The sequence below is a fragment of the Cajanus cajan genome, chromosome 9 (genome assembly GCF_000230855.2).
Source record: "Cajanus cajan strain Asha chromosome 9, NIPB_CcT2T_4, whole genome shotgun sequence".
In the NCBI taxonomy this organism is placed as follows: domain Eukaryota; kingdom Viridiplantae; phylum Streptophyta; class Magnoliopsida; order Fabales; family Fabaceae; genus Cajanus; species Cajanus cajan.
Window position 1 is genome coordinate 24,616,346 of NC_138525.1, and position 69,278 is coordinate 24,685,623.

At 32.0% G+C, this 69,278-nt stretch overlaps 3 protein-coding genes, 1 long non-coding RNA gene and 4 pseudogenes across 11 annotated transcripts; 4 read left to right on the forward strand and 4 right to left on the reverse strand.

Moving 5' to 3' along the window:
* Positions 1-4,624: 4,624 nt before the first annotated feature.
* On the forward strand, positions 4,625-5,294 carry LOC109811066 (uncharacterized; annotated as a pseudogene).
* Positions 5,295-6,452: 1,158 nt separating this feature from the next.
* Positions 6,453-8,023, reverse strand: LOC109811058 (uncharacterized; annotated as a pseudogene).
* Positions 8,024-12,156: 4,133 nt separating this feature from the next.
* Positions 12,157-13,915, reverse strand: LOC145951818 (uncharacterized). Its single transcript, XR_014429752.1, has 2 exons — positions 13,530-13,915; positions 12,157-12,380 (listed from the first exon to the last, which is right to left on the reverse strand). It is a non-coding gene; the product is annotated as an uncharacterized LOC145951818 (long non-coding RNA).
* Positions 13,916-17,340: 3,425 nt separating this feature from the next.
* LOC109811101 (putative polygalacturonase At3g15720) lies at positions 17,341-23,241 on the forward strand. The gene is made up of 10 exons (XM_020374742.3): positions 17,341-17,423; positions 17,502-17,627; positions 20,339-20,476; positions 21,147-21,287; positions 21,641-21,676; positions 21,786-21,996; positions 22,108-22,189; positions 22,481-22,589; positions 22,701-22,805; positions 22,888-23,241. Exons 1-10 carry the CDS (start codon positions 17,421-17,423, stop codon positions 23,113-23,115), a joined length of 1,179 nt encoding a protein of 392 aa, XP_020230331.1. The 5' UTR covers positions 17,341-17,420; the 3' UTR covers positions 23,116-23,241.
* Positions 23,242-23,422: 181 nt separating this feature from the next.
* LOC109811090 (pentatricopeptide repeat-containing protein At4g21065) lies at positions 23,423-26,732 on the reverse strand. Its single transcript, XM_020374723.3, has 2 exons — positions 25,953-26,732; positions 23,423-24,780 (listed from the first exon to the last, which is right to left on the reverse strand). The coding sequence occupies exons 1-2, from the start codon at positions 26,643-26,645 to the stop codon at positions 23,638-23,640; spliced, it is 1,836 nt and encodes a 611-aa protein (XP_020230312.1). The 5' UTR covers positions 26,646-26,732; the 3' UTR covers positions 23,423-23,637.
* Positions 26,733-36,220: 9,488 nt separating this feature from the next.
* Positions 36,221-43,869, forward strand: LOC109811080 (AFG1-like ATPase family protein). 8 transcript variants are annotated; one of them, XM_083063153.1, is made up of 17 exons: positions 36,221-36,514; positions 36,661-36,825; positions 37,031-37,167; positions 37,400-37,545; positions 38,377-38,456; positions 38,613-38,870; positions 39,400-39,510; positions 39,688-39,810; positions 40,432-40,513; positions 40,761-40,812; positions 40,887-40,956; positions 41,446-41,499; positions 42,004-42,096; positions 42,334-42,461; positions 43,151-43,292; positions 43,478-43,609; positions 43,686-43,869. In XM_083063153.1, exons 1-16 carry the CDS (start codon positions 36,473-36,475, stop codon positions 43,577-43,579), a joined length of 1,785 nt encoding a protein of 594 aa, XP_082919279.1. In that variant the 5' UTR covers positions 36,221-36,472; the 3' UTR covers positions 43,580-43,609; positions 43,686-43,869. The 8 variants fall into 8 exon arrangements, with proteins under 8 accessions (XP_082919279.1, XP_082919277.1, XP_082919278.1 ...); XM_083063151.1 differs by having other exon boundaries at positions 36,689-36,825; XM_083063152.1 differs by having other exon boundaries at positions 36,689-36,825; positions 40,438-40,513.
* A 2,421-nt stretch (positions 43,870-46,290) lies between these two features.
* LOC145952034 (protein FAR1-RELATED SEQUENCE 5 pseudogene) lies at positions 46,291-47,529 on the reverse strand (annotated as a pseudogene).
* Positions 47,530-48,966: 1,437 nt separating this feature from the next.
* LOC109811064 (ABC transporter B family member 11-like) lies at positions 48,967-60,054 on the forward strand (annotated as a pseudogene).
* Positions 60,055-69,278: the final 9,224 nt, after the last annotated feature.

Genomic DNA, 69,278 nt, shown 5'->3' on the forward strand with positions numbered 1-69,278 from the left:
TCCTCCTCTTGATTCCCTCTTTCCTTCCCTCTCTTTCTTTCTTTCTTTCTTTCTCTCTCTCTCTCTCTCTCTCCTCTTTCTCTCTCTAAGATTTCACCTTCTCACTCAGTATAAAATTTTTACCCCCCCTTGCCCCTATTTATAGGCAACCTGGTGTACCCGGAATGGCCCGTATTGATTTCAGAACGGCCCGTTCCGGATCCTTCGAATATATGCAAATTTTTCAACTAGAACGACCCGTTCCAAAATCGGAACGGCCCGTTTTCAAAAAGCAGAATGGCCCATTCTGAAATCAGAACGACCCGTTTTGGAGTTCATTTTTACACATATTGACCATAATGAGAACGGCCCGTTTCCAATCTTAAATTTTAGGCATTTTTATTACTCTGGAACGGCCCGTTTCACTTTGGGAACGTCCCGTTCCAGAAAAACCCAAATAGGCCATTTTGCACATTTGGAACGCCCCGTTCCACCATTTGAAACGGCCCATTCTGGTCCTTCAAAATAGTTCACTTTCATCCTTTGGAACGGCCCGTTCCACTTTTTGGAATAGCCCGTTCCGCTTTTTGGGAACAGCCCGTTCCGCTTTTCGGAACAGCCCGTTCTGGGCCTAGAAAAAATCAGAATTAACTTTATATAAAATTTTCATAAATAATTTTAAATTAATACAAACCTCTATAAAACCCCTTTAATTAACAAAAATAACTATATAAAAATAATAATATTCAACATTGTATTAGTAGAAAATTCGGGGTGTTACAACCAACACCGACCACCCTCCACGACCTGAATACGACACACCCACCACTGATAGTCACCCACACCAGCCACCACCCTCTACGGCCCGAATCCGACACACCCACACTAGCCACGACCAACACCCACCACCCACAGCTCGAGAATGAGAGAGAAAGAGAGACATTGAGAGAAAGATGAGAAAGAGAGAACGAGAAAGAATGAGAAAAAGAGAAAGAGATAAGGCTCGCATAAACGTTGGGAAAATAGACGTTGAGAGACGACATTGGAGAAAAAAAAAAGACATTGAGAGATGTTGGGAGAAAAAGAGAGAGACGTTGGAAGAAGAAAAAAATACGTTGAGATAAAATTGAACTTGAATAGCATTACCAGTGTCTATAAATTAACTTATTATTCAGATTTACTATTCATATTCACTATTCACGTTCAGTGTTCACTTCAAAAAAAAATTCTCCTCTTTTATTGTTATTCATCTGCAATTTTTTTTGTGTTCTAGCACAGATCCCAATCAATATAAATTTCAAAATTATTTTAATTATTTACAAAACCAACCACCACCTCCACCCCCTTCTGGTGAAAATTCTCAAAATCCTCATTTTTTTTATATACCCACCACCACCATACTCTACCAATGATAATTCTCCGAATCCCCATTTTTTTTATGTATCCACCACCACTACCAACCAATCCCACTATGTTTTATAGGCCTTCAATGTTTTCCAAAAAAGTTGTGGAGTCATTAGATCCGAAAACAGAATCACCAATTGGTTCAATATCTGAGTCTCAAGTTGGGCTAGAGAACATAACAATTGATGTAGGAGGACAACAAGCAGAAGAAATATCTTCTAAAAAAATCACTTGTTAGCTTTTCTGTCGAAGAGGATAATCTACTTATTCAATTATGGCTCAACATTTCGAAGGATCCAATTATGGGAGTTGATCAAACTGGAAATAGTTTCTGGATAAGAATCAAAGAGAAATACAACAACAATCGCAATCAATTTCGAGAAAGGAATCCAGGTCAGTCAAAAAGTCATTGGTTTTGAATCAATAAAGTAGTTCAATTATTTGTCGGATGTTATAAACAAGCTCGTGATAAAAAAAAAGTGGCAACTCATAAAAAGACATCATGGCAAATGCATATAAAATTTACTCACAAGATGTAGGTGATAAATTCAATTTTAAGCATGCATGGCTATTATTAAGAGATGAGCCAAAATGGAAATCTGAATCAATGGAGAGCTCTTCTAAAAGATCAAAGATCTCTAAATTTGGGTAATACTCAACGTATTCTAACACAAATGCAGCCAATGATTGTGAAGAATATGACCCAACAACACCAATGTCTTGACCAATAGGTCAAAAGGCAACGAAAAGAAAGAGTAAAGCAAAGGTTGACGAAACATCTTTCGACAAGAAGAAGTTGGATAATATGACAAAAGCAATGTTAGAAAGAAGTGTTGTAGTAAATAGATTGGCTAAAGCAAAGGAAGCGGCTAACTTTAGTGCAATGTATGACATTCTCATGAAGGACACATCTAGGATGACTCAGAAGCAACTCAAAGATTACAAATTGGCTTGTAATTTTATTACTCGCAAATTAGAAGAATAAATATTATTATAATTTTAATTATCACAAATTAGACTAGTTTTATTGTAATTGAATTTAATTTGTTGTAACTTTATTTCTCACTTATGCTTATGAAACTAACGGTTATAAACTAGTCGTTATAAAACTAGTCGTTGCAAACTAGCCATTGCAAACTAGTCGTTGCAAACTAGCCGTTATAACTAGCGGTTGTAACACCCCAGTTTTCAAAAAGGTTATTATTATTATTATTATTATGTGGTATTTGGTCATAATTATTTTAATAATTATAGAGGAATATTATTTTGTACGTTTTAAATAATTATTGTTTTGGACAATTATTTTGTACGTATTAAATAAGTATTTTTATTAGTATTTTTAAATAAATATTTATATGTTTTAAGAGAAGGTTGATTTTATATGATATTTTGTTATTGAAATTTATTATTATATTTTAGGTCAGAAATATATTATTATTATAGAGGAAATTTTTTTATAATATACATTTATTTTATTTAATTATTTTGAGGAAAAAGAGAAGTGGGTTAGAAGAGAAGGAAAATGGGTTGGGTTGACCCAGCCCAATAGATTAATTTTAAGAAAGGAATCAAGTAGTGTTAACCCTATCTGCCTCATTTGCATTTTGAAAGGTTAGGAAAAAAAAGAGAGGAGAAACAAAGAGCTCTAAGGAAGAGTACTCAGGAACGATCTTAAATCACACCAAGACCATTCGTCTTCTGCTCATTCAGGTAAGGGGGGAGTGAGAAACCTCGCTTTGGGTGTGGGAATATTTGTTGGGTAGTGGGATTAGCCCCCAATCTTGTGTTTGTTGTATTTTTTGTATGCATATGTATGAGGGGTTTTCCCCAATTGTATATGTTTTGCCTCATGTTTTCTTATATGTAATTAATTGTATGAATTAAGATCTCTATGGGTTCCTATGGGAAACCCCAAGGGAATGCATTGATAATTGTAAGAGGCAAATTTTAAATGTTTTCTGTTTTACCTTCTGAGTTTTCTGTTGTGTTTCTTGATATTTGCTGAGTGTAAATATGTGTCTAATTTTAAAAATAAACAAGTTTTGATATGAATTAGAGTGCTATGTGGGTTCCTGTGGGAATCCTATGAGAAACATGCATATATCTAATATTTTCTGTTTTACCTTCTGATTGTTCTGTTGTATTCCTTGTTGTATGAAATGTATGAATATATGTTTACTTTCGCAAATAGATGAGTTCTGATATGAATAAAAGTGCTCTGTGAAAATTGTGAATATGATGTGATAATGCGAATGTGATGATGAAATGTAATGAGGAGATGTGATGATGAGATATGTTGAGACATGATAATGTGATATGGGAATGAGACATGAAAATGTGATATGAGAAAAGCATGGAGTCTTGATTGACATGCATCATATGCATAAATGTTTTTAAGGGTACGATATGGAATACACCGCCAGAGAAGGCCCCCTAGTGTAAAAGCTTTGGGGGTTAGTCCTTGGGGATAGCTCAGTTTGGAAGTCCCAGTCTCGCCCATTGTGTGCATGGGATGTATCTTGCACGGCTTAGCTATCCCGACGAGACTCTAGTAGTATGTCCTTCTAGTGAGAGTGCGCAGAGGGTGTGTCCCGACATGTACTCCTAGACTACTCTTCGTGTATTGCTAGCAGCAATATGCCATGTGATGTTTTACTGGCGCCACATGCATGATAATATGTAGTCTGTGTCCATACTTATGCATTTTTAATGTTATATGATAAAGTGATGGTTTATGTCTTGGATGAGTGTGATGCTATTATTAATTTATCTATGTTATACCTGTTTTATTTGTGTTTGGCTATCTGGCGTATATTTCTACACTCTGAGCCAGAGTGAGATGTTTCTCACTCCCTTTTCTCGTGTTGTTTTGCTTTGACTATTATACAGGTGATCATCAGCGTGAGGCTGAGGATGTTGGTGATGAAGCTTAGGCTTCTATGTTGGGTTTTGCTCTGATAGGACATGTGACATCGGGACATAGATAGGATTAGTTTAAGATGTTCTTATTAAATTATTTTGGAAAATTCAGTTTTATTTCTTTGTAATTTTACCGGCATGTTATTTGGATTAAGTTTATGAATGTGAACTATTTACCCTTACGTGGTTGGAAATTTGGTTTTTTTAATGATGAAAATTTTATTTTTTTTTATAATTATTGTATATGTATGTTGGGGTAGAGGGTGTCACAGCGGTTGCAAACTAGTCGTTTTTTATGACACTATATAATTGATACACATTTTTTGAATCTCATTATCAAAACTTACTTGTCTTATTTTTCTCAAAATCTATTGGTTGCTTCCTATTCTATCCCAAAGTTGACACTTTAGTTTTCCACAAAAAGGATTCTGACAAAGACTTTGATGCTTTGTTTGAGCAAGTTATAGATGAGGAACTTGAAGACAACACCAACGAACAAATAATGAGAATAGCACTTGTGATGCAACAAAAATCTGACAACACTACTCGTCGAAGGAAAAAAATGATGATTGATCAATGTCGTGAAGAAGGGCACAATCGATTGTTCATTGATTACTTCTCTGAGAATTCAGTTTACAAATATGCTCAATTTTGACAGATTTTGAATGCAAAGGCACGTGTTCCTTTGAATTGTAGAAGCCCTTGGTCATTATGATGATTATTTCCAGATGAGGGTTGATGTAACTCGAAAGAAGGGTCTTTCACCATTACAAAAATGCATAACTGCAATTCGTATATTAGCATATGGATCAAGTGCTGATAGTACAGATAATTACGTTCGAATTGGTGAAAGCACTGTTGTGGAATGCTTAGAGATATTTGTATCTGGTGTGTGCAACATATTTGGAGCTAAATACCTTAGGAGGCCTAACAATGAAGATTTTGAATGACTACTTCAAATGGGAATGCACATGGCTTTCCAGGTATGTTAGGGTCTATTGATTATATGCATTGGGAATGGAAAAATTGTCCAATTGCTTGGAAAGGACAATTTTGTCGAGGTGATCACGGCAAACCCTCAATTATGCTTGAAGTTGTAACTTCATAAGACTTGTGGATTTGGCATGCTTTTTTTGGCACAATAGGTTCAAATAATGACATTAATGTGTTGAATACTTCGAATGTGTTTAATAACATTTTGTTAGGACAACTCCTGTTGTATAATACATAGTGAATAGAAACCAATATAATATGGGTTATTATCTTGCTGATGGTATTTATCCAAAGTGGGCTACATTTGTGAAGATCATCCCTATGCCACAAGGAGAAAAGAGGAAATTTATTTGCTAAACGACAAGAATCGGCAAGAAAAAATGTAGAACGAGAATTTGGAGTATTGCAATCTCAATTTGCACTTGTGCATAGACCAACACGTGCTTGGTGTGTCGATACATTAAAGAACATCATGCATGTATGCATGTATCATACTACATAACATGATAATTGAAGATGAGAGACATATATACAATATTAATTTTGATTATGATCATGGTTAACAAAGTCTTGACTACCGATGTATCTATTGGTCCTCATCCTATTTTTACTGCAACATACTTACAAAGGAGCGCACCTCTTCGTGATAGACAGCAACACCGACAACTACAACACGACTTGGTGGGACATATTTGGGAATTTCGGACAACACAATACTGAAAATTAATGCGTATTTATTGTTATAAATATTTTATCGTGCATTTATAGTATTATGCAATTTCTTAGCTTTCATATTTAATTTTTTTTTGTAATTTTTGGTAATTCTTTTTATTATGTAATTTCTTTTTATTATCGCATTTTTTTATTATGTAATTTTTTGTTTATTATTCATATTTATATATTATCCATAATAATTAATTTTTTAAAATTTATCAAAAAGTGTAATGTGAGTTGTCAAAAAGTAAAGTATGAGTTGTCAAAAAGTGGGGGTGCTTATAAGCAATTTTCATTGGAGCAAAAATTGTAAAAATATAGTATGAATTATTTATGAGTGATGTGGCATAGTGAAACCTATTTAAAGTGGATAGGAGTTGTTTATAAGCAACTCCCAACCACTTTAAATGGGTCTCACTGTGCCATGACACTCATAAGCAACTTATACTATATTTTTAAAATTTTTGCTCCAATGGAAATTGCTTATAAGCACCCCTACTTTTTGACAACTCATACTACACTTTATGATAAATTTTTATAAAATTAATTATTATGGATAATATATAAATATGAATAACAAACAAAAGAAATTACATAATAAAAAAATTACATAATAAAAAAATTACAATAATAAAAAGAAATTACATAATAAAAAGAAATACCAAGAATTACAACAAAATTAAATATAAAAATGAAATACGCACTAATTTTCGTTATTATGATGTCTAAAACGTTCCCAAATATATTCTAGCAAGTCGTGTTGTAGTTGTCGGTGTTGTTGTTGTTGTCTATCACGAAGATGTGCCCTCCTTTGTAAGAATGTTGCAGTAAAAATAGGATGAGGACCAATAGATATATCGGTAGTCGAGACTTTGTTACCACCATTATCATAATCAAAATTAATATTGTATGTGTGTCTTTCATCTTCAACTATCATGTTATGTAGTATGATGCATGCATACATGATATTCTTCAATGTATCAACATGTCAAGCACGTGTTGGTCCATGCACAATTGCAAATCAAGATTGCAATACTCCAAATGCTCGCTCTACATCTTTTCTTGCTGATTCTTATCGTTCGGCAAATAATTTCCTCTTTTCTCCTTGTGGCATAGGGATGGTCTTCACAAATGTAGCCTACTCCGGATAAATACCATCAGCAAGATAATAACCCATATTATATTGGGTTCTATTCACTATGTATTGTACAGTAGGAGCTTGTCTTGAGAAAACGTCATTAAAAACATTCGAAGCATTCAACACATTAATGTCAATATTTGAACCTGCGGTGCCAAAAAAAGCATGCCAAATCCACAAGTCTTGTGAAGCTACAACTTCAAGCATAATTATGGGTTTGCCGTGATCACCTCGACAAAATTGTCCTTTCCAAGCAACTGGACAATTTTTCTATTCCTAATGCATACAATAAATAGACCCTAACATACCTAGAAAGCCACGTGCATTCCCCATTTGAAGTAGTCGTTCAACATCTTCATTGTTAGGCCTCCTAAGGTATCCAGCTCTAAATATGTTGCACACACCGGATACAAATCTCTTTAAGCATTCCACAGCGATGCTTTCACCAAATCGAATGTAATCATCTGTACTATCAGCACTTGATCCATATGCTAATATATGAATTGCATCTGTCTATTTTTATAATGGTGAAAGACCCTTCGTTTGAGTTGCATCAATCCTCATCTTGAAATAATCATCATAATGACCAAGGGCTTCTACAATTCTAAGGAACACGTGCCTTTGCATTCGAAATCGTCGTCGAAAATGAGCATTTGTGTAAACTGAGTTCTCAGGGAAGTAATCATTGAACAATAGATTGTGCCCTTCTTCACGACATCGATCAATCATCAATGTTTTTTTTCCTTCGACGAGTAGTGTTGTCAGATTGTTGTTGTCTTTTAAGTACGAATCTTATAAATATTCGTTGGTGTTGTCTTCAAGTTCCTAATCTATAACTTGCTCAAACAAAGCATCAAAGTCTCTGTCAGAATCCATTTTGTTGAAAACTAAAGTGTCAACTTTAGAGAAAATAAGAAGCAACAAATAGACTTTGAGACAAATAATTGAAGTAGGTTTTGAGAATGAGATGTAAGAAATGTGTATCAATTATATAGTGTCTTAAAAACCGGCTAGTTTACAACGGCTAGTTTACAACGGCTAGTTTATAATGGCTAGTTTCATAACGGCTAGTTTACAATGACTAGTTTACAATGGCTAGTTTATAATGGCTAGTTTACAACGGCTAATTTATAACGGCTAGTTTCATAAGCATAAGTGAAAATAAAGATACAACAAATTAAATTCAATTACAATAAAACTAGTCTAATTTGTATAAATTAAAATTACAATAATATTTAATCTCCTAATTTGCACCTAATAAAATTACAAGCCAATTCATGATCTTTGAGTTGCTTCCCAGTCATTCTAGATATGTCCTTCATGAGAATTTCATACATTGCACTAAATTTAGTTGTTTCCTTCACTTCAGCCAATTTCTTTACTACAACACTTCTTTTTAACATTGTTTTTGTCATATTATCCAACTCCTTTTTGTCGGAAGATGTTTTGCCAACCTTTCCTTTACTCTTTCTCTTTGTTACTTTTGACCTATTGGACGAGACATTGGTGTTGTTGAGTCATATTCTTCACAATCACTGGCTGCATCTGTGTTAGAAGACGTTCAGTATTGCCCAGATAAATCTTTGATCTTTTAGAAGAGCTCTCCATTGATTCAGATTTCCATTTTGGCTCATCTCTTAATAATAGCCATGCATGCTCAAAATTGAATATATCACCTACATCTTGTGAGTAAATTTTATATGCATTTGCGATGATGTCTTTTTCTGAGTTGCCACTTTTTTATTATCATGAGCTTGTTTATAACATCCGACAAATAATTGAATTGCTTTATTGATTCGAAACCAACGACTTTTTAACTGACCTGAATTCCTTACTAGAAATTAATTGCGATTGTTGTTGTAATTCTCCTTGATTCTAATCCAGAAACTATTTCCAGTTTGATCAACTCCAACAATTGGATCCTTCGAAATGTTGAGCCATGATTGAATAAGTAGATTATCCTCTTCGACAGAAAAGCTTACACATGACTTTTTTTAGTACATATTTCTTCTCCTTATTGCCCTCCTACATCAAGTGTGATGTGTTAAGTCAGACGAAGAAACTCACAACAAGGTTTTGAGTGCGACAAATAAAATACATGTTATCTTTAACAAGTGTGTTATTGTTTCAGAAAAACATAAGAATAAGTAAGATGAAGAACAAGCATATGCATCAGACGATACAAGACGATAGACGAAAGGCTAACACAAGCATCCAACAAGCCAAATCAAGAACAAGACAAAAGCGCGTCAAGCACAACCTAAAGCAAAACATAAAGACTCGGACGAAGGTTGGTCAAAGATAATTTGAAAGTCTGACCATATACAAGTTGACCAGATGAAAGGAAAAGTCAATGCGCTAATAACAAATAATCAAATAAAGGTCAAGGCTTGAGCTACATATGAACTACTAGACGCAAACGAAAATTGTCACGCAATCACCTAAGAAATCAAGTTTCAAAGAACAATTTGAATATCGTCCACACTCACAGGAGAACACACGAAGTCATTGAAATTGTGAGAAGACAAGAAGAAAGAAAGAAAGTAAGCACAAAACGTCAAATCCCGAGTGTGTAAGAAAAAGGACACCTACTTTTCTGATAAAGATAACGTCTTTGCAGCTAATCTCTAGGATTTTGTGAAAGTTAGAATCTATAGATTCAGAACAGTATACACATTGTTCATAAACAGGAAGCAACATTTAATGCAAGATCTAGTGCATTAAATGAAAGGATCAAACTAGTCATGAACGACTATATCGGCTTCAACGGACATATGCATCGAGAAAATTCTACAGGCCTATAAGTATGCAATAACCTCAAACCGAAAGAGGTTGGCAAGAAGAAACAAAAGAATGACCATAGGCATTGCCTTAGGCTCTGAGCATTAAGCACCAAAAGTAATATCAAGCCCAAAAGAAAAACAGAGAAATCAGAGATCGATTCTTCATAGTCAAAACTACAATGTATCATTGTATTCATCTCTGTAGTCTAAGGTGTTCCAAGCGTATCTTAGGTAGGAAACCTTAGTGAGTGTTGTAACCTTAAGTATCCTCTTTGTAAAGAGTAACGCACACACAAAATCTTTGTAGGACTAAGGTAGTGAAACCTTAGAAAGTGTAGTAAACCTTTGTATCCTCTCTGTGAGAGTAACCCAAACACTCAAACTTGATTATAAGTCTATCATCTGTAAAGCCTGAAGAGGCTAGTCAAAGAATACTCACTACGAGCCTGAAGAGGTTGATTAAAGAATACTAGCGCTGGTGAGTGAAGCTGGCAAGCTAGGAGTGGTCGGGAATACTTGGACCAGGAGTGGTTCTGACCTAGGTGGTCCATAATACTCACTGCTAGCCAGAAGTGGCTGATAAGAATATACTAGCGCTGGTTAGTGAAGCTGGCAGGCCAGGAGTTGTCGAGAATACTTGGGAACCAGAAGTGGTTTAAGAATACTAGAGCTGGTGAGTGAAGCTAGCCAACCAGGAGTGGTTGAGAATACTCGTGACCAGGAGTGGCCGTGACCAGGATGGTCTAGAATACTCAGGGCCTGGAGAGGTCAAGAATACTTGGACCAGGAGTGATTCTAACCTGGGTGGTCCATAATACTCATTGCTAGCCTAAAGAGGCTGATAAGAATATACTAGCATTGATGAGTGAAGTCAACAGGCCAGAAGTGGTCGATAATACTTTTGTATTGAATTGTTTATCTAGTGGAACCCTTCAGTTGAAGGAGACTGGACGTAGCTCAGTTTGAGCGAACTAGTATAAAAAAACTTGCACTACTTATTTATATTTCAGACGAAAATTTTACTTGACTGTCAAATCATCTTATGAAATTTCGTCCAACGTTTATTCTTCATTGAAACCAATTTTCAGACGCAAACGCAAACCGTGTTTAGATTACTTATTAAACTGAAAGTTTCATCTATTGCTTGTTTCCAAAACGCAACTATCCTTAAACGAAAGATGCACACATTTAACTTATTACTTTAAGAAACATCTTCCTAAAGCATACAATAAAACTCTCAGACGCAAACACCCTTTGCTAAGCAATTTATGCAGAATCGTCAAACGCTTAAAAACATATTCTTATTGGACGAACAAAGGTCTTCTTGCAAAAACGAGTTCAAAATTCTCTTTGTTCACAACACACACACATATTCAACCCCTCTTCTATGTGTTTTCATCTAACTTCATGATGTTCTCTAGCCAAACTTGAGACTCAGATATTGAACCAATTGGTGAATCTGTTTCCCGAACTTGAGACTCCACAACTTTTTCAGAAAAATTTGAAGGCCTAAAAAATATATTGGGATTGGTTGGTATTGGTGGTGGATACATAAAAAAAGGGGGATTCAAAGAATTATCATTGGTTGAGTGTGGTGGTGGTGGTGGGTATATAAAAAATTGAGGATTTTGAGAATTTTCACCAGAAGAGGTTAGAGGTAGTGGTTAGTTTTGTAAATAATTAAAATAACTTTGAAAATTATATTGGTTGGGATCCATGTGCTAGAACATAAAAAAAAATTATAGATGAACAAAAATAAAATAAGAAATTTTTTTGGATGTGAATAGTAAAATTTTTGAAATGAATAGTAAACTTAGACAGTGAAGTGCAAATAAACTGAATAATGGAGTGCAAATGAATTGAATATTGAACATCAATTTATACACACAACACCAATGTCTCTCCCAACGTCTCTCAACGGTAACCTCAACGTCTCTTTTTTTCATTCAAGTCTCACTTTTCTCACATCTCTCACGTCTCTTTCTCTTTCTCTTGTCTCTCACATCTCTCACGTCTCTTTCTCTTTCTCTTCACTCTCTCTTTCTCTCAAAGTTTCACCATGTGTGACCCCAGAATTGGTTGAGGGGTCTCAGCGGAGGGGGTCTAGTCGAGGGAAACGCGCGCGTGCTAGGGGTCTGGTCAGAGGAGTTGTGACACCCTCTACCCCAACATACATATACAGTAATTATAAAAAAAAAATAGAATTTTTCATCAATAAAAATCAAATTTCCAACCACGTAAGGGTAAAGAGTTCACATTCATAAACTTAATCCAAATAACATGCCAGTAAAATTACAAAGAAATAAAACTGAATTTTCCAAAATAATTTAATAAGAACATTTTAAACTAATCCTATCTATGTCCCGATGTCACATGTCCTATCAGAGCAAAATCCAACATAGAAGCCTAAGCTTCATCACCAACATCCTCAGTCTCACGCTGATGATCACCTGTATATCAAACAAGAGAAACAACACAAAAGAAGGGAGTGAGAAACATCTCACTCTGGCTCACGGTGTAGGAACGCACACCGGATAGCCAAACACAAACAATACAGTTATCTCATAGATCAATCAACAACAATAGTTTATTCAATCATCCAAGTCATACAAATAGTAATTTATCATCATTTAATAATAAGGATGCACATGCATGGACACGAACTTCACATTATCATGCATGTGGCGCCAGTAAAACATCACATGGCATATTGTCGCTAGCAATACACGAAGAGTAGTCTAGGAGTACATGCCGGGTCACACCCTCTGCGCACTCTCACTAGAAGAATATACTACCAGAGTCTCGTCGGGATAGCTAAGTCGCGCAAGATACATCCCATGCACACAATGGGCGAGACTGAGACTTCCAAACCGAGCTATCCCCAAGGACTAATCCCCAAAGCTTTTACACTAGGGGGCCTTCTCTGGCGGTGTATTCCATATCATACCCTTAAAACACTTATGCAAATGATGCATGTCAATCACGACTCTATGCATTCTCATATCACATTATCATTTCCCATGGTCATTTCACATCATCACATTTCGTCATAACATTTCATTATCACATTTCATATTATCTCATCATATTCACAAAGCCTCCACAGAGCACTTTAATTTATATCAAAACTCGTTTATTTATAAAATTAAATACATATTTACATTATACATCACACAAGGAACGTAACAGAACATTCAAAAAGCAAAACAGAAAATATTTATATTTTGCCTATTTTCTCATAGGTTTCCCGTAGAAACCCACATAGCACTCTAAATCATATCAAAACATATTTATTCTCAAAATTAATCACATACTTACACATTACATTCAACGAGGAATACAATAGAGCAATCAGATAGCAAAACAGAAAATATTCATATTTTGCCTGTTTCTCATAGGGTTTCCCATAAGAACCCATAGAAATCTCAAATCATACAATTAATTGCATATAAGAAAAATAATAAGCAAAACAGATACAATTGGGAGAAATCCCTCATACATGAGCATACAAAAATACAACAAACACAGGATTGGGGGCCAATCCCACTACCCAGCATACAATCCCACACCCAGAGCGAGGTTTCTCACTCCCCCCTTACCTGGATGGGCAGAAGACAAAGGTGTGATCTAAGGTCGTTCCTGAGTACTCTTCCTTAGAGCTCTTTGTTTCTCCTTTTTTTTTCCTAACCCTTCAGAACACAAATGAGGTAGATAGGGTTAACGCTACCTGACTCCTTAAAATTAATACATTGGGCTGGGTCAACCCAACCCATTTTCCTTCTCTTCTAACTCACTTTTCTTTTTCCTCAAAATAATTAAATAAAATAAATACATGTATATTATAAAATATTTTTCCTCTATAATAATAATATATTTCTGACCCAAAATATAATAATATAATTTCAATAACAAAATATCATATAAAATCAATCTTCTCTTAAAACATATAAATATTTATTTAAATATGCTAATAAAAAATACTTATTTAATACGTACAAAATAATTGTCCAAAACAATAATTATTTAAAACGTACAAAATAATATTCTTCTATAATTATTAAAATAATTATGATCAAATACCATATAATAATAATTATTATTATTATAATAATAATAATAACTTTATTGAAAACTGGGATGTTATAGGAGTCACGCGCGCTAGGGGTGTCTGGTCGGGCGAAGTCACGTGCACCGGGGCGGTCTGGTTGGGCAAAGTCGCGCGCATTAGGGGGATCTGGTCGGGCAAAGCTTCGCACGCCAGAAGGGGTTTGGTTGGGCGAAGTGGGTCTGCTCGGAGATGCGCACGGTTGAGGAGATCTGCTCGGAGATGCGCGACGGATGACCACAGAGACACGTGGTAGAGGTTCCCGAACGCGGATGGTTTCTGCCACCACCATCGTGCGCCCAGCCAGCAACGTGCGGCCGGCGTCGAGAACCCTCCGCTCGGACGTCCGGTGGCAACTACAAACATGACCACCAGAGGGAGAACCAGGTGAAGGAAGTTTTATCTATTTTTTTAATTTCCAAAACCTCTGTCCATGTTCCACCATGGATCAACATCAACCAATCAAACCTCTTTATTTCAAATTTTTGAGTGCTAAGCATTGTTCCTTCTCCAAGTAACAGAGCAAAAAATTTAAAAAATTGTCTTGTCACTTAAGATCACTCCAATAGGAGTTTTTTGTAAGCATTGTTACTTATTCTTAAGATACATAATAAGCACCCCGTTAGAGGTGCTCTAAGGAACCCATGCATCCCAAGGTTGTCTCACTCATCTTTTCATGTTTTCTAATTTCAATGGTTGCTTGTCTTTTGACTAAGAAAAATTCTTCATCCTCTGACTGAATTGTCTAAAACATATACCGAATGTTTAAAAAATTAATTTAAATTATAAAATATTAAATTAAATAATTATTTAATAATAAATTTGTTATTAATATTTTAAAATTTTGAACTGTACTTCCGTTCCGAATTCGGAGGATGTAGCAATTCTGTTTGACTAATGATTCAGCCTTCCAACCGTTTTTTCAAAACTTCGTCCGAATAATTAAAATAATAATACTTTTTAATAAATTTATTAAAAATAATTATTTTATAATAAATTGATTAAAAAAAATATTATTATTTTAATTATGCATAAGATGATTCGGAAAAAAATTCAGAACCTGTATCGATACTCTTGCCTTTTACACACCCCCAACACCACCCAATTCCAATGAACACCACCATCGAATTAACTTGTATAATTCATATATTATTGATCTAAATTATTTTTATAATATATTTTTAATTTATTTATATTATATATAAAATATATTTGTAATTTTTTTTGGAGTTTTTTTAAATAAGACATGAATCTTATTAAAATTAATAGGTATGAGATATGTATGAATATTTTTTAAAAAAAGTTAATAGGAATTGGGTTATCCAATTCAATCTCTGGTCTATTAACTTAATTTTTTAATCGATTTGATGATTAGTTCGATTTTTAAAACATTAATAGTTACAGTGTTTAATATTCTTACTAATTAATTCAATTATAAGAAAATTTTATATAATTTAAAAATTATTTATTAATTTATCACATCACTTTATTTTAACATGTAATATAATATTTAAGATATACATAAATATTTATTATTAGATAACATATATAAAAAAAGTTCTAATTTATATAAAATTTAACATACATGATCATGAATATAGTATGACACAATTCAATGATGGTTTGATCGGTTAAAGTTATATGAAAGTTATAAAAAATATTAATAGGAGTATATATGTAATGATATTTATTTATTAATACATGCACAAATATAAGAGGATTCGGAGTGATAATCTTGTGAATTTTCTTCTTATTTAGTTATTTCTATTTGATTATTATAAAGATCATATCGAAATGCTAAATATTTTCAATTAATAATTTATAAATATGATTCTTAACAATAACCAATTAAATATTTTTTTTCTATTTGATTATCGTGAAAATCTTATCAAAATGTTAAATATTTTTTAATGATAATTTATAAATAATGTTTTCAACAAGGTTTACAATATTTTTTAATGTCTGTAAAAATGAGTGAGTTTGGATTTTAGTTTCTATAAAAAAAAATTATTTGTTTTTTATTCTTCTAAAATTTGTAAATTGTGTCTTTGATCTATATAAAATAAAAATTTAATTTTAGTCTTCGTAAATTATTTTTATATGATTTTTATCTCTCTAAAGTTTAATGTAATTATTTTTTAACCCTAAAAATTATTTTAAGATAAATAAATAACATTTAAAAAAATAGAAAAATATAGATATGTCACACAATAACATGGTATCATAGATAGTTGTAGGTGCTATTTAAGACGGTTATTTAACCTTCTAATAAAAATATAAGTAATTAAAAAGATCACTTAATAGTAGAGACTAAAAATAATAATTTTAAATTTTAAAAGATGAAAAACAAAGAAAAATATTTACTAAATTAAAATCAAAATATGTTCATTATTAGGTTAAAAACATATTTAAGCTTTTTGACAATAATTATTTGAATCTTCTTCTTATTTATACATTCTGAATATCTTATAAAATATTAAACATTCTCTAATAATAATTTATAAATAATATATTTAGCAATAACAACTTAGATCTTCTTTTAAATTGATTTAAGTGAAGATCTTATAAAATATTAAATATTTTCTAATAATAGTTTATAAATAAGATTTTTAGAAATAATCATTTAAATCTTCCTTCTATTTCATTATTGTGAATATCTTCTCAAAATATTAAATATTTATTTAATAATAATTTATAAATAAGATTTTCAATAATAGTCATTTAGATCTCTGACTATTGTCAAGATCTTATCAAAATATTAAATAATTTTTTAATAATGCTTTATAAATCACATTTTTTTAATAATTATTTAATTTTTCTTCCTAGCTCATTGTACTAAAAGATAGACACAGGAGTAAAAGTTTACTCTTTTCAATTTAAAAAGATAAAAAGTTATTATAATAATAATAATAATAATTCTCTTTTCTAAAAAAAAATATATTAAAATATCATTAATAATAACTTAGTGATTTAAATAAAGAAGTTGATAATCAATGTCATAGGTTCTAATAATACTTATGAAATTACTTTTTTTTTTAATTTTATATTTTCTTGTAATATCATAAATGTCAACACACATGAATATTGTCACATTTTTAATGAGTGACATTTCATGTTAATGTAAAATACAATAATATAAGGAAAAATATCAATAATATATAAGGAAAAATAATTAGTTCATTTTTATATAAGTAAAATTACTTTTAAGAATGATAAAAAATATATATAAAAAAGTAAGATTAATTGCATAATTAATAAATGACATTAAATATTAGGATATTGTTTGCGTACTTTATATACAGAGATAGAGAAATGCCTCTAGCTGCAGATAGCAAGTGAATAATATATTGTAGTTTTTTCATATCTTTCCGAATACATTTGCACTATGGTTAGTGAAAATAATAGTTATCTGCATATTCCATTGTTCTAGGTTTTATCTTCTAATTCGTGTATATCTATGTGACAGGGATTGTTTATAATTGGACTTTTGATCTTTTCTACTGTATCCTGCAATTCATGGGTTGGAAATGGCCAAATCTTTGACGTGCTTAAATATGGTGCCAAAGGAGATGGCCACTCTGATGATTCTAAAGTAATATTATCATAACGTTTCCTACAAATCTTTTGCCACTTTTTTTTTTAAAAAAAAAATGAATCTTGTAGTTCTCACGAATTTCACTAATGATATATATTTTTTTGGGTAATTACCAATGATTTATTATTCATGTCATGATAAAATAGATTTAAATTTTCGATTTTGAAAGTCATGATTTTTATTTCCTATCTTATTATCTTGTTTTCGTAAAGTTTATATATCTTTTTCAATTGTTAAAATGTTCATTTTTATCTCTTTAAAATGTATTCTTTTATGTTAAATTTTACTTTCTTACAATCTTTTTTTTTTTTTTTATAAAGATAGGATACTTTCTTACAATCTAAGAGACTTATATCTCGTATATTTTACAAATATTTATAATTTTAAATAAAAAAATATAAATTAAAATAAAGATTTAAGTTTTTAAGATGAATAATAAATTCGAAAAATAAGTATTAGAAAATTGGAAGAAAAAAAATCAATTTAATGGAGAGTGTAATAAGAGAATTTATCATATTCATGAATGAAAATTAAGATTTATAATATAAAAGTTAATTTAATTTATTTTAGTTTTTTTTATTTAGATTAAATGTGTTTCCCTCTTTTTTACTCCAAATTTTATATTATTAAGGTTAAATTGTATTTTTTTTCTCTATAATATCAAATTCACAATTTTAATCTTCTATTTTTAAATTCATAATCTTAGTTTCTTAATTTTGTAAAATCTACGATTTCAGTTTTCTCATTGAATATTTATGGGTTGATCTTTAAAATTGTAAGACACTATAAATCACAAAATAAATAATATTTAACGATATTTAAGTTAAATTATACTTTTAGTTCTCATTTTTATTTCATTTTATCACTTTTATGAGATAAAAATAAGGATTAAAAGTAAAATTTAACATAAATATTATTAAATATTAATTATTATATCATCTACTTAAAATAAAATTATAACAAATGTTATAATTTTAGTAATCAATGGATAAATATTTAATAAGAGAATCAAAATTATAAATTTTATAAAATTAAGAGACTAATATTACATATTTTTATATAAAAGAATCAAAATTATAAATTTTATGTTGTAGAAAAATGACTTAAAAATACAGTTTACTCAATCATTAAACTCATGATATTATTTTGTTGTAAATCATATATCTTAACAACAGATGGTTGGTCGGAGTAATATATACTCGATTTAAAATTACGTTTCTTACAACTTATTTGATTCACTTCTCACTTTATATATATATATATATATATATATATATATATATATATATATATATATATATATATATATATATATAAACTATTTTGTAAAATAATTTCATATTACTTAATACAAAGACAAAAATTAATATTTTTTAAAGACTTAATATATAGTAAATAGATAGATATTCTCTCTCAACTTAATTTTTTTTTTTTATGCAAGAATCAGGATATAAATCCTAACCGCTTTATTAAGCGATGAAAATCTATTCACTCACGTTAATTTAAGTTGATTTTAAAAAGTTTGTTTTGAAAACAAGAGTTCTAAAACCAAAATTGAAAATAGTTAATTGAAATGTTTTTTTATCCATGATTTAAATGAGGGGATTTTATGTTTAATTAAGAGGAGAGGAAGGGATGAGAGGTAATTCTTTTTCTTATTTGATTTTCAAGGTGAGAGAATGAATTTAAAAAATTAATTTACTTTTTTTTATTTATAATTTTAAATTAAAAAATATAAGTGAAAATACTTTGGACATTATATTAAAAATGTTTTAAAATTCTTTTGTCTCTCCTCAAAATCTTCTAATATTAGACGGGAACCAAAATTATAAGGAAGAGTTTTGCTCAACTCCCCTTCCATTTTAGAAATTGAACCAAACAATAATTTAAAATAAATAAAAAAATAAAAAAAAAAAAACACTTTCCCTCCTCATTCCTCCCCTCCCCTCCCTTCCAACTACGTAAACACTATGTAAGTGATTGATATTTCAGGCATTTAAAAAATAGAAATATACTCATGCAACAATACTTTCATATTTGTGGATTTTTTAAATTAGTAAATAAACAAGGCCTAGTTTTTCATCTATAATAATATTTTTATTATGTTTAACAAATTAATTTTTTAGCTTTCCTATTTCTTCTTTTTATTACTTACATTTAATATATTTTTTTATTTAATAAAAATATGATTTTTTTTTTCACCGGATTGATTCTTATAGAGATGAAGTAATACATTTAATTATAATTCTAGATTTTTTATTTAATAAAAAATACATTCAATTATTTACGTACAATAGAAGAATTTCACACATTAAATGAGAACTAGATTTTTTTTTACCCCATTTTTAACTTAGATTTAATATAAGGAATTAAGGATTGATTTATTATTCGTTAAAGACATGGCTTGCTTGTTCAATTTGTTCAAAATCACGTCTTAGTTTCTTTACTTTATTTATTTATTTATGTATTTATTTTACATTCAATGCTTTCAATATTTTTATTCAACCTAAATTTAATAATACCCATAATGCATAATACTAAAAAGACCGTCATGCATAATACCACAAGTCGAATTAGTCTTTGGCCAAGTTGTGTGAAGGAAAAAAATAATACAAAAAAAAAAAAAAGAATACTTGCTAATTCCATATATTAAAGAGAAATTGGAGGAAATTTCTAAATTTTAATATGCTATGCTATATCTTATGTAGGCTTTTGTGGAAGCATGGAATGCTTTATGTGGAACAAGTCATGGCAATGCAACGCTTATGGTGCCAGCTGGGCATTCGTTTTTTGTGCAACAAACAACATTCAAAGGTTCCTGCAAATCCCAGAATGTTGATATTGAGGTATAAACACTAGAAACCTTCAAATTCTATTCCTATCACTCTTATATGCTGAATATTTTTATGGCAAAAGAATAGAAACAGGATAATAATACTAAATCTACAATTTTTCCAGTGAATTTGATTAGAATGTACAATAGTTTAAATAGTTCTTATACAGTATTTTAATTATAAATTATCATGTATATTAACATTATTAATTTTTTTAATAGTTACTTTAAAAAAATATTGAGAGGGATTTCTAAATAATTAATAATATAAAAAAAGTTTACAATGACATGAAAATTAAACTATGGTTCACTGTAAACTTATCAATTGTTAGATTATTTTTCTGAAAATCAATACTAGCTACCTCCGTTTCATTTTGTTTAATGTTTTGTCATTTTTTTTTTAAATTTGATTGTCGTTTTAGTATATCAATTTATTATTAAATATTTTTTTCTTCTATTATACCTTAATAAATGTGTTGTCTTTTTTTCTTTTAATACTTATTTAATTGGTGAGAACTCAAAAGGTTTAAGGATATATTAGGAAGTTATATAATTTATTTTTTATGAAATCAGATGTATTATTAATTGTATTTATTAAGTTTTATATAATCTTAAACATTAAACAAGGAGGTTGTGTATGCTTAAGTGTGTAAGTTGATTAAATTTAATGCTTGAGGATGCAGATTCAGGGCACCCTACTTGCACCTAAGAGAGATGCATGGGGAACATGTTCAAGACGGTGGCTTCATTTCCTTAACGTTCGTGGTTTGACAGTTCATGGATCAGGAGTAATCAATGGTCAGGGTCAAGATTGGTGGGGCAATGTAATAGCAATGACTTTTTATTTTTTATTTTTTATTTACACCAAACATGAATACTTATTCACCTACTTTCTAAATTAAATTTAATAATCTACTTATTTAGCTATTATCATACATTAGTTTGAATAGGAAGAAGTGGTTTTTCCTTTATTTTAACTTTTTTATAGTTTTATTTTTTGTCATCACTTAAAAAGCATCTCAATCATTGAAATATATTTGTGCTATATAAATTATTATTTCTTATCTTATTTTATTAATAAAGGACTTGTTTGTATCCTAACAGCTCGGACATAACTATTTTAGCACTCATTATAAGTAAGATTAATCATCTAACAATGTTCCATTTGAACTTGCAGCTGACTGGAACTACAGGATGCAAGGGAATACCCACGGTTTGAAACTCTAGATTTCATACTCTTGTATTCAAGATTAAACATCCAATGTATGTCACTAGCATTTATAAATTCGATGATAATAAATTATTAATATTCATATTTGCAGGCTCTTCTTTTTGAAAACTGTGATGGTCTTCAAATAAGAGGACTCACTCACATCAACGGGCCAGCATCGCACGTCTATGTGGTCCATAGCAAAGACGTAACCATCTCAAATGTTAACATATACTCGCCAGTTGGAATAAGTCACAACACCGATGGAATTGATCTTACAAATACAGTTCATGTTAACATTCTTGACTCCATAATAAGAACAGGTAACATATGAAACATAAACCTTTTTTAATTAGTTATGGTTTTCCTTTCTCTTCTCTAAGTTGACTCTTCAACTTTGATTCATGGGTTGCACGTATAATTTTATGATTTAGGTGACGACTGCATTGCTATTAAAGGTGGCTCACAATTCATCAACGTTAACAATGTCACATGTGGACCGGGTCACGGCATTAGGTATTCTTCAAAATACTCATGAAATGTAAATTATCTAGTTATAGTGATTTACCTTGCTCAAAATTTAGCTTTGAATTTCATCAAGCTCGTTACAGATATGTGTATTCATTTGCTAGTCCTAAAACGTGCACAAATTGACATTCCTTATTATCATAAACCGAAAGAAAAGCTTAAGTTGGGAGAAATATAAATTGTTACATTACATGTACAAACATTTCATTTATATAGTTTGAGTTTTCACCTAAAACTAAAGTTTTATGAATGAACCATTCCTCTCAAATTTTTTTGCAGTGTGGGGAGTCTAGGGGAAGGTGGGGAAACAGAATTTGTAGAACATGTGAACGTCAGCAATTGCATATTCGATGGAGCTGATAGTGCAGCTAGAATCAAGACATGGCCAGTAAGTAATAATACTATATGCTTTAATTTGGGATATGAAAAACTATACAATAAGACCCTATATCTGTATCTTAATTTTAATTAACAAAAAAATTCATTCTATTTTTTAAAGGGTGGAAAAGGATACGCAAGGGATATCACCTTCCAGAATATCAGCGTCAATCGAACAAATTACCCAATATATATAACCCAACATTACATGCGCACTCCAGAAAAGGTTAATATTCTTTCTCATCAATTACTTCAGTTTATTTGTTTATGGACAATATGCATCATTTTTGTTTTTATTTTGGTTGCAGAAGGACGCATTAAAAGTGAGTGATGTCACATTTAGCAATATCTATGGAACATGTATCAGTGAGAATGCAGTTGTGCTGGATTGTGCCAAGATCGGGTGTGACAATATTACCCTGAAACAAATCAACATTACCTCAATCGATCCAAAGAAGCCAGCTGCTGCAACATGCAGCAATGTTCATGGGAAAACCACTGATATTGTTTCACCACGAGTCCCTTGTCTACATTAATAAAGAGACATGTCTACCTTGATTAGATAACAAGGATGTCAGTTCTTCCTTAATTTGTTAGTTTTGAACCGATGTAAGAAAGTTTATAAAACAAATGATTAATAGAAAATTGGCATTAGAGTATCATATATCAGTACAATAAGTGATGTCGACTTTATGTAAACATTCTCACAAAATTAGGCGCTTTTATTATGGTTATCTAATCAAAATTGAAGATTACTTCAATAATTTATGTTGACCTCATGTAATCCTTTATTAAGTAGATTTATTGATATGAAACTTCAATTTTGATTGAAGAACAACAGGAAAAAAAAAAAAAAACTTGAAGAAATGCATATAAGTTTTGTTTTATACAATTCACATATTTTTAAGAGTTTGAATTTTAACATATTGATGAGAACAAAATGCACTGTCCTTGTATTTGTTTCCATTAATTAGTTTTCAAGCACTTGATCAAAACTTCGAAGCACTTTCAGGCTTCAACAAATGAATAGAAAATTTTAGATACCTCTTACCAATTTGTCACCAGAAGTCTCCGCAGGAGCACAAACCATTCTTGAAATGGTGGAAACGATTGCGGTCCCTCACAACAATCTCCCGGTTATAAACCTTAGATATGAACTTAGTAGCAGAGTGACAATCTTCACAAACGCGCAGGTTCTTCACAATTCTAATAGGTGTTCCAGGGGGCGTACTCAGAAGAGCAAAAGCAATAGCAAGCTTTTCACTGTGTCTATACAAAGCATCTTCCTTATCTTCTTCATCAATGTCAAGCAACACCTGTGATGTTGTAGGCACATAACCTGCTCTCTTTATCTCCCTTCCCATCTCCTCCACCATTTCATATATCTCCTTGTACCGATCATGTGACTTATCCCCAGCAACAAACTCATATATTTCATTATTCATCTCAATCATGGTGCTACCTGGAATCTTCCTCATCCCCTTCACATCCATCATCTCCCTAACCTTTGTCTTCTTCTCCCAACGCAGCAATTTCGCGTAAATGTTTGACAGCAGCACGTAGTTAGACTCGTGCATCGGCTCGCGCCTGATGAGCTCTTCTGATATGCTTTCACCCAGCTTAAGTTCACCACGAGCATGGCATGCAGTGACTATGCTTCTCCATATGACCTGGTTAGGCTCAACCGGCATGGCTCGAACAAACTCCAAAGCCTCATTCACAAGCCCTGCTCTACTCAACATATCAACCATGCATCCATAATGTTCGATCTTTGGCACAATGCAGAACCTATTCTCCATTGTATTGAAATAGTAACGCCCCTTATCAACCAGCCCTGAGTGACTACAAGCAGAAAGCACCCCAATGAAAGCAACATCATCAGGCTCCACCCCTTGTTCCACCATCTCATCAAAAACCGAAACAGCCTCCAATCCACGACCGTGCGTTGCCAAGCCAACGATCACCGAAGTCCATGAAACTATGGTCCTCAATTCCATTTCCCTAAAAACTTTCACAGCCCTATCAACATCACCACACTTGGAAAACATGTCTATCAGCGCGTTACACAACTCCACTGACTTCGTTATGTTCTTCCTTTCAACATAAGACTCCAACCACTTCCCCAATTCAAGCGCACCCAAATCAGCACATGCAGACAAAACCGAAACCATGGTGACCTCATCGGGAGACACCCCCGTAACCTGCATCAAGGCTATCAAATCAAGATCAAAATTGTAAACTGCTAAACTAATTTTTGAATTCTAAAGCAAAATTTTTTCGAATCATAAGATTCAAATATAATGAAAAATAACTTCAAATATTCATATAAATATATAGTATGAGTAAACACCTATATTAGTTCTTAAACTAAAAATTGTAAAATAAGTCTAAGAGTACAAATTCACCATTACATTAGTACAAAACTAAGTTAATGTGTGATTAAAAATATAACATATCAATATATTCAAATATCAAAATCACAATAAATATTTGAATTAAAAGACTTATTTGATATTTTATTCAATAATTTCTCAATTTTAAGGATTAATACGACAATGTCTTTTAAAATCAGGAATCAAAATGGGAGTTTACTCTATAAAACATTCAATGTAATAATATTATACTATAAATAAATAAAAGCGACTTAACCATAGGTCCCATAAAACAAAATTATTAGTTATACACGAGTTTTTGAAACATCTTTTTTTAGAAGAATGGAAACTAAGTAATGAAATAGACAGAGTACATGCATCGGTATAAGTGACTGACAAAAGAAAAAGTAATGCAAAAACAAAAAATAATAAGTTTAGAAAATACACCTTCAATTTTTTTTCATTTAACAATCTAAACTTTTATGCATTTTCAATTTCTTTTGTAAATGGAAAACAATATGTATCGATGATAATTCATTTATGTATAGTTGGATTCACAAATGATTCTGATGAAAAAAAAGTTTAATTCCTCTTTTAATCCTTGCAACTTCATAAACTTTCCTTTATTCTTATAATTAAAAAGGTTTCATTTTAGTCTTCATATATATAATTTTTGTTCCTTTAAAATCTTTGTGGTTTATTTCTACATAGACTAAAAGTAAAATTTTATGTACCTATCAGGACTAAAAGGAACCAATTTTTTTTTTTAAGAATTATATATATTTTTAGTAATTATACTTTTGCTAATTTTTTTTTTAGTCTTTGAACAAAAATTTGTCAAAGTAAAACAAAAATTGACAAAAATTAAGGGAATAAAAATATATTTAATCTTATTTTTAATTAAAAAAATGATAAAATTTATTAATGGCCCATCTTATGACAGTCGAATCTTAGTAATAGTAGGATTTGAATCGTGAATGCAAGATTCAAACAACTATTACCTGCATTTCTCGAAACAACGCAACCGCACGTGCAGAATTCCCCGCACGTGCATACCCTCCGATCATGGCGCTCCACGTCACGGAATCCCGTTCAGGACTTCCATCAAACACCTTCTGAGCACTCTCAGTGGCTTCCCCGCAGCAACAGTACATATGAATCATGGTGTTCCGCACGTGCAAGTCGTCTTGGAATCCAAATTTCACAACCGAGGAGTGCAGCGTCTGGCCAAGGCGCAAGCCGGCGAGGCCGGCGCAGGCCTTGAGAACGAACGGAAACGTGAACTTGTTGGGCGGAACGGCGTGGCGGAGCATGGCGCTGTAGAGGCGCAGGGCGTGGGGCTTGGAGTGCGTGGTTTGCGCGAAGGCTCTGATGAGGGTGTTGAAGAGGAAGACGTCGTGGAAGGGGCGCGTGTGAGGGGTGGGTTCGTGGTCGGGGAAGATGACGGAGGAGGCGTAGTGGACGGCGTCGAAGAGGGAGGAGGTGGCGGCGAACTTGGTGAGGACGAGGGGGTTGCGGTGGAGGCCGAGTTTGAGGATGAGGGCGTGGATTTGGGTGAGGGTGGCGACACTTTCGCATGAGGTGAGGAGGGACAAGCAGCTTTGCTCTGCAACGCGGCGTTTTGTCGTGCCTGAAGGGACTTCAACTTGGAGTTGGAGTTGGAACCTTGCAGAGGATAGTTTCGTTAATTGCATTGCTTCATCCTCAAACAGTCAAACTAAGGTCATCGATATGTGTCTCTATCATATACTTCCCAACACTTTCTTCTTCACTATTCAGATTATGCTTGAAACTTTTCTAATATTTTATCTTTATATAACTATTAGAGTCACTCAACTCCTCTATTTTTAATACATCAATCTTATTTTGAATTTAATTAAAAAATTAAAATTCAAAATAATTTATAAGGATGTCAAATGTAATAACTCATCATATTCTCTATATTTAGTGGAATTACACTAATTACACTAGTAAATTAAAAAAAAGATATTAAACTACATAACTAAATACATACATATATATACAAGTAATAATAAACTACATTTCTATGCACAAAATACAATACTATATATATAGTCATCCAAAATAATAATACTTTCTTAATATCGATCAAGTACAAACAAACAGTTACCTAATATGGTAACTCTGATACTAGGACAAAACTCCACATCCCACAATAGTCATAGCAACCAGCTCCAACCTAATCCTGACTTACTCTCATACACAATATGATCATCGCAGTTCATCCACATGGAAACAAAAGGATAAGCTAGAGTTCAATAATCAATCATGTAAGCAAAAGAATAAACATATATGTTACACCATCATCAAATCACCAATCATTCTCACAGAGTCACACCATACACTTTATCATACACTACTCATGTAGTAAATGCAACTCATAACAGATATCAATGCATATTCATCATCTAATGCGTCGTCACGCATTCACCTAGGAGATCTCCCTAACAACAGAGCAGTATAAGTGATATCTCATCCTACCAAAACTACCCTAACCGTTTTCACACCCAATGTACCCGCTCGATCACAGCAAATCGGGATATTAATCCTCACTCGAGTTTACTCGGATGATGTCACTTACATACTTGGAAGTCCGATTTTACCGTCAAGTATAGCACAACTGAGTACAGGCTTACCATGACCTTGACATGCATTACCAAGTCACTTGTGGAGTTCGCCCACCGACTATCTGCAAGGAACCACGTACCTTCCCCAGTACTTGGTTAAAGGAATAACTCTCGACCTCATACCCCGCTCCAACACTAATTAAGGACTTAAAGAAGACTCACCCGAACCAGTGGCTATCCAAACACCACTCTCAAGAAACTCTATATGAGTTCTTCTAGTTCAAAAACATTTTCCCTCTCTTCAAGTCCTAGGCTAGACACATGCCATAAGGCATCTCATGCAACAATGCATCATACATCATACATGGTCAATCCACCACTATGATCAATATTATTCTCATATAAACATACATTCATATCATATCATGTTTAAACATTCATATATATCATTACTAAGCATACATATGAATCAAGCACCAATTTACATCATATATCATACATATATGAACCAACTATACAACATAGTATCATACAACTTTTTAATCCACATGATAACATCTTAACACCTCAAAACAACATGTGTCTCTCTTCGACAACTATCAAAGAAGACAACACATAGACAGATATACTCATCCAAATAAGCTCAAACCTATCTCAAAAGAAAAATAAGAGGATAATCTACAACTCTTATAAAGACATGAAATTCTAAATAAATCGTCTACTTGGCTAAAAATGTTAAAACTCGCAACAGATATGATCAATACTAACAGCTTGACCCTTGTTCTCTAAAATAGTCATAACTAGAGTTCTAGACCTCCTTTTTAGGTGATTCCAACACCATTGGAAAGCTAACATACAAGGATACAACTTTTATGAAGACATAAAAGTCTAATTCAGAAAAAATAAAAACCGTTCAGCACCTCCCAAAGCGCTCAGCGCTTTACTTCCAGGAATTCTCCCCTGTAACGCGACCCCCAAAGGGCTCAGCCCTTTAAAATGGCTAAGTCATTTCAAAAGCACTCATCCATTTAAAATGGCTTAGCCCTTTGGTTCTATAAACTCTCCTCTGTCACGTGGCCCCTAAAGGGCTCAGCCCTTTAAAACGACTCATTCGTTTGATGATAGAGGCACCATGTTCTTCACCATTTTTGGACCTTTAAACTTGAAACTCAGAAAAAACCCACATGCAATGGAAGATATAACATCCATGCACCAAAAATAGTTCAATTCAAGTCCTAGAAATAATATGCACTCATCCGATGCACCAAATCAGCCAAAACCCTGTTTTAACCCAAAAACCCTAAAAATGGGAAAATCCCTCAAATCAGCAAATCAACCTTCAATTCATGCATCAATTGAGTTTCTAAACTCACATGCAACCAATCTATCACAATCCTAGCTTCCCTTACCTGAAAATTGGCTCAGAGCAGCCAAGAAGAGGAAGAAGAAGAAAAATCCTTAAACGGTTGACCCGCAGACTTCAATCTGCCAAAATCAAGCTTTCTAGCCTGAATTCAACGAAAAGATAGAAGAGATTAGTGATCTAGAAGAGAAGAGGAATCAAGCAAACAAATTTGGGAGAAAAAGGAGCTCACAGACCTAGAGCCCTTCTCTCTAAAACTTCTCTCTAGATTTTCTTTGAAAATGAGCTTATGAGGTTTCGTTCTCAAAGGAAACCTTATATACCCTTCTCACTAGAGTTAACTAAACTCTAAACAATTAACTTACTACATTAAAATACCCCCCAACAAATAGGAATTTTCGTCCCCAAAAATAGGCTTACCTGTAAAAAGGAATGGACATAGTTCCCTGAACTGACTCACCACCTCCCAAATCGCCTCACCAGTAGCTGCATCCCAAAAAACCTCACCAAGCTAATGGACTTGCCCCGAAGCTCCTTCATCTTGTGATCAACCACAAATATCGGTTTCTTCTCGTAGGTCAAGTTCTCTCTAACTTGCACCTCATTCATCTCCACCACATGACTCAAGTCTCTAATGTATTTCTTCAACTGTGAAACGTGAAACACATCATGTAGATTGGATAGAACTGGGTCTCTTTAACGTATGTTATGGTAGCAGCACCTACGCAAGGTTTTACATTCTCCATGAGATCTATGAAGGGTAGTAGCTCCAATAATGAGCACCCGGATGGCGGTTGCGGCGTTAAAGTATCCTTTCTGGACAAGGTAGTGCAGGGGTAGAAAACTCATAGTCCACGTCTTATGGTAGACCTTTTCAAACAGAAGTTGGTTAAGATCGAGTATGAAGATGGTAATCCAGTCAAATAAAAGGTTCATATACATGATTCAGTGTTCCAAGGCCTTTGTGCACCATGGCAAGATGCATTGGTAATCAAGTTGTTAGGAAAATTGGTTGCTTTTCCTTTTCTTAAGGAAAAAGTTACACGCTTATGGAAGCTACAAGCGAGGTTTGATATGATTGATATTGGAAACAATTATTTCATGATCAAATTTGATACAAAAGATGATTGCAAGATGGTGATGGAAGAGGGCCCCTAGATGGTTCTTGACCACTACTTGATAGTTCAAGTATGGACATCAGACTTCATGTCTCCCACGGCTAAGATCGAGAAAACCATGGTGTGGATTTGTTTCCCCGGTTTGAACCTTTTCTATTATGATGAAAGTATCCTCTTAGCTTATGCGACAACAGTTGGGAAGCCTGTTAAAGTTGATAACAACACTAAGGAAGTGCGAAAAGGATGTTTCGCTAGAGTATGCGTTGAGATTAATTTGACGAAACCAATGGTTGGAAGAATATGGCTGAAGGATTTTTGGTACAAGGATGAATACGGGGGTCTCCATCGTATTTGCTTTACTTGTGGATGCTATGGGCATTTTACTCGGGATCGTTCCTCTCCTCCTAAAACTAGTGACGACACCAACACCATAGTCGTCAAAGGGGCTTGTGCACAACCCATAGTACAATCTCCTATGATGGCAACGACCAATAGCTCCGATGGTGTAGTTAATGCGCACAACGATAATAATGGCCTGAATATCCTTGGTGATCCATCAGTTACAAAACACGATCTTATTCATGAAATGGATCAACAAGCATAACATTGTGATTGGCTTGTGGTTCGCCGCAAGTCTCACAAAAAAAAAATCAACCCCATAATTACATAGAGGGAAAGAATATTATGGACCAATTACATGAGACCATGCAGAATAATGGGAAGACCCCAATTACTAGGTTGGTGAGGCCCAAAAACACTGGTGCTAGTAAGGCTAGCAAAGGTTTCTATTCTACTAAAAATAAAAGGCCACGTGCTACACAGTTGAGTAACATAACACCAATCTATAAATTGATTGAGAATGCGGTTAAAACTACGACCCCTAAAAGCAAGGTCAACCCAACATGTGTGAAAGGTGTCTCTAATACAGGCCATATTCCTATTGTTATTTTGGATACTGTATCTCTCCCAATAAACACAAAGCAACCTCCTAAAATGGTTACTTCAGCAAGGACTTCTATGCCAAATGTATTGGACCCAATCATTGACATTGCAAACCCACCTAATGATGCGATGGAGATTATTCACACTTCCATGGAAATAGTCATCCTAATGGTAAGTTTTTGCTGGAAGCAAATCATACTAATAATGACCACTCTATGGTCACGTAGGGGGTTTCTTGCCTCCTTATTCATCTCGCATTGGTTTACCATGAATTGTTTTGGAGATTATTCGTTGGTTGCATGGAACATGTAGGGTGCAACTAAACGGGAGCAGAAACGCCACATTCGTCAAATGGTTAGAACTCACAAACCATCTATTTTATTGCTCTTCGAAACTCATTCTCAGTTTTCTCAAGTAGCGAATTCCTGGGCTGGTCTTGGTTATACACCATGCTTTATTCAAGAGGCTCAAGGTCACTCAGGAGGTATTTGGATTCTTTCTTGTAGAAAGGATTTTACATATAACCTAGTGGACTCCATGCCTAATGCTATTACGTTTACTATCAAAAAACTTGATATTCAATGGACTTGCACGACAGTATGCTCCACCAATTCCTTCAACTCGTTCTTTCTTTTGGGACTATTTGGTCAGTTTGGAAAATCGTACTCATAGGCTATGGTTGATGTTGGGAGACTTCAACGACATTATTCTCTCTGAGGAAACTTCTGGTGGTAACTTCTATCCCTCAAGAGCTTTTGCTCTAGCTAACATTTTTTCTAAGTGTGGGCTTCTTGACCTGGGTATTGTGGGAGGCAGGTTTATTTGGCGCAAAAACATCCATAATGGAGGTCATGTTCGGAAGAAGCTAGATAGATGTATGGCAAACTCTTCTTGGAGACTCCTATTCCCTAATGGTCTTGTTGATGTTAGGGATGACAAATATACCCGTACCTGCGGGTAATACCCGAACCTGTCCCGACTTTGGCAGGGAATACCCGGTTTGATCGGGTACGGGTACGGGTATGTACTTACCCGCCCGTCCCCGTTTCCATTTTTAATTCAATACTCACTTTCAATTTAATTATATTAAAGAATTTTAATATTTTTTTATGTGTGATTATTTATTATAATATAAGATAGAGAAATACCTAATTATAATTATAATATAATATAAAAAAATAATTTAAAAATATCATATTTTTTTTACAAAAAATAAAAAATAAAAAAAATTGACGGGTACGGTTATACCCGATACCTGACAGGGACGGGGATGAGGATGAAAATCACATACCCAACGGGTACGGGTACGAGGACGGGGATGAGTTTGACTCGCGGGGATGGGGACGAGTATCATGAAACCCGTAACCGACCCGCCCCGTTGCCATCCCTAGTTGATGTTCCCAATCCTTATGGTTCAGATCACAATCCTCTTATGGTCCATTGTTTCAAATCTCCGACCACAAAGAGTAAGTCATTTCATTTTCAAGCAGCTTGGATTCTTTATCCTGATTTCAGGAATCTGGTTTTCCAAACATGGTTGACCACTCCAAGTAATGCCATTATGAAGTTGGATGGGGTGAGAGAAAAAGCTACTTTCTTTAATAAAAGCACCTTTGGAAATATTTTCAAGTGTAAAAGAGATTTAGAGGCAAGAATCAAAGGAGTTCATAGAATCTTAGATTATTCTACCACTTTGGATATGATTCAACTTGAGAAATCTTTACAAAATAAGTACAATGAAGCTTTGGCCCAAGAAGAATTGCTCTGGTTCCAATAGCCTAAAGAGCAATGGATAAAATTTGGCAACAAAAACACCAAGTTTTTCATACTCAAACCATTATTTGAAGGAGAAGAAATAATATCGCTGGTTTGTTTGTGGATGAGACTTGGTGCTCTGATGTGAATGTTTTGAAGGAAGAGGTCCAAGGTTTTTTCAAGAGACTTTTTACTTCAAACGAGTCTTGCGCCCCTCATACTTTACAGCTTCAGAACATTAATCCTATTAATGTGGCTATAGTGGATGTTCTGCTTAGACTAGTGTCTTTAGAGGAGGTGAGAAGTATTGTATTCTCTATGAGCCCTTATAAGGCGCTTGGTCCAAATGGTTTCCAACCTATTTTCTATATGACTTATTGGGAAATTGTTGGACAAGAGGTGTGCGGTCTAGTTTAGACAACATTTACTACCGGTACCTTTCCTCGCCAATTAGTCGAGACCTTGATTGTTGTTATTCCTAAGGTTGGTAATCCTACTTCCATGAAGGAATTTCAGCCCATTAGTTTGTGCAATGTTCTCTTCAAGATTTTTTCCAAGGTATTGGTTCATAGACTCCGTCCTCATATGGATTCCATCATTGGCCCTCTTCAGAGTAGTTTTATTCCTAATAGAGGCACCGCAGATAATTCCCTTATTGCCCAAGAAATTGTCCACCATATGCATAGGAAGACAGAAGGTAAGGTTGGTTATCTGTTATTCAAAATAGACTTTAAGAAAGCCTATAATAGAGTTAATTGGGACTTCTTGCGTCTAACCTTGATGGAGTTTGGGTTCCCTTCCTCAACTATTGACTTGATCATGAATTGCACTTGTTCAACTTCATTGGCTCTAAAGTGGAACAACAAGACTTTGGAGGGTTTTCAACCAAACAAGGGCTTAAGACAAGGGGATCCTCTCTCTCCATATCTTTTTCTTCTATGCATGGAAAAACTTGCCTTACTAATTCAACAAAAGGTCTTTGATAGAGTTTGGCAATCAGTTAAGGTGTCAAAAGGAGGGCCAGAAATATCACACCTTTTATTTGCAAACAATTGCCTCTTGTTCATCAAAGCAACTTGTGGTCAGGTTAAGCTTGTCAAGGAGGTTTTAGATATTTTTTGCGAGGATTCTAGCCTGAAAGTGAACATCCAGAAATCTAGATTTTTCACCTCAAGTAATATATCCAGAAGGCAGATTTCCAAGTTCACTTCTATTATTCACTTCCACCACACTGTGGATTTGGATAAATATCTGGGATTTCCTTTGCATAAAGGTCGAGTTCGCAATAGTGATTTTTCACATATTGTAGACATAATCAATGGTAAGCTAACAGGTTGGAAGTCCAAGACCTTAAATCGAGATGGTAGAGTCACCTTAGCTAAGACTATTTTGTCTTCCATCCCGACCTACACCATGCAAAACGTTTAGCTCCCTCAAGGCGTTTGTGATAAAATTGGCAGTTCTATTTGAAGTTTTATATGGGGCAAGCCTTCTTGTCATTGGGTAAGATGGGATAAGGTCACTCAAATGAAGTGTATAAGAGGTTTAGGTATCCGACGATCTAAAGAGGCAAATATTGCACTCATTGGGAAGCATATTTGGTCCTTGCATCATCACACAAACAAGCTCTGGTGCATAGGTTGAAGGATAAATACTTGAGGGATTCGAATGTAATGAGTGGTGTTGTTAACAAAGGTGTTTCCTACACTTGTCGATCTTTGATGCTTGCTTATAACTTTCTCGAGGATGGCTTCAGATATAGAGTAGGGAGAGGTGACATCTCTCTAGTTTTTGAGAAATGTCTTGATGAGGGACTACTATGTAACCAGGTGGAGTTAGTTCATGAAAACGATTATCACTTGTGCATCAATGATGTGTTGGTCGACGGTGAATGAAGATGGTATGTCATGCACATGCAACTTTCATAGGTTATCATATAAAGTATGATGAGCATCATCTTGGACATTAATACTGAGGATAAAATTATTTGGAGCCACTCTAGTACAGGTTGTTACACTGCCAAGTCTGCCTTCCAGTGGCTAATCTATGAGCCTGCCAATCATTCCTCCTTATTGGGGAATTGGTCTTGTGTTTGGAAGACCTCTTTACCAGAACATATCAAATTATTCTTATGGCTTGCCTTCCACGGAAGCTTACCCACTAACCTTTTTCGCATTAAACGATATGTAACTATTGTTTGCTCTTGTTGTAGGTGTGGAGCTCTCGAGGAGTCCCTTCTCCATATGCTTTGGGATTGTCCTGCTGTTATAAATATTTGGAGGAAGCTCAGTCTTGATAGTGTAATTGACTTCAATATCTAGAACGAGATTCAATGGCTCAAGCACCAAATACAAGGATAACATCACTTACTGATAGCTTGCGCTTGTTGGTTTATTTGGCGTGCTCGGAAGGTAGAAACTATAGACAACGTGAAGTGGTCGGTATGGTTTACTATAAATCAAATCAAACTGCTACATGATATTATATCAGGTGATCCGTTGACTTCTACAACATTTTCGTTAGGGAGAATAGTTTCTTGGATTTACCCTCCAGAACATGTGTTTAAACTTAATGTGGATGGAAGCTCCATAGGCAACCCAAGACTTGCAGGTTATGGAGGTCTCTTACATAATTCAGTTGGAGAATGGATACGAGGCTTTACAGGTTCATGCGTCTTGGCTACAAGCCTCTATGCAGAATTATTGGCTCTGTTGAAAGGGATTCAACTTGCTTGGGACATGAATATTTGTGATTTCCTATGTGAATCAGACTCATTACCTGCCCTTCAACTCATTACTCAAGATACTTCATTTTATCCTTATGCTACGGTCATAAATAAGATTTAGGAGCTTAAGCGTCGAGATTGGAACATCACTTTTGTTCACATCCTTCATGAAGGGAATAGTTGTACAAATATGTTAACCAAGATGGGATCTACCTCAAATACCGCTATGGTGATTTGGGATTTCATCCCTCAACAATTACACCCCTTGTTATTAGCTGATGCCATAGGTGTCAGCTATTTTAGGTCCTATTTTTGTTTGTTATTTTCGTACTTGATAAAAAAAAGAGTAAAATTTCTTTTTTAATACATAAATTTTATTTATAAGACTTTTTAGGAATTTCTAAAATTAAAAAATATGTCAAATAAATTTTAAATTATCAGTATTATTATTTTAATTCCTAAAATGTATAATTCATCATCATTGTAATTTTAAAGTTTTATAATTTACTATCATTATAATCTTTAATTAAGTTCATATTTTTAAATTTTATAATTTATTATTGTTATAGTCTTTTAGAAATTTATTTTACATTTTTTTTTTAATTTTGAGAACTATTATCTCATAAACTTTAATTATTATTTTTTTGAAATTTATGACATTATCTCATATATTTAGGGATTAAAATATAATTACATTTCCCCTTATCCTTGAACCGAAACGACAGCGTTGAGATCAATACCAATGTCGGACGGGCAAGTATAATAGAGTCTTTCAACTTTTGTTTCTTCTGGTGGTGAGGGAAGTAGCCACGTCACTCACCATCCACCTTTCTTCCTTTCTTCTCAACTCCCCTCTGCTATTACACTTACCATTGCAATCGCAAGCATTCAAAAATGCGAGTGAAGTTCATTGACTTTCGACGAGAATAACAAAATCACAAACACACAAAAATGACAAGAATCTGGAATCTTCTATTCAAATCGAAACGACTCGCTGCATTTTCAAGCCCAGCCTCCAAGTTCCGCGTCAATGAGCTTCGCTCTTATTGCGATCAATCGCACCTTCGTCCAGGTTCATCCTTATTCACTCTTGTTCCAATTTCAATTTCATTTCGGCATCATAATTTTCTACGTTCTGCGACTTAATTTTGATGATTAACCGTTAATTATCCTAGTTTTTTATTTTTATTTTTTAAAATTTAAATTGAGTTTTGTTAGTTTCTTTGCGGAAATTGTGGTGTACCAGGGCCGCTTGTGAAGTACCGAAGTCTAGTTGATCAAGGGAAGTTGCAGCATGATCCTTACCAAGAGAGTGTTGCTTCGGAGCTTGAGAATTTGCTTGCAAGGTTGGAGCAGTATGAGAAAGATATGGAAGAGTATCATGTATAATTATTAATTGGAATTGGATATTCTATTTGTTTTTTTTTTCTTGATTTGTTGCACCAACTAATACATGTTTTCTTTTAGTTATGGTTGCAATAATAGTGGAGAATCAGCTGTTATAGGCTACAAGAAAGAACATCTTAGGAATCTCTGTCACTGCTTGGATTGTGTTTGTGGTTTTTGAATTTGTCCTCACTCTTGACAGGTGAATTTAGCTAATTGGGAGAAGCAGCGGGAGGATGAGCGCCGAAGGCTTCTCATGGAGGAAGTTGAGCGGCAGCAGAAGGATGAGGACTGGTTGAAGCGGTTGAACAATAAGCTTACTGAAAGATGGGAATCCCGGTAACTGTTGAGTTAATTTCACTTGGTTTTGATTCTACTGGAAGCTTAACCAATGTGATTTCACTGTTTCTATGGATTTTCACTGACACTGGGAATTTCAAATTCAGCTTCTGTTTGCTTATTGTGAATTTTTTTTTTTTGTCTTGATTAGGGCTTAGGATGTACTTTTTTATTGAAGCTACTTGTATTGTGAAATGTAATTGAAGTTGCGTGTCCTTTTTTTGTGATTCAGGAGAAGACCAGCAAATATGGAGCCAGGGGTAGGGAAATGGGTATCATATCTAAAACGTGAGAAGAAGTTGGATTCACTAGTTGGTGGTCGTCCAACTGCTCCTCCAGCTCCTAAAGGAATTTACATATATGGCAATGTCGGCAGTGGTATTTACCTTCTTGTATTATTCTTTTCTTTATTTTTGGATGATGTTTATGCTTACCTGTATTGCAAACTTATATTAGCTTAATTTGATTTCTAAGAAGAATGCTAGCAACACGAATAGATAGTTAGATAATCATAAAAACATTGTCACGCAGAACAAAACCTCATCATGAAATAATGAACAAAAAATAAAACTTAATATGAGTGCATATCATTGGTAAATACCATTACTCAATCTGTGTCCAAGATGTTAAAAAATATTTTTTTAATTGGACACTGCCATCAGGTGTTTGACACGTATCCTATCCATGTTGGAGAGGCGTTAAAGCAACTCCAATGCAGTTGATTATGCTGGTTCTTAAAGTTAAGCAACTTGAAAATACTATTAGAGGAAATGATTTCTCATCATGTTCTTACAAAAGCTGCTTATATAAGCAACTACAACCAAAATTGCTTAACCATTAAAAAAAGAATTTTTCAAGTAAAAATGGAGATTCTTGTGTGAGTGGAGAGATAAAAAGAGTCCTACTAAAAATAAGTTAAGAAAACAAGTTGGGTGGTTCTATCATTGAAGTGAAAACATAGCTAAGAAACCAAATTGAGTTTTTGCATTGGAGATGTTCTTAGTTTTAAAAATGCGTCCGATACCCCGACACCTCCTTTGGCAGCTGTCTGATCTTTCTTGTTACTAAGTATGGTATTGCTTAAAGAATCTGGTTGCGTCATTTATGTCACTAGCCAGAATAGATATAATGTGTTGCCTTGGTTCTCTTTGTAATCCTAGTTTGCCAGTTTCTTCTCTAACTATCTGTTTTGCATTTATAATGCTGAAGGGAAGACAATGCTGATGGACATGTTTTATAGTGCCACTGAAGGAATTGTCAAATATCGAAGAAGGTATCACTTTCATGAGGTGAGTCTTTTACTATGCTTTCAGGAGCTTTTGGCCATTTCAACATAGATGTTATCTATGTTGTTTTCTGGAATATATGCACTGTCTTACTTCAGTTGGAGCATTGTTAAATGTTGTGAACATGGTGCTGAAAGCAATTTCTCCACTAATATGCAGGCCATGCTTAGAATTAATGAACATATGCACAAGATATGGAAGAACCAAACGGAAGAGAAGCCTTTGCAATCAACCATTGCTGGTTGGATCAGGAGTCTTCCTTTTGACACCAAAGCTAAGGAGTGGCTGGCTGCTGAAGAAAGATACAAGCAAGAGATACAGATGAAAAACATTCTTCCTGCTGTAGCAGATAAGTTTTTCTTGGATGGAGAAGAGAATGAAAAGGGAGCTAGCATTTTGTGCTTCGATGAGATACAGGTAAAGGAAAATTTTCATTCAATTATAATGATTTCCATATTTGTATCCTAAATTATAGTTTCCATATAACTATCCATCAATATTGATTTGGTCACTTGAGGAGAGTATAATGAATTTAATGGATTACTTCCGTATTTAATAAGTATATTTTTTTTGGTGAACACTGGGAATGTCCTTCCCACATAGAGTAGTGTTTCACGATCGATTTGAAAGGATTTCATGCAGTGTGAATTTTATGTAGTTTTCTACTTTCCTGGTCCATTTTTTTGTGTAATCCTTTGTGTCACTTGGTTGGAAATATTTCACTGCATATTTGTATACTTCAATTCCAGATCATACTATCTAGTAAAAACTCTATGAAGGCATTGGAACATCACTGTTGTAAGATTGAGTTACATTTGTTTCTTCATTCCTCCTTGACTCATTGTTAGCATGACTGCTGAGCTACCTTTGTATTACATCACTTCTTTCCTTCATTCTATATCTTGCAGTGTAGAGTTTGACTAAGTTTTGATACTATGTATTTCAGACTGTTGATGTATTTGCTATTGTGGCTTTATCTGGAATTCTAAGCAGATTGCTGAGTAGTGGAACTATAATTGTGGCTACCAGTAATCGAGCACCAAAGGACCTAAATGAGGTGCGTTCTTTACTAGCTAATCTTTCATAGTATGTATTATCACTCTTACCCATTATTCAATAATTACACCAATGACACCCCTGATAATTTTCTGTTTTGGAGGAATTTGATCCCATTCAACCTCAACCAATGGGAATCAAGGCCTTATACTTTTTTTTTTTTTTTGCTTTTGTGCAGGCGGGTATGCAAAAAGAAATCTTCCAAAATCTGGTCTCTAAATTGGAAGAACATTGTGAGAAGGTATTGGTAGGGAGTGAAATTGACTATCGTCGTTTTATTGCACAAAAATCAGAAAACAAGGTGAGAATTTAAGTTATTTGTTATTTTCCAAACCTATCTCACCTATAAAAAGATATTTCCTTCGTAGTAGAGGAGTAGTAATCCAATAACAAAAACCAAACCTATTTCTAATTAGTTAGGATTATGATTAGTATCAATACAGTCTGTTTTAGGTTTTATGAACAAATACATCAATACATTACATTGTAGTACATCTCAGATAGTATCAATTAGTGCTTCATTCACTTTTATCGCTCTTTCTCCATACCTAAAGTCCCATAATTTTAACAAAGGCCACGTGTAAGTCTTTTTGGTTCATCAGATATCACTCCAACATTGTAGCAATGTATGGTCAACCCAACCAACATTAAACCAAATTGGGTTTTAGTAATGTAGATCTTAGTTTTTGTTCAATTACCCTTACAAGACATCATACAAAGACAAAACAGATAATAACGCTACAGCAATCTTGACTTCTAGAATAGTCTACCCCTGAAGTTGAGGGCTCATTAACAGTTTAGTAAACCAAAACAATGCATATAACTTTATCAATTTAACAAATTTCAATTCAATGTAAATATGTGTTTTTTTTGTCAACTACAAATTTTTTGGATGCCTTCCTTACGAACTTTGCTGTTCTAGCCTCAGAAACATAATTATAGGGAGGGAAGTCACCAACTAAGGACACTTCCATGTTTGACATCACAAAGAAAATGTTTCTATGGTATAATGCTGTACTTTGAACAATATTCATTTCATCAAACTTGTACAAACAGTCATCCACCTTTATAGTTTTTCTGTCCACCCGAGGTGTATTCTTATAGTTTACATGTTAACAAGCATCATATTATGCATTTTGAATTTGGAACATACGGGAATTTCAACGGGTATAGATATGTAGGTGCAATATTTCTCGCCTATTGAAACAGAAGCAATCAATGAATTTGAGAAGAAGTGGCATGATGTAACAGGCAGATTAGGAGGAAGAATAATCTCCCACACCATCTCAGTGATGTTTGGAAGGTATCCTGTTTATATTTAATTCTGTCAAACAAGTATGATCAGTAAACAGACAGGATAATTTCTTTCTGTGACAGGACACTTGAGGTTCCTGAAAGCTGTGGTGGAGTTTCACGTTTTACATTTGACTATCTCTGCGGCCGTCCGGTATATTATTTCTTTTAGTTTGGTTGTTGTTTCAAGTATTTTCCAGCTAATATAATTATTAAATCTTATTCTATGATTTACTTTTATTTTTTGCTTAAATGGTGTTGGAAAGTTGCCTTAATTGCGGTTACCCTTAGCTCCACTTAGTTGCGGTATCTTTGGGGCTGCCTTGATTGCAGTCTCAAGGATGGTGGTCCTATATTGACTAGAAATATGGCTTAAATAGAACTTATAAAGCTCCAGAAGTTCTTATCTTACAAATCAACTTTGTGGGTTGAGTTAAAGCCCAATGTCCAAATTCTAAGAAATGGCTAGTTGATATTTTGTATTTCATTAAACTGTATATGGCTCAAGTGGGTAAGAACAACTTCCAAGAGTTGGTTCATATTTCATAGATGTGATGAAACATTTGATGATTGAACTCTTGCCTTCTGTGGTTTATTCTTGCTTTGGTGATCTTGTAGTAACTATTATTGCCTTGGAGTGTAGAGGGAATGGAGGTCTTGGAGGACAGATCTAGATTATGTAATTCCTTATTTTCTAGTAAGACATCAAACCCTTTAGTGTTTTAGAAGTGCTTGAATGAAATCCTCTCAACCCTCATTGATTATATTGAAATATTACAAAATCAAATACCACATATTTAGGGATTTCTTAAACTACAGAAATACATGTATTTGGTATTTACAGCATATTCCTACATTGAATACAGCATTTTCAATATTGATATTTACAGCAAAAAGCAGTAGGGGTTATTCTATAATAGGAAACAAAGTGAGCTTCTAAGTTTGAGTTTAAGATTGTTTAATCTGAAGTAGGAAAGGAGGGACAAGGCCATGTTGAGTAAAAATCTAATTAGAGAAAGGGTACACAAAAGACCACCATGGGTTCATGTTTAGGTGGTTGGTTGTGAAGACCTTAAGGATAGTACAAATGCTATGTTATGTTGTTATTCCCTTCTTTCATCATTATTTGGCTTGCATTTAAATCATCAAGATTTTAAATTTTCTTCTGTGTGATATGCTCTCTAATTATTTTGATTTTCAGCTGGGTGCAGCAGATTATATTGCAGTGGCTGAAAACTTTCACACTGTTTTCATATCTGATATTCCAGTAATGAGTATGCGAATCCGTGACAAGGTATAATTAGCACAAATAAGTTGAGTCCGCCCCAAATGTAGTGATAACGGCCTAATTTTTAATTGGAGAACCTGTGTTAAATCTTGCTTTCTTACCCTGCATCCATACGATTTTATAAGATATTCCTCAAATACGATGCTTAATATTTTTATGCATTAACCTTGGCATTTCTATATATTACACTTGTTTCTGCATATCCCTGTCCTGTTTTAAGCAAAAATATTTTCTACTTCTCAGGCACGGAGATTTATCACCCTTATTGATGAGTTATACAATCATCATTGCTGCCTGTGTTGTTTGGCATCCACATCAATTGATGAATTATTTCAAGGAACTGAGGAGGGAACACTTTTTGACTTGGAAAGGTGATTTTTAGGTGTTTGCAGGAGCTATATCATGCATGAAGAGCTTTGTATTACGTAGTATAATTGTTTTAGACCTGCTCGAGTAGTGGGTGATAATTTATTTACCGTTTTTGTCATTTCACCTTCAATACATTATCAGGTAATTGATTCTGTCGCTTGTTATGCCTTATAGCGGGAAGTAGATGGGTTTCTCAAGCAAGCTTTCCCGTTAACTTCCCAAATCATTTTCCTGTTATTGATCTTTGATTATAATCCAAATTACCAAACACATCGAGATAGTAACACCAACTTTTTTTTTTTATCATCAGATTATAATTTTTGAAAACAATCTAATCCAAACATGTTTATTGATAAAGTTGATAAGTTGCAGACCGTATACCCTGATATTGAAGGTGCACTTCCCATCTATTTCCAAACATGGTATAGAAGGCGGGTAGGCTTAAAAAATCATGAAATTGTCAAATTTCTCATATATTAAATTTTCTTGTGACAATTAGTAATTTTAATTAGTCGCTACTATTTACATATGTTTGGTTCTTGGGGCATGCATTCCTTTTATTGTTAGAGAAGTGCCGAATAATGAATAAAGCAATGCTGACATGAAGCTCATTAGCTTTGCTTTCATAGTAGTGGTCCTAATTAAATGATGCATTGTTAACTGAACCTTCTCACTTCTTTTGCGGTTCCAGTTTCCAGTTTGAAACAGAGACTGAAGGTGGGAAACTTCGCCGCAATGTCTTGGCAGAAGGCAGGGTGGGCTCAGGAGGAGCCCCTTCTGGTATCACATCCATACTATCTGGTCAAGAAGAAATGTTTGCTTTTCACAGAGCTGTAAGTAGCGACTCTTCCCTTTTTTAAGATGCAAGTTGTGACATAATCACAATTTAGCACTATGCTGAAATGGTTCCTCTGGCATTTCTTGTTCCTGACTACAATTGTTGTTGTAGCATTTCTTACATAACGATTTTTTTTATATTTATTTCTTTTACATATTAACATTCGTTCTTCCTTTCTAGGTCTCACGCCTGATTGAAATGCAGACGCCATTATACTTGGATGGAGTCAGTAATTTCCACCCTTATTTTCAGAGACAGCATGAAAAGTTACAACAATTGTGACAGCTTACATTCTGAACCATCAATCTGAAAGTAATTTTTTTTTTAATTCACCTTGTACTAAAATTGTTAACTGATGCCTAATTTACATATACACATTTCTGTGTAGATAATCGGTCAACATAAATAAGCGCCATAGACTAGACGAGTGATCAAGTTTGTGACGGTATTGATTCTTTATTCCTTACAGCTATATCCTCAAAAATGTTGCACTCATGATAAATATGTACTGTTGAAGAAGTTCTAAATGTACTTCTGAAAATGCAATTCTAATTGTAGTTATTTTTCTCAAACTGGCTATTACTTCTTAGTTCTTGGTTGTTTTTTATTTGTGTTGATAACATGGGTATCAATGCACAAGAACTTTCTTGAAAACTCACGTGAAAATATTTGATAGACCAATGCTCCCAGAAACAGGAAGAATCATCAATTACTGCCTACTGAATAACTTCTGTTGAGGCCACACAATATTAAATATTCAAACAAGTGTCAGATGCTTCGTTTTAAACAACCCAACTCCACATTCTATACCATATTCCCATACAAAAAAGTGGTTGCCTCGATTGTGAATGCCATCGGTACAAAGCATTGCTCCTGGATGTTATATCAATAAGTTGAAAATTTGGAAGACATTGGATTAGATAATCGAGAAGATATGGTGAGATGGTTGCAAAGGCATCATTTGTCATGAGCAAGGTGTTGTGACATGGCAACGTTGTACAAAGCACGACCACTTTATCACCCACGAAAGAAACTAGCCAGTAAGAATTGCATTACACGGGCACAAAAATGAGCTGGATCCAAGACATCCAAAAAAAGGATCAAAATCTTCTGTCTCCAATCCCTGTCTCCAATTCCTGTCCCTCCAATCACAAAATGTCATCTCAACCACATCATTGCTTTTAATTTTAATTTTAATTTTTTAAAAGTGAAACCATCATTCTGTTACAGAACCCATCAATCCGTTACAGCAATCACTACAACAACAATACATCACCCGTTTACCAACGCCCACACAATTCCATGCACACTTTCTCTCTCTCCACCTTGGTACTATTCATTTTTTAATATTATTTGTTTTAATCTCTTTCCTTTGGGGGTAAAAAATAAGAAATAAGAAATAAAAAAAGAAAAAATATTATTGAGCAGGGTGAACGCATTTATATAGTTAATAATAATAGAGAAGAGAGAGTGTATTTGTTTTAATCTCCTAACTTTTTCTTCGCGGATTATCTTACGTTTTTTTTTTTACTTTTTCCGTAACCGATTCGCTTATGTTTGTTCGTTTGTTTTTTTTATATTTTGATTCTCCTAACTTTTTACTTAACTGCAATAGTGTATTTGCAAAGTTTGAAAAATACATAAATCCAAAATTTTAAAGTAAAATCATTGAAACATGTTTATAAAAACTCTATATGACCAAATTGCTTTACATATCATTTTGTCCTTTGCTTTGAGAATTTGTAACATCATTTGTTCCATGTTCAATGCTAGATAGTTGTGCCTGTACATACACATATATCCCATTTTACAAACGTAATTTAAATGAAATATTAAACTAACAAAAATAGAAGGCACTATAATTTATCACCTGTAACAACTCTGTCATGCTCATGTTACTACTTGACTCCATGAATGTATTGTTGGTAACATATGTGGGAAACTAAATAATACAATTTTAATAAAAATTACAAATTATCATATAGATTATAAATTAGCATGAAAAACAAAAGGTAAAATAAATTAGAGAATACCTGACTAAATTGAGATGAAGGCAATTCATTATCTAAGTTATTCATGGAAGGTTCATCTTGTTGCATAGTTTTCTTTTTTTTTCTTCTTTCAAGAATACCTTTTGGCCTAGTAGATGATCCTCGAAATCTTTCTTTGGTCTTTATTCCTTTCACATTATCCTTATTCCCACTACACCAACCTTTTTCAATATTTATAAGTGAACCATCACTAGTACTAGCTTCCTTGTCTCTACCTTCAAGACAAACATCTATATCATTCATGGCCTTGGTCAAATAACTAATAGCTATATTATATGTTTCTTCAGTTATCGCTCCTTTAGTTGCTAACTGAACTTGCATCCTACATATGTCTTTATAACGCATACCTATTTTTGCTTTAGGGTCCTCATGGATTATAGAATGGTTAGTTGGTATGCCATTTCCCATTTTTGCATGTTTTGTCCATCTCTTTAATACATACATAGCAGGAATTTTCATAACATTTCTTGAAGAGAGAACTTTGAGAGCATGTGAGCATAAAATCCCTGCAAACTCGTACCTTTTACAACTACACTTCACTGAACCAATAGAGAGTCATAATGGACAATATGTTGAAATAACTTCTTATATGAGGTAACTTTATATTCAGTAACTTCCCCATTTTGAGAGGAAATATACATACTACAATCATAACCACTTGATACCTCGTGTTGGATCATCTTAAATATTGCAGGAGTATAAATTGTTGCCGCATGTCGTAGAATTTCCACATCAAATGACAGAATTAAACTTCTTTGGGTTGCTTTAAAATCTACCTTTGATTCCTCATATCGATGATCCTCTACCATTCTCTGAAAATGATGAAAAAATCTTAGTAAATCATGTTGATAACTCATATTTTTTAATTACATTATTCATACTCTCATTTCGTTGTGTGGTAGTCATGTCTGCACAAAAGTTCTCTCGACCATAAACTAATGCTCATTTCTCCTTTAAAGCAAAAGTCTGTTTCAACCAACTATTGTCTTTAAGATCATATTTCTCAAGCATATTGTTCCAAGCTATTATAAACTCTTCTTCCTCTTCATATTCATATATGCATTTATTAAAATCCTTACTGAAGTCTTGAAACTTCCCAAACACTATACTCAGTTTCTTTAATGCATTTTGATACAAATGCCAAATACAGAGGCGGTGGCATGTTTCTGGCCATACCAAAGCTAATGCCTTTGCCATTGCTGCATCTTGGTCAGTAAGAATAGTCTTTGGTTTCTTTTCTGACATAGCTTTAGCAAAAGTATTGAACAACCAAATAAAATTTTCCGTCGTTTCATCATATAATAATGCTGCTCCAAAAATAATGGTAAGTTTATGATGATTGACTCCAACAAACATTGCAAATGGACGACCTTCTTTATTTTTTCTATAAGTAGTATCAAAACAAACAACGTCACCAAAATATGAATAATCAATCATCATCTTCACATCAGCCCAAAAGATATTAGTAATTAAGTCATCCTCATCGACTTGTATTGCATAAAAGAAATTAGAATCTTCTAATTGCATTTTTTGCAAGTACTCTAGCACACCACCTGTATCTCCTGACTTCATTTGCATTGTTCTCTTGGAACGTAAATAATTTCTATAGTCTTCAGGAATGAATCCAAGATTTTCACGACCACCAGCTCGCCTGGCCATTAACTCACAACTTGTTTTTGGAGTAATTCCAGAATCATCAGCTAAATGAACCTCGACTACTTGAGGAATAGTCATTTTCCTTTGAAATCTAAGCAAATGGCTCTTAGTAGGAGTTGTAGTCTCATGTGTATGCTCGGCAATAAATTCAGTTACACGATACTTTCCCGTTAAACGACTATTAACTTTCATCTTTGTCAAACAACCAAATCTTGATTGTGGTCGAGGATTTTTGACATTATCTTCTCGCTTATCTTTCCCACGATATCCTTCGCATGAACAACAAAATACTTTATTGACTATCTTCCCATATTTATCTTTATGCCCTTTGCTAATCCTCACACTGAAACCCACTCTATAAGCATAACCATTGTAAAAATTATATGCTGCATCTTCAGTCTCAAACTCCATCCCAACTTTTGGTATAAATTGACTAGGAATTGTATCATGTATCATATCAATTTTTTTTCCTTCAATTTCATCCACATTATCAATGCCCATTTCTTGATGTTCTTCTTCAGCCATAACACAATGCTCTAAACAAGTGACAAAGAATCAGCTACGTGTGAAATAAAGAATGAACTTGTGTAACAATCTAACAAAATTAGAGTCAAACAAAACGAAACAAACAAAATATTTAAAGAGATCAAATAAATCTTAAATCAAGAAGAAAACCACAAATTATGTAATGTGAAATGAGAAAAAGAATAGGAGTAGGGGAAACCAAAAGGTAATGAGAAACATGAGAATGACTTACGTGAGACCCTGTCAATAAAGTCTTTAACGTATTTTTAGATCTGTTCGTCAAAAGAGAGACAAAACAACAAGAGTGATGAGTGGAGGCACAAGTGCTGTCAAAGAGCTTGAAAATGAGGGTTGAAAGTTAGCACCAGGCTACTAATGATGGAGGGCACACACAAGCAAAAATAATCAATAATAGAAAGGAACGTTATGTGAAAAAGGAATAAACAAAAAGATGTTATATTTGAAAAAAAAAATTATATAAGTATTTTACAAAATATTTAAATATAATAATTTTAAAAAAAATATATCTAAAAATAATTTTCCTATTTATAATATTTATGTGAATCATATTCCAGAAATTACAAAATAAAAATAAATATTTTCTTAGAAATAAAATATATCTGAAAAAAATTATATAACTATTTAACAAAATAATAGTTTTGAACCGGTAGATGCAAAAAATTAAGTAAAAAGTTAGGAGAATCAAAATATAAAAAAAAAACCAAACATAAGCGAATCGGTTATGGAAAAAGTAAAAAAAAACGTAAGATAATCCGTGAAGAAAAAGTTAGGAGATTAAAACAAATACACACTTTCTCTTCTCTACTATTATTAACTAAGTAAATGCGTTCACCTTGCTCAATAGTATTTTTTCTTTTTTTATTTCTTATTTCTTATTTTTTACCCCCAAAGGAAAGAGATTAAAACAAATAATATTAAAAAATGAATAGTACCAAGGTGGAGAGAGAGAAAGTGTGCATAGAATTGTGTGGGCGTTGGTAAACGGGTGATGTATTGTTGTTGTAGTGGTTGCTGTAACGGATTGATGGGTTCTGTAAAGGAATGATGGTTTCACTTTTTAAAAATTAAAATTAAAATTAAAAGCAATGATGTGGTTGAGATGACATTTTGTGATTGGAGGGACAGGAATTAGAGATAGGGATCGGAGACAAAAGATTTCTCCTAAATATCTTTTAGCAAATTAGCACTTTTTTTTATATTATTATTACAATGGACAAATTGCAACAACTTTTGAAGGGATCAAGTTTGAGTGTGATGTTCCAAAATCACTTAGGATTATTAAAGCCATCACACTTAATACCCTTGAGAAAAAAAATCATGAGAAAATTAGAGCCAAATGAAGAAGTTTGAAGAGTGTCAAAGACTCATTATCAACACCATATATTCGTACGGCATGATAGTATTACATACCAAGTTATGGAACTTCTACAAGATGATGAAGCAGCAACAATGTTTTCCATGTACACCCAATTTGCAACCCTTGGTCCTATTGGGCTATATACTATGTTGGTAAGTCCAACGACAAAATTAGTTTGCTTACGCTCACCAAGATCCATTGACCAAATCATAGTCAACTTTAAACAATCGAACCATTATTTACCCTCAATAACACGAAACTCTATCAAGCAAAATTTGTTTCTCTTTTCTTTATCATGTTTTACTTTTTGTTATGTTTAAATTGTGTTATGCTCGACAATTTATATTATGTTATATTTATTCTGTGTTGTGGCTTCAACTATAGTGAGTGAAGAATTTAAAATACATAACATAAATATATTTTCATGTTTTTTGTCATGGATACTAAAACTTAATCATCTTATAAATAAGGAAAGATGCTTTCATTTTGTTTTGTATAATAGAAATATGTTTCCAAGTAATGATATTTTAAAGAGAGAAAAATCATAAATAAGTAGAATGTGGTTAAGTAAAAAAGGAGGTGGGATTATTGGTGGCCACTATATATTATTATATAATAAAAAATGATCTTGGCCACATGTCAATCTTTTACCAAAAATTTTCTAACTCAATTTCTTTCTTTGATCATAGTCTTTCGGTTCCTTTTGAACACTGCACATATGATGATATAAAATTGTATTTCTTCTGATCTAAAACACTCTTACTAGAAGAGCGAGACAACGTCCGTGCTTCCCAACCATTTAATTGTTAAACATTTAGTATCTCACTTATTTTAAAACCAAGTTTATTTAAATTTATTTTATTTAATAATTTATATCTTACATCAAATTTTTTAATTATTAAATTAAATTTTTTTAATATATAAATCAAATTTATAATATTTTAAAAAAATTTAAAATTATTTAATATGTTATTTTATTAATTCAAATTAATAAATAACTATAAAAATATTTTTATGCATTAATTTGAATTAATAAAATAAAATTTCAAATAATTTTAAAATTTTGTAAACTTAATCATCAATACATACAATTCTTTAACAAATCATAAATGATATAAGCATAACTATGATATTTAACTATTTTAATCTTATAATTTCTTTGTCCATCTTCCCTGTATAAAACATTCACCTTTAAAATCTAGTTTTTTTTTAAAAGAAATTGGGTCTTGATAAACTTCTTCAAAAGTACTTACGGGAAGTAAAATAGGAAGGAAAAATGAATTTTAATCTAATAGTTTCTTTTTTCATCTTTCTAAGAGAAAACATTCACCTTTTAAATCTAGTTTATTAAAAGAAATTAGGTCTAATTGGATAAATTTCTTCATAAGTACTTCTAGAAAATAAAATAGAAGAAAAAATAAAATAAAATTCTCTATTAGTTTATACATAAGTTAATTTGTAGAAATTTTCTCATGTATTTTCTTCAAAACAATTTCAAATTAACTTATATAAGTTTATTATAATTTATAAAGAAACTCATTTCTTTTTTTCTTCTTATTTTTTTTCTCCCAAAAGTGTTTTTGGACAAATTAATACAAACATACCTATAGTTGCAACCGTCTAGAATGTTAAATTACTAAGGTATTTTGGAAAAAGGGAAGTAGAGGAGAAGAATAAAGACGAGAAGTCTGTGAAAGTTTTTATGAGACTCACACAAAAAAACTTACCCTCTAAAATGAGGGGAAGTTGGTTAAACAAAAATAAAAATAAAAATAAATAATGAATATAATTTTTATTTATTAAATTTAAAATAAAGGGATGATTATGTTATATAATATATATATAATAAAGTAAAAATAATAATAATAAATATAATAAAAATATTTATTTTTAAAATAAAATTATTTATAAAAAAATATATTTATTTATTTAAATAATAATAATTTATTTATTTGTTTATTAAAAATTATTTATAAAAATAATTAACTTCCACTTCATTTCTCTTCTATTTTTCTCTTGTCAAATAATTTATTTTCACTTTATTTCTTTACACTTCACTTTTCTTCTATTCTCTTCATTTCTTTCAAGTGTTAATAGATTTTGTTCATCTCTCCCCCATATCTCTAGTGCTTTTTTATAACTATTTAAACCATGAGGGACACGTCTTCCAACATATTCATGTATACATAAATTAAGGACTCATCACTTAAAAAATTTTTTTTGAAAGGTTTAGGGTTTTTGAAAGTTTTAAAGTTTTTTTTTTATCAGAAAAAGAAAACTTTTTTTAAGCTCTTCTAAACCTGTTACCGAGTAACCCCAAGCGTGTGGTTCAGCGGTAGGGGTTGATTCACCTTAAGCAAGGTCAGGAGTTCGAATCCTGCCTTGTGTATGCAGCCGCGTTAAATCTTGGGGCCAGCTATCCCATCCTTTGAGGTGCCTCCAACGTAGCGAGGAGATTAGTCACTACTGTCGACGGTGGATACTCCAGGGACGAAAAAAAAAAAAAAAAAAAACCTGTTACCGAGTACTTGTACAAAGTAAATTTAGGGATATGCTTCACAGCATTTAAGCAATAACGGTGCATCCGTATAATGTGAGTGAACATTCCAGCTTAACCAATTTATTCTAATCATTACTAACACAATTCAGTTATATATAAAAAAATGGATTGTTTTTTGGTTTCGTCCGCCATCCCACCTAATCAATTTTTAAGATTTATTTTTCATAAAATCTTAAGTATTTGCAGGTTTCGTCGTTTCCATCGCTTCTCGATTAATGGTTAGGTCCGAATTCTACAATGGAGCCTCTCTCATATCTAATAATTAATAATATTTTTTTAGAATATTTATTTGTTTTTTCTTGAATCAATGTTCTCAGTTTTTTTTTTTATTCAGAGCTCTTAATTTGTTTATGTTACGAATATATTCATAAATATATGAATATATATTTAAATTGATGCTTTATTACACTACCTTTTATGAGATGACCCATAGACCTTTACATATTAGAATTCTATATCATTAATATACTTTTCTTTCTTTCTTTCACCCCTTCATTTATCCATATATTCTTAATTGCTTTACAACTAATAATAATATTTTTTTGTTTTTTTTTTTTCTGCTGCACAATATTTTAGTTGCTATAATTATTAATTATATTATCAATATATATATATATATATATCATCTTTTTTTTATTGTTTGTTTTGACTAGCTCTTTAGATCTAGATAATACGAAGCAATGCGTTGGTTATTCATTCTTTTTTTTTTATACTATGAATCGGTTTTTTTTTTTTTTTGTTAAAATTGAAACATTCTAAATAAACTAACGAGTCGCACACTAAGCATAGCAATATTATCAATATCAAATGATTAATTTAATTTTTTAGTCAATTCAATCTTATAAAATTTAAAAGTTTTTGGGAATCAAAATCGAATAATTTTTCATTTTTTTAATATAGGACATTAAAGATAAAGAAAAATATGTTATTCTTTATTTAGAAATATCCAAACTTTGATTCCTAAAACCCCATAAATAGTTCGAACTGTATAGCAACAATAATCAATTTTAGCTCGAATGGTTTGTAGACGAACCCTACCCTCTCTGATCCACTCAACACGTGCAATTTCTTTTCCATCGATACGTCCTGCAATTTGTATTTGAACTCCTTTTGTACCCGCTTGTTCGGTTAATATCTCCTTTCTATTAATTAAATTTATTTCATTCAATAATTAATCTTATATTTTATATTAAATTTTATCGAATAAATCCTTAAATTAATAATTTTATTGAATAAGTTTACAAAATTTTTAAAAAAATTTAAAATTTTTTAATAATTCTTTATATAAATTTAAAATTTTCTTACTTATGTCTTCCGCTTCTCACTCTCAAGTAGAATAAATATTTCCTTACTTTCTTTGTCATGTTCTTTCTTCCTCTGTTTCTGTACACAGATTTTCTACAATTTTTTTTTTATCTGTGATGGATTGGATTTCACAAAGTTGGTAGCATTTAAATTTGTCAATTGGTGCGTATTTAAATAACTATTTAAGAAGTGAGCCACTTTTTTTTGTTCTTGGGGTGTAGGTGACAAAGTGAAACAAGTTTTCCATCCTCCGCTTCTTGTTTGTATTACTATTTTCGAATTCAAACGTGTGCTCTTTTTTCTTCAATCTCCACCGAAACAGCACATTTTGAGAAGCAACATATTCGCCTAGAAAGCTTTGTTCGATCACTTATCAACTCAACACTCTTGTTTTTACATTTGTTGCTATATGCTTACAATGTTTATGGACTAATCTCGCTTCGGAAGCATATGTTGCTATTTATTAACGAAGTTAATTTCAATCCAACAAAGTAAAGGAAGAGAAGAGATAACAAAAAGAAAAACTTAGATAGTTCCATTTCACAAGCTGTTGGCTTTTGCAGACCCCACTGACATTCTGTTGATGGCTGTTGGGACCATTGGTGCCATTGGAAATGGTTTGGCTTTGCCTCTCACGGTATTACCATTAGGTCAAATCATCAATAGCTTTGGCAGTAACCATCAAAACTCAAACGTAGTGGAAGAAGTATCCAAGGTATAACAAAACTATGGCACTGACTAATAAATAAATGTACAAAATTTAGATTCACTTCTTTTCGTGTTGTCTGAGTTATTTTTCAATAACAATTAGAGTTTTACTTCAGTTATCTGCGTAGTAAAAGTTTGTGTTAAATGATTATGAGATCAAACTCTAATTCTAATCCAAGAACAACACAAACAATATCCAAAAAAATATTATGGTTTTAATTGGTCGGTGAGATTTGTCTTGATTTTGTGAATACACTTTGAAGCCATGTTAGAAATTATGGTAAACTTTGGTTGTTTACTTGGCAATAGGATCTGGGATGGCAGCATTTCTGCTTAAGTATATTTTACAATTAAGATCACTGAAGTTTATACTGATTATTAAAACATTCAAGTTTTCTAGACACTGAAGTTGAGAGAACCATTTCATTATTCAGAGGTGACTAGTTGGATGGTGACGGGGGAGAGACAGGTTGCAAGGATAAGAGGATTGTATTTGAAAACTATTCTGAGACAAGATCGATGTTGTTTCTTTGATACGGAAACAAGCACAGGAGGTTGTAGAAAGGATGTCGGGGATATGGTCCTCATACAAGATGTCATCCATATCATAATTGTTTCATGAGAATGATTCTACGTTGTAACATATCACCCGTACCTTCTCATGAATCACTAATTACAAAGCTAACGACAATGTTCAAACCTAAAACATTGTACATGTAATTTTAACTCTCATCACTAAGTGTACCCTAATGATTCATGAGAAAGGTACCGGTGGTGATATGCTAAAACATAGATATAATTCACAAGAAACAATTATGATCAAGTGAGATAGAATTATTATGAGTGACATTCACATGAAACAATTTTGATCAAGTGAGATAGAATTATCAATAGTGATAAAACTCTTTCACTGAGTATATAAGTTATTGCATTCCCTTTAGAAGCATAAAATAAAGCCACTTGGAATGTGCTGAATATTTGCTTTTATGAACAGGTTGGGACATTTATGCAGTTAATAACAACATTCATTGGGGATTCGTGATAGCATTTGTGAAAGGGTGGCTTCTTACTGTTGTCATGTTGTCCATTCTTCCACTTCTTTTTTTTGTCGGATGCTGCTCTAGCCCTCATTATAGGGAGGATGGCTTCTCAAGGTTAAGAGCTAATGCAAAAGCTGCACATGTGGTTGAACAGACAATTGGCTCAATAAGAACTGATGTCGGAAACCTAATGCTTTGTTTGGATTTGAGGATGGAAAAAGGGAGAGTGGAAAAGGAGGGATTTGAAAGGAAAGTGAGTGGAAAGTGAGGTTGTTTGGATTAAGGGAAAGTGAGTGGAAAGACTAGAGAAAATTTGTAAAAGTTTGTGAGTGAATTGATTGATGTACTAGATAAAAATAAATTTTTTAATTGATGATTTTGTAAGATTACTATTTTGCCCTTAGATTAAAAAAAATTATAATTATTCTAATTAAAAGATAAATATAAAAATTTTAACTAAAAAATAAATATAAAATCTTAATTTAAAAATAATTTAATTTAAATATTTGCTTTAAATTTAATGATAAAATTAATTTAAGATTCTTTTTTAATTTTATTATTAGCAGTTTTATAATATAAATAAATATTATTATTATTTTAATAGGTATAATTTATTAAAAAATAATAAATAATGATAATAATAATAATAATAAATATTAGAAAAATAATAAGAATCATAATAAATAATAATGATATTAATTATAATAAATAATAATAATATTTATAATAATAAATAATAATAACAAAATATATTATGATAATTATATTTTCTAACATTATTTTAAATGTTTATGAAAGTGGTATTATTTTAATTTTATAAACATGCATTACTTTATTTTTTTTTATATTTCCACTTTTTGATGTCAATATTTAAATAATAGAATTTTCTTAATATAAAAAAAATGTACAATAAAATTTTTGAAAGTTAATTAATAAATTAAAAAAATTGATAAATCATTGAGATAAATTAGAATGAAATGAACATACATTTGTTAATTGTACAAGTTAATTTTTACTAATTAAAAAATTAAGAAATTTTTAACATTACAAAGTAAATGGGTAATAACATATTTGTAAAATAGAACAGAAAATACAATTCAGTTATCAATTAAGTAAAGAATAATTAAATATGACATAAAATAATAGAAATGAAAAATGTTGCAACTAAATAAAACATATTTAAAAATTTCATATCCAGAACGGCCCGTTCTTAGATCAGAATGGCCCGTTCTGGGATTACAAATTAACCTACAACGGCCATGTGTGTAATGGCCTGTTCCCAAAGTGGAACGGCCCGTTTCCAAAGTGGAACGGCCCGTTTCCAAAGTGGAACGGTTTGTTCTGAGTTTGCATATTGCTCATAAAATCCAGTTTGGGAACGGACCATTCTCAATTCGCCTGGAAGCGAAAATGTGCCACCATAATCGATTATGTAGCATGCATAATCGATTATGTGGCATGCATAATCGATTATGCTTCATTCCTACCCTCCCTCATGCATAAAGAAAAATGAAGCTTACCTACAATGGCACAGTCCTTGCATGCATGGGGCAGGGGTATTATCGGGTTTTCACAATTCTTACGTGGCTTTCATCTCTTTTCTTCACAGTTTCGCGAGGACATTCTCCTACTTTTCTTTGCCTTTTTTTCGTTGCAAATCAGCGGAAACAAACATGAAAAAACTTCGCTTTTCTTCTCCTTTCATTTGTCGTGAACAGTAAATCAGCGAAAACAAACAGGGGCTAAGGTCCTGTTTAAGAAAATTTCTCCGGAATTTAGAAGAGAAAAATAAGAAGAAAAAATAAAACAAGATCTTCCATATACTAAAATTAGTGTATGTTATGCATAAATTAATTTATAAACTCTCTCTTATTAGTTTTTCCAAAATCTTATTTTTAATTCATCTATAAGTTAGTTTTAGTTTATAAAAAAATTTATTTTAATTTTCCTTCCTATTTTTCTATCTCTCTTTGAAGTGTTTAAAAACCTTATCCAAACAGACGTGAGCAGATATATGGGAAATTCTATAATTTATTGTAGTGACATGATAAATAATCATATTTTTTCACTGTTTAAATTTCCAAGTTGCATCCTTTCCCGGGGAAAAGCAAGCAGTATCTAGTTATAGAAAATTTCTTGTAGATGCTTACAAATCAGGAATTCATGAAGGTTTCATAGATGGAGTGGGTGTAGGCACAGTTGTGTTTGTTGTTTTCTGTAGTTATGGTTTCGCTGCATGGTTTGGCGCAAAGATGATAATGGAAAAATACAATGGGGGCGCGGTGATTAATGTGATTGCTGCCATGCTAACTGCTTCAATGTAAGTAGATTTTGTACTTGGTGTATTATTTCTTCTGCTATGGAAGTTTTACAATTCATTGTTTTTTCATCAAAACCAACACAAGCATACAACTATGAAGATAAATAGATTCATACCTCAACTTATTTACATCATTTTTGTTTTTTTTTTATATTTTAGGTCTCTTGGAAAGGCATCCCCTAGCATGAGTGCTTTTGTTGCAGGTCAGGCTGCAGCTTACAAAATGCTTCAAACAAATGAAAGGAGCCCACAGAGATAGATTCTTATGATCCAAATGGAAAAATATTAGAGGATATTCAAGGAGAAAAAGAGTTAAGGGGTGTTTGTTTCATTTGTCCAGCCAGGCCTGAGGAACTCATATTTAATGGATTCTCTCTTCATAGACCTTGTGGCACAACTGCAGCATTAGTTGGAGAAAGTGGAAGTGGAAAGTCTACAGTTATCAGTTTGGTAGAAAGATTCTATGATCCACAGGCAGATGAAGTTCTTATTGATGGCATCAACATGAAAGAATTTCAGCTCAGCTGGATCAGAGGGAAAATTGGCCTTGTTAGGAGCTGGTGTTGTTTGCATCTAGCATTGAGGATAACTATGGAAAAGAGGGAGCAACAATTGAAGAGATAAGATCAGCATCTGAACTCGCTAATGATGCTAAGTTCATTGATAAACTTCCACAGGTTATATGCTCTAGCCATTAGTACTTTAATTTCCAAAAGTCTGTTTGGATAAGTTTCTTTAAAAGCACTTTTAGGTGAGAAAAAATTGAAATAAACTTCTCAATAAGCTAAACTAACTTATTCATGAGTAAAAACTAAGATTTTAAAGAAGTTAATAGGAGAGAACTTCTAAAAACTAATTTATGTACATGTTAATAATATCTTATAGAGAAATTTATTTCCTTTTTCCTTCCAATTTTTCTCTCTTAAAAGTGCTTCTGGACCCAAAGAAACCTTAATCTTGGAACTTGTCAAGTAACCTTGAGCTTTTCATATTTTATCTTTGCATGAAGGGATTGAGCACAATGGTTGGTGAGCATGGAACTCAGCTCTCTAGTGGGCAGAAGCAACGTATTGCCATTGCAAGAGCAATCCCGAAAAATCTGAAAATTCTACTTCTAAAAGAAGCCACAAGTGCACTTGACGCAGAGTCTGAAAGAATAGTGCAAGAAGCCCTAGACAGGATCATGGTCAACAAAACTAATGTTGTTGTGGCACATCGCTTGAGCACAGTGAGGAATGCTGATAACATTGTTGTCATTCATGGAGGGAAAATAGTTGAGAAAGGTACCACACAAGTTCATTGAAAACGTGTTTTTTCAATTTCCATTGATTCAACAGTTGATCTTATGGAGCCTGTGAGACTTAATTATCTCTCCTAACCTTTTCAAAAAAAATATGGAAAACTCTTAAGCAAATCATTACAATTTTGTTTGCATATGTGTTACTACAACTCGTGTGTTTAAGAAAACATGTCATCTTTTTTATTTCCATTGATTCCCAAGTTGATCATCACTACTAGAATTTCTCTTATTACATGCGACTTTTTCTACAAATTTTTCATAAAAATTCGTAGGAAACATTGTTCCTACAAATTTTTCTGCAAAATTTTATCTGCAGGTAATACCTTCGTGGATAATATATTTTTGGTGAATTTTAAAATTCGCAGGAAATTTTCCTGCGAAATTTCTTGCGAAAAAAATTCGTAGGAAAGTTTCTTGCGAATTTTTTCGCAAGAAATTCTGCAGGAATATTTTTTACGAAGAAAATTAAAGAAATTACTATAAATTCTATCAATAATTGAATTCATCCGACGCATTTGTTTCCATGCCTCCAACATATGATACATAATCTTTTAAATTCTAATATTGTAGATTATAAGCCTAACACTCAACCATACAAATCAACTTGTAAGGTAAGTGTTGTCCCGACTTATATACTCTTTAATTGTTTTATTTTCAATCAATGTGGGACTTAAAGTTTTTTTAAAATATTAAACTTATAAATTTCAATATTTTTTTTATTTTTCCTGCGGATTAAAATTTGCAGGAAAAGTTACCTGCAAAATTTTTCTACCATTTAGTAAACATTACTTGCGAATTTATTTTTGCAAGAAAATATGCAAGAAACAAAATAAAATTTTTACAATATTTTCTGCAAATTTTTACATGGAAAAAAATTATATGATTATTAAAATTGTAGCAAAATTTGTAAGAAATATCTGTATATTATTTTTCGCAAATAAATTTGTAAAAAAAATTTGCGAATATTTTTTTGCAGGAAAATTCGCAAAAAATTTCTACGAATATTTTTTTACAAGAAAATTCACAAAAAATTTCTGCGAATATTTTTTTGCAAGAAAATTCGCAGGAAAATGACACTTTTCTAGTAGTGCATATCGAGCCTCTAAAATTTGACTCACCTAAACTTTCATAAATAAATAATAGAAAAAGGGACTAAAAATCTTATGCAAGTCATTTCAGTTTTGCTTGCATATGTTACTATAACTTTGTGGGTTTATTGATCAGGAACACACTCAGAATTACTCAAGGATCCTGAGGGAGCTTACTCTTAACTTACAGGCATACAAGAAGTAAACAAGGAGTCAGAGGAAAATGCAGACCATCACAAGAGTGAACTGAGGACACATCAAAGATCCATTACTAGGGGATCATGTTCATCCATTGAGAGTAGTAGCTGCCACTTATTTTCAGTTTCCTTTGGTGTACCTGATCAGGCTGATCTTGAACATGAAAACTCAATCACAACCTAAAGAAAAACCACAAGAGGTTCCACTTTTCCTTCTTGCTTCCCTCAACAAGCATGAGATTCCAATTCTTCTAATTGGATGTGCAGTTGCCATAGCAGATGGTGTTATACTTCCAATATACGGGGTGCTGATTTCCAGGGCCATCAAGACATTCTAACAACAATTTGATGGGATGAAAAGGACTCCAAGTTTTGGATGCTGATGTGGTGAGATTTGATTATTTAATCATGGATATTAGGTGGGATTTGATTATTTATTGATGAAGGAATTATTAGGATATGTGAGATTTGATTATTTAATGGTGGAATGATTATTGGGATAGGTGAGATTTGATGGTTTAATGGAAGATTAGGTGGTGGTGATTGGTGTAGATTTTGGGTATCAAGAATAATAATGGAATTTGAATTTGAATTTGATATAGGAAAATTTTGGTTGGCACAAAGGTTTTTAGTATAGTAGGAAACATTTTCTACAAATTGAATATGACAAGGTGTATAAGTCTTTTGTAAGGGTGTATGAAAACAAAGATAGATACTTTGAGTATTGTTATATTTAATAAAGACACAAGGTTAAAATTTTGATTGAAGTTTATTATTGATATAAGGGGAAAATTGTAGAAAATAAAGACAACTAAAAACACGTAATTTTTTGTAATTTAAAAGATAATTAAGTAAAATTTCAAAGGGAGATTTCATTTTGAAGACAAGTGTGGGATTTGGTTTATTAAGAAAGCAATCGTTTGTAAGACATAAGACCAAAATGTTAATGGTAATGAAGCATGGTGAAGGAGTGCACAATCTGTTTCAATTAGGTGACGATGTTTGCATTCAGATAAATCGTTGTGTTAAGGAGTGTATAGTGGGATGGTAAAGTGAGAAATTTCATGTTTTTGATGGAAAATGATACACATTTGGCAAGTATACCAATTGTTGTAGGTAGTAATGAGGACAAAAGTCTAAACATTAAATCTACAAATACTTGAGTTTATAATTGTTGAATATAATTTTGATACTAAACAAATGAATAAAATGAATTTATAATTTTTTAGAATGAAATATGAAAATTTATAGAATAGCATATAATAAGCAATAAAGAATTTGAATTTATATAATGATAATACTAGTAAGAGATTGATTTCAATAATCTTCCCTATGAAAATCTTCCTCAATTTTCATTCAATATTAGAAATTATACAGTTAATTCAATGGTTCACAATTATATTTAAGTTCTAATTCCTTAAGCGAGAAATTCTAGGTTGTTTAAGAGGAATATCAATTAATTGGTGAAGTTTGTTAAACAATTTTGCATTAACGTCAAGGACAAAAATTTGCCTGATAAGATTTATACCAATTCCTTAGTAATAAATGTTATCTATATTTTACCTAAATCGTAATTCTAAAAGGATTTTCCAACCTCAGTAAAAATTATAAAGTTATGCATTGGCCAAAACACACATTAAGTATAAGAGTAAAATGATTAACTAAATAAAAATAATATATTGAATAAGAATAAGGAAGATTACGTAAATATAGTAGCTACATCAATATCCAACAAAAGAGGGCTTAACCACTTATGATTAAGGATTACACAAAAGAAAAAGGACTTTGAACGATCCATGATTACAAGAATGATCTCACAAAAACTCACTCTAATCTCTTTAAAATTGTGTTAAGAAAAATAAGAATGGATCCTAAGTCCTCCTAGAGACCTTATTTTTATAATATTTTCTAATGATCCTTTTTTAATTGGGCTTGTGATGTCCACTCATTCAGAGTGCTTATGTAACTCGCTTTAAGCGAGCATGTGCATGCTTCTATGGGTGCTCTTTGACATTGTTTGCTTCAAATAGTGATTTAGTTGCTCTAAGCAAATTTTGCTAGCTTAGAATGGTTTCTTATGTAACTAAGAGCTATGGTTCCCTTTTGAGATTTATAACTTTCAAATTATTTCTCCTTGTGTTATATTTGAACAGAAAAAAAACATTAAAAATACTTAATATTTGAACAATTAAATCTTAAAATTAATATGAACTTGACTAATTATTTTGTGAAAAACAAGATATATAAGCATAGAATATATCAATATTTGCTTAAACTGAATAAAATATATATGCATATTTGGTAATTATTAGAAAGCTTTTAGTTTAATGAATTCTCCACCATTATCATTGTATAGTGTTTTGATTTTGCTTTCAAAATTGGTTTTCAACAAGGTGTTTAAAGGTGAAAAAACCAATGAAACATTAGATTTTAGTTTTATTGGATATAGCAATGCATATTTAGAGTAATGATTAATAAAGAGATCATAATATAAAAAAAAGTCATTTATTGATTCAATTAAGGTAGGATTCCATATATCAGATAAAATAATTTTAAGAGGTTTATTGATAAGGTGGATTTGAAAAAGAGAAGTTGATGACTTTTATTGGATAAACAATATAGACATGTGAGAAACACTAGGACAAAGTTGGAAGGAAGGATATGCTTAAGGACTTGAAGGTAGGGATGACTAAGATGGTAGTGCCACATCTTTATTGAGGGATGATTATGGGCATTGTTAAGTATAGAATATGGACAAAGTTGGAAGGAAGGATATGCTTAAGGACTTGAAGGTAGGGATGACTAAGATGGTAGTGCCACATCTTTATTGAGGGATGATTATGGGCATTGTTAAGTATAGAATATGATTATAACTTGTACACTTGATCTTTAGTCTTTTCTTGTAGAAAAACCACTCCTGTTTTTAGGCTCTTTACCACAAAATGTTAAGGGAAAAATTCAATAGATACTGAGTTAGTTTTGCATAATTGAGAAAATAGATTTTGGGTGACAAAGGGAACATGTAAGATATTGGAAAGACGAAAGGGGATGGTTGGGGTGGATTGATCAATTAAGCCATGATGTGTGATGGAAAGACCCTTACCATTAGCAATGTGAAATTGGTATGGGTTAGTGTAATCATTAGAGATGGAAAGACAAATTATGTCATTGGTCAGATGGTGAGATGTTCCAGAGTCTAAAAGTCAAGAGGTGTTAGAATGGGCCTCATGTTGACTAAGATTAGCTTGATGGCAAGGATGATCAACTGGAAAACCATGTAGTTGATAACATGTTTTGGAAGTATGGCCTTTACGATCATAACAGTGACAAATAGGAATTAGGCAATTAGAGATTTGATTTTTATCTCTAAAAGGGGAGTTACTATGATTTGATGAAAAATATTACTTGCTATGGTTTAACCCTTGATAGTTATTTATTTAATTAGTGATGGTAGGAAAATATTTTTGTTTGCTTTCATCACCCTGCATGAAAATTTCAAAATCTACTAATTTGTCAAAAATTTCATCAAATAAAAAAAATATATCTCCAATGCAAATTGAGGTTATGAATTCACGAAACAATGGTCTAAGAGCATTGAGAGCACCAATGACAAGATCAAGGTCGTCAACAAGATGACCAATAAGAACACGTTTTTTTGTTATTAGTGGTATTGAATGCAAATAATTGTTGACATTAGAGTGCCTTTAGTGATAGATGAAAGGCATTTTTTTAGATACATTACATGAATGCAAGACTTGTTTGCATAGTATTTGTTTAACCTTGTCCATGCAATAGTAGAAGAAGTGGTTGAGGCCTTGACAAGTTGTGCATCAAGGCCATAAGAACCAAGAAGAGTGGAACATACAATGATCTTAACATTTCTAATAGGTGTAGGCAAGGTTGGTAGTGACCGCATCTTTTTCATCGATAGTTTGAGAAGGACAAGGTGTGTCACTAGTGACATACTCATAAAGATCACAAACTTGTAAAAGATGAGTTATTTAAGTGTGCCAAGTGTGGTGATTGTGAGAACTGAGTTTAATGAGAAGGGTGTATGCAATGGTAGTTAGGGAAGTCATGGGTGGATCGAGAAATGGTTGCAGAGCTATAGGCTAATTTGATGGTGTGACACCCCTCAGACTTTATGACTCAGCGACCATTCCACAACACTTCACACAATGACACTTCTCACAACTCCTCATTAGTTAAACCATTCACCGATTATAACCTTCCTTGGGTGGCCCTTTTTGAGATGTTCATTTGCTTTTAGGATTAACAAATGTCCCTATAAATTAACACAATACTTTCTAGCGTGCTTTGTCCTCAATCACACACTTTATGGAAAAACTTCCCAAAAGGTCACCATCCCTAAATTGCTATAAGTCATGCACACTTGTGGGATTCTTAAGTGATGAAATACTGAAAAGTATATGCATCTTGTTGGTATATATATTACAAATTAATTCATTTAACTCATCTTTAATTGTACAATCTCACACTTGTACAAATCTCTAAATCCCTTTCATTTTGGTGTGTTTGAGCTATTATAATTAAGTCCACTAACTTCCTCCTAATTCATCCCCAAACCTAACCATATTAGTAGAGAACCAAACTTTAATATTACTAAATGTAACACCCTTACCCTACATGCCTAAAATCAATAAATATAAAAATGATTTTCTTAATAAATTAAAACTCAAGGCAGAAGTATCACATTGACTAAAACTCAACAATAACAAAACCAAATCTAAAAGTGATTATAAGAAAGTCAAGGTGATACTAAAAACAAATTCAACTACTAGCATTTAGATTCTTAATGCAAATACTAGAAGAAAACAGTTCCCTAAGACTTAAATTTCTCCTCCAACATTATCATAGTCAAAATCACTTGCGATCATACAAGAAAACAAACCACAAAAGAATGGGAATGAGAAATGTTTCACTCTAGGTACTAGTGTAAGCCACAATCAGGTAGTCACACACACACTTTACAACAATTACATGATAACAGTAGAATTTATTTGATACATTCAACATATAATACATTTGTAGTTCATATTTATTCAAGATATAATCAAACAACATGCACTAATCTTAAAATACAATATGTATAATTTAGATATCTTCATTCATCAAGTTCATAATTCACATTCAATGGGGATGCTATGATCATGCAATGAATAAGACTCCCTTGAGCTATATGCATGTGGCATCAGTAAAATCACTTTATTCTGGCCTAAAGGCACAAGTAGCTTAGGAATACATGTCGGGTCACAACCATCACAACACTCTATACTAAGAGAAAATACACTAGTGGTGTGCTGGATAGATATGTCGGCCAAGTTTCACCCCATGCACACAAAAGAAAAAACTAGGGCTCCCAAGCCTTACTATCTCCAAGGTCATGAATTCCCAAGTTTTTACACAAAGAGGACCTTCCCGGACAACATATTATTTATCGCACCAATCACAAAATCGCATAATGCACATGATGCATATCACATAGACTCAATGCATATTCATATCAATTTGTATTCACCATTATACATTCAATCTCAAGTCACAATAATCATATTCCTTATAGGCAATTTCACCCAGACTTTTTCACTATTAAGTTAAACTTAGACTTAATAAAATGGTTATTTGCACATTTTTCACATAACACATCTCACAATTTTTAAGATTCACATCAACCCAATACATACCCTTATCATCACAATCATTTAACCCATATTGTTCACATACATAAAAGCTACTCAAAATCATCAAAATAATCATATGTATTTTAAGTGCAGGCATAGGGTGATGCCCAACATTAAGTACCTTGCACTCAGTGTGGTTGAGGCTAAGAGTACTCCAAACTCTTTGGAAGGATCAAGCCTAGTACAACCCTTCTCGCACCTAACAAATTTTACTACAAGAAGCACTTTGTGCCTCTCACACCTGACATCAACACCATTGAGAGCACTATGTGGCTCTCACACCTGGCATGGACATCCCCATGCCCGACTTGATCACCACAAAGAGCAACTCATGCCTTCTGTCTCGTCTCGCGCTTGGTGTGCCTTGCACAGTGCTTGACAAAATATCAAATACATTTCTTTTGCATAATTTATGAGTTATACATATTAAGTCTCGTAAGTTTACATGAATTCATTTTTAGCAAAAATGGTATCTATAGTCTAATTAATCTATTCCATCCTAAGGGTTTCCTATTCACATTTGTTTCTCTAATAATTTGCTTTGTATCAATTCTCAGGGTTCCCTTGAGAACCCAGATTCACAAATAAAGACAATCCCACATATTAGAAATGCAATCATAATCCAATAACATATTCAGAATGTGAGGGAATTCATAGATAGTACAAATTTATAATTACAATCAAAATCGAGATTACTCTCTCATGCATCAAACAGATACAAATGGAATTGAGGTCAATCTCGCTACCTTATAAATAATCCACATCTTGAAGATATAATTTCAGTAAAATAAATTTGACATTAAACACACAAAAGAGACACAACAAATAGCTAACATGAATACAAGAAAAATGAATTAGATTTGAGACATTTAAAATATTCCACATCATTTTTCCTCAACCTTAAGATTGAAAAAAATATATAATTTTTTTTTTCTAAACAAAAGAAGTGTCCAAAATTATAAATATCAGTTATTTTAGTATTAGATATTATAACAACTCTAAATAATAAAAAAATATTACAATAAAAAATTAATTTAATCACTAAATATAATAACATTAGTTAACTTAGTCTTTAAAATTAATATTACAAGTCAAATTTAGCGACTAAATTTTTCGTTCCTAAAATTACAAAATTTAGTCACTAAATTTAAATATTACTACTAATTTAACCTTTTAATTTAATAAATACAAGTTGATTTGAATTCTAATAACTAATAGTTAATATATAACTAATAGTTAATATATAATTGTTAAAGTCAATGACTAAATTAACATATCTTAATACATAATTAAGAACAAATTTAAGATTGATAAATATTGATTCCAAGACTATTTAATTTCTTAATTTTAGATTGTGATAGTAATTTATTGTCTAATTTAATGATTTATTAAAATCTTAAAAGCGTAAAAAAAAACAACACCTTTATTAGTCAAAAACGCTGGCAAAGCCAACATTAACACGTGTTTAAATTTAGTAACAGAACTAACCGTATGAAGAATTTTCTCTCTAGATCCTCACTGGCCCACCAAAACTCATCCACTTTGTTCTCAAAACAAAGACATGCACATCGAATTGTCAAAGAAACAAACAAAACAAACCAAATCCAAAGTCCAAAGCATTTGAATTCTAAATATTATGTTGTCAGGTCCAGTTGAAATTGGGTTTCCTTGCTTTGTTGTTAGCTTCAGAGGGAAAAAAAAAAACATGAGAGGAAAGAAGCAAGTAATTCAAATGCAAGGTCTAAAGCAGAAGGAACTTGAAAAGTTTTTTAGAGGGCCAAAATAATATTAAAAAAATTATAATATATAAATTAAAATTATTTTATAATATTACTTTTATGATTATTTTAACAATTAAATTAATTATTTAAATTAGAAAAAAGAAAAAAAGACTCCATGTGTCTATAAAAAAAATAAAGAAAATAATAATTTGGATAATATTTTATGCATTGTGCTTTTTATATAATTATGACAGTTTTTTAAATGCACTTAAGTGTAGTTTGCTAATTTTTTTGAACTAAAAGTTAAGTGAGTGTAAGTTAACACATTTCATATATATGTAAATTTTATTAAAATATCTCATAAAATTATTTAATATTTGATTTCATTAATTTAAATTGACAGGTAATTACAAAAATATTTTATATATTAATTTAAATTAATAAAATATAATATAAAATAACTTTTAAATTTTTTAAAAATTTAAAAACTTGATTTGAATGTTAAAATTTTTTAATTTAACATTTAAATCATTAAAATTTGATATAAAATATAAAATATTAAATAAAATAAATTTTGATAAATCTACTATTAGAATAAATATAATTATTTTTTCTGTATATAAATTTGCCGTGCATGTCACAATTAGTAATAGTAATAGTTCTATTTCCTTTTAAAAAGTTAATATTTTATTTATAATAATTATTTTAAAAATAATATATAATAAATTCTAATTAATTACTGTAAATTGATAATGTACTAAAATTAATATGTATTTATTGTAATTTTCTTAGGTTTTTATTCATTCATTGATTAGTCGATTACACTTGAAATTCTTTAATAAGCATTATTTTTTTATTCAGTATGAAATCTGATTTTTTCTTTATATTAAAGTTTTTATTTGGCAAAAATTAAAGGTCAATCCTTCAAAATTCATTTAAGAAGAGACAAAATGTAATTTGATAGGCTATATCCATGTAAATACCACAATTATTAAATATAGAAAATTGATGCAGCTTTTAACACCTTAGCGTGCTCTCATAAGGTAGGATAAGTGTTAGTCTTCCTTGATCTTTATATAACTAATTTTATATTGAATAAAAAAAATTATTAAATATATTTAATTTTCACAATTTTACAAAAAAAATATATATTATATTTTTAAAAAAATATTCTTAATCAGATAGATGATATTCTCATTTATTATTATAAAAGTATTTTTAGATTACAAACATTAAATATTAATTAAAATTTATTTATATTTTCATCTTTAAGATTTTTTGTGATTAGAAATTTATTACCCTCTTTGAACAAAAAAAAAAAAAAAATATTATAATATCATAAAAAAATTAATAAAAATAAGTTACTTTGTGCAGCTGGATAAAATAAACGTATATATATAATTAATAATTAGTATAAAAGTTTCTTTTATGTAAATGTTTGATAGAAACTCAACTCTCCATCACCTCTTTTATATTAATAATAAAAAATATTCTTGTTTTATATATCTTATTTTAGAAAATTTAATCGCTCAATTAATGAAAAGAACTGCTCTTTGATTGGTATTTACATTTCTTAACCTGTCTGTCTCATAATAAATCTTGTATAAAAAGAGTAAATTTTAAAATTAATGTCATCTTAACTTTTTAATGTATTAGTTACTTCTTTTTATTAATACTTTTCAACAACTATTTTTTTTACAAAATTATTATTATATAGTGTCATTTTGGTAAGAAATATTAACAATAAAGTTATTATTTTTATAAATATTTTATTTTCTTTTATCTATTTCTATATATATACATATTTATTTATTTTATATAAAAATTTAACACAATATTTATTATAAAAAAATATTTTTTTATTCATAAAAATTATAATAACAATATAAAATTCAAATTTATATTCTTTCGATTCTTATTACTAAACTAATCTTAAGTGGTTTATATAATTAATAATAATACAGTGTATGTCTATTTCACATATGTCTAAAAGATAATTCCGACAATAAAATAAATTACATTAAAAATAAATCCTCAAATGAAAAATTCAGATATTTTTATTGATACATAATATAATAAAAAAATCGGATTTTTTAAAAACTTTTTAGTAATAAGTAATGAGAAATATAAATAAAACTGAAACATATGTCTGCTGAGCATATTTTTTAATTATTTTGTTCTTATAAGTACCTTAAATTCACTCATTTATGTTATTTTATTTTATTTTTTATTTTATCATAAATTTTATACCACAAACTCCACTCTTTTTCAAGTAATCTTTCATTTGATTATGTTTATTTTAAAATCACATAGTCACCTCTCTTCTTCTAATCACATAGTCACCTCTCTTCTTCTAGTATATATACTTGTAATAACTTTTTACTTATTTTATACTAACTAATCAGTTATTTATGAAAACTTTTTATAAGA

Excerpts from the sequence above, each read along its gene's own strand:
- LOC109811101 (XM_020374742.3), top strand. Across the intron at positions 20,477-21,146 it reads CCCAGAATGTTGATATTGAG|ATTCAGGGCACCCTACTTGC; the intron begins GTATAAACACTA and ends TTGAGGATGCAG. Across the intron at positions 21,677-21,785 it reads GATGCAAGGGAATACCCACG|GCTCTTCTTTTTGAAAACTG; the intron begins GTTTGAAACTCT and ends TCATATTTGCAG.
- LOC109811090 (XM_020374723.3), bottom strand. The coding sequence starts at position 26,645 with ATGCAATTAACGAAACTATCCTCTGCAAGGTTCCAACTCCAACTCCAA. Across the intron at positions 24,781-25,952 it reads CGTTGTTTCGAGAAATGCAG|GTTACGGGGGTGTCTCCCGA; the intron begins GTAATAGTTGTT and ends GCCTTGATGCAG.
- LOC109811080 (XM_083063151.1), top strand. The coding sequence starts at position 36,394 with ATGACAAGAATCTGGAATCTTCTATTCAAATCGAAACGACTCGCTGCA. Across the intron at positions 36,515-36,688 it reads TCAATCGCACCTTCGTCCAG|GGCCGCTTGTGAAGTACCGA; the intron begins GTTCATCCTTAT and ends GTGGTGTACCAG. Across the intron at positions 40,514-40,760 it reads ACAAAGAAAATGTTTCTATG|GCAGATTAGGAGGAAGAATA; the intron begins GTATAATGCTGT and ends ATGATGTAACAG.